Source organism: Mesocricetus auratus, unplaced genomic scaffold (genome assembly GCF_017639785.1).
Source record: "Mesocricetus auratus isolate SY011 unplaced genomic scaffold, BCM_Maur_2.0 Super-Scaffold_100001, whole genome shotgun sequence".
Taxonomy (NCBI): Eukaryota; Metazoa; Chordata; class Mammalia; order Rodentia; family Cricetidae; genus Mesocricetus; species Mesocricetus auratus.
In genome coordinates this window covers 3,807,185-3,864,424 of record NW_024429187.1, presented here as the reverse complement: position 1 = coordinate 3,864,424, position 57,240 = coordinate 3,807,185, and the positions used below count along the sequence as shown (strand labels likewise).

Genomic DNA, 57,240 nt, shown 5'->3' with positions numbered 1-57,240 from the left:
CATGTTAAGTATAGGTTCTACGAGGTATTTGTTCTATTTCAGAGATAGCTTAGATCATGCTATTTAAAACATCAGCATGGCCAGGCAGCGGTGGTGCACACCTTTAATCTCAGCACTCAAGATGCAGAAGCAGGAGGATCTCTGTAAATTTGTGTATAGCCTGGTCTACAGAACAAGTTTCAGGATAACCAGAGCTGTTACACAAGGAAGCCCTGTCTTGAAAACCCCAAATAAATAAATAAATAAACACATCAGCATGATGTTGGATCACCTGTCTCAAGCAGACACTCACCAAGAGAGCAGCAACAGGAGAAGGTTCCAGACACCAGCTAAGTTTGCACACAAGGCTTCCACCCGGATAGGAATTATATGACCATGGCAGATGACAAGAGAATCCCGCCCAAAAGATCAGAGCCTCCAAAGCAGCCACAGTTCAGGGCAAAGGAAAACGTGATCTCTTTGTTCACAAATCAAACTTTCCAGATTTGGTCCCAAAAGACTCCAATTGACCAGGCATTGGTGGCTCACACCTCTGATCCCAGCACTCTGGAGACAGAGGCAGAGGCAGGTAGATTTGTGAGTTTGAGACCAGCCTGGTCTACAGAGTGAGTTCCAGGACGGGCTCCAAAACAATACAGAGAAACACTGTCATGATAAAAAAAATTGATGGCCATAATGGCTCATGCTTATAATCCCAGCCAGGCCAGCCAAGGCTGCACTGTGAGAATCATGCTTAAAAACCGAATGCTCAGCAGTTAGGAGTGCTTGTTGCACAGTCATGGAGACCAGAGTTCAGGTCAAGGCATCAAGGTAACAAACTAACCAACTGGGCGTGACACAAAAGAGAGTGATCCAAGGGACCCAGCACTGTCTTCTGGCCTCTGTGTGTGAACAGGTGTGCCTGCCCACACTTGTGTGCATACATTTTTTTTTTTTGGTTTTTTCGAGACAGGGTTTCTCTGTAGCTTTGGAGGCTGTCTTGGAACTCACTTTGTAGACCAGGCTGGCCTCGAACTCACAGAGATCCGCCTGCCTCTGCCTCCCGAGTGCTGGGAATGCGCATACATTTACAAAGACTCACACATATAAAATAAAACACACTTGTAAAACATCTCCAAAAAAGAAATTCAAATACGTTATTGCTCAGTTTGCAAACCACTGTCAGACTTCATAAACCCCTAAGAGGGACTCAGGCTTCATGAACCCACAAGAGGGACCCAGAGGGACACAGGCACACACAGAGACTAAAAACTAGAGCCTAATTGGTTCTCTTGTGCAATAGCACCAAGTCTGCAGCCAGCCAAACCACAAAAGCCTGTTTTTATGAAAACTTGACGTGTTATTCATTATGGACTCTTTTTCCGTGATTGTAACTTTTAAAATACAGCATCAAGTATTTCTCTCAATGCCTGGTTTTTTGTGTCGTGGGCCCGAGTCCTATGGTTGAGGTGTGTGTCTCACCATCCCAGCCCCACTGATTAGACTGGCTTCACAGGAAGAGTGTGTCTCCAGTACCCAGGACCTCTGGCTTTGAGCGTGTGACTTGGAAACCTTAGTACTGTCCCTGTCCTGACCCCAGACAGGCCAATTACATCAGAATTCCTGGGAGTGGAGCCCAGCGTACGTCTGAAAAATCTCTCCAGGTGACTCTGTTCTGCCAAGCTGCAAATCATTGCCTTAAAGAGATATTTAGCATCCTGTGTAAGGAACAAGAAAAACAAGAGAGAGAGAGAGAGAGAAAGAGAGAGAGAGAGAGAGAGAGAGAGAGAGAGAGAGAGAGAGAGAGAGAGAGAGAGAGAGAGAAGACTTCAGTGTCTAGGCTTAGTCACCAAAGTCCATGATGGCTCCTCTTTCTGAAGAGGAGGAGCTGGGTATGGTGGTAAACTCCTGCAATCTATGAATGTAGGAAGCTGAGACAGGAGGATTGCTGTGTGTTCTAAGCCAGTCTGGGCTACATTGTAAATTCTAGGAGACTGTGAAACAATAATAACAACAAAAAGAAAAGGGAGATAGTTGGGATGGTGGTGTACTTCTGTGACTCTAATACCCAGATATCGGAGGCAGGAGGATTGCTACATGTTTGAGACCAGCTTAAACTGCACAATTAAAGACCATGTCTTTAAAAGCAAATAAAATATTAAGAGGAGAAGGCTTGGAGGAAGACGTGGGTCTGGAGATGGAAAGCACAGCTAGTGTATGCAGCCCTCATGGGTTCTGTCTGCAGAAGCAGCACTCACAGTGGGTGAGTACGTGGCTGTGAGGGTCCCATGGGTCCAGAGGTCAGAACCAGCGTGCGTGTGCAGTCAGAGGACCACTTTCCTCTTCCTACAGAGGGATCTGGAGTTGAACTTGGGTTGCCAGATTAGTATGCCATCCACTTTTCCCCACCGAGCCTCTCTGTGACGCAGCCTATTAATCTTCAATTGGCATACCCTTCCGGGTGTGGTGGCACCCGCCTGCATTACCAACACTTGGAAAGTAGAAGCAGAGGGGTCAGGAGCTCAAGGGCCTCTCTAGTTACAGAGAAGAGTGGAGGCCAGCCTGGGCTACATGGGATGGGGATCCTGCCTCAAACAAAAGAAAACAAACTCCGGAAATCAAGAAACAAGAGGATACATGGTAACTGAGCAGATTTACACAGTACTGCATACCATGCGGACTAGGATACATGGAACTGGGCAGATTTACATGCCATACGGACTGAGCAGAGCAGAGCAATGACATTCAGAGAGCCTGTGTTTATCCAGGTCCCATTGGTTTCTCACCGTGTGTTTGGGAAGCTGCCCTGCACCCAGCACAAAAGGCTTTTGCTCTGCTTGTATTACAGATGCATCCAGCCTTTTCCAGTTTGCTTAAGAAAGCAGAAAGGGGTTGGCATAATCAGTGGGGAGAGCTCATGAGTCTAGCGTGTCCTGAGGGACACGCAGCCTCAGAGCTGCATCTTTTCCTGCTCCCTTGTGGCATGTCACCTCCCACTATGCCAGGGTTCATGCCACCCTGCACCTACGACACACACAGTCCCCCAGGGTTTAAAAAGAGCAGCTCAGGCCCCGACAGCTCGGAAGGGTGAGACCTCCTGAGCTTGTCTGCAGGCTCTCCCATCCACTCTGGGCTCTGTTTACATAATCTGGCCGGGTCCTTGTTCAGCTCCCCTAGAAACACTTGGGGGAGGGATGGTTGGTGTCTATGGGGCTCAGACGCTTCCGAGGAGAGAGTGTCACTTTTTCTTCCTATTTCAGATGTGGCCTTCTGTAGTTCTCCTTGGAAGCAGTGCTGTCCTGAATGCAATAAAGCAAAACCTTTGGGAAATAAACCAGGATGTGAGGAAATGCATTCGACCAGAGAACTAAAGAATTTCCTCTCCTCCCCGAAAGCTGCAGGCTTGAGAATTGTTTTCTTCATGTTAGACGTGTGTTCTTGTTTAGAGGGGGAAAAAAAGCAATCTGCTGACTGATCAGCTGAAGCCATGGAAAGCATTTGAGGACTAAGTACCACTCGATGGCACCCGAGCAGGCATGACAGAAACCCGAGTGCTGTGCTCTTGAAGTAATACCACCATTTGTCGGGTGTGTGTGTGTGTGTGTGTGTGTGTGTGTGTAAAACAAACTTTTTCTCAAGAAGTTCACATTGGAAACCAGATCCGGTGGCTCGTGCCTTTAAGCCCCAGCACTGGTGAAGCTGAGGCGGGAGGAGGAGCTTTAGAACATCCCTGGGCTGGTGGTCCTGGGTTCTATAAGAAAGCAGGCTGAGCAAGCCATGAGGAGTAAGCCAGTGAGCAGAATCCTTCACAGCCTCGGCATCAGCTCCTGCCTCGCTTGATTTCTGCCTTGACTTCCTTCAGTGATGGACTGTCTCCTGGAAGTGTAAGTTGAAATAAATCCTTTCTTCCCCAAGTTGTCACAGTCATGGTGTTTCATCGCAGCGATAGAAACCCTGACTAAGACAGCTTGCATAAAATAAACAGAATAAAGACCACTCCATGCTGTTCTCTGGGGGTGACTAACTGCATAGGAAGAGTTCCTGTGGTTTGTGTTAGGAAGCAAAGTCAAAAGGGGCTGTGAGCTGCGTTTGTGAAGCAGGGTTTAGTCATCTTCCCAGGCCCACAAACTCTGCATATGGGGAAGCTAAAATGCTACAATTTGACTGCACTTACTGGCTGAGGGAGGATGGGACGGACTGTGGGAGTGGAAGGGGGGGGGAGAAAGTGGGAGGAGGTGAGGGGGGGAGGTGTCAGCGGCTCACCAGCAGGAAGAGTCCTGAACCCAGCTACCTGGTAAAGTCATCAAGAGAAAGTATTTCAGGATGATGTTCAAAGACTGAAGGGAAGAATCTGGGGAAGATACTATATTAGACCAAATTCCCAAGTCAAAACCTGGGCTACTGAACTTAATGGGCAGATCTCAAAAGAAGAAATACAAACGACCAATAAATATTTGAAAAAAAAGTTCAGCATCCTTAGCCATCAGGGAGATGACAATTTCCAGATTTTGTCTGTGAAAGTGGGTGGTTGGTGTTAATCTCTTAGATACAATGAGGAAGGTCATGGACACAAGTCATAGCTAGATTAATTAAAGCAAGCTTTATTCGTGTAAATGGGATGTCTGTTTTCCCCTAAGGCAGAGTTTGAGAGGTCAGCACTGGACATGGGGAAGGTAAAGCTTTTATGTTTCAGGAGAAGGGGTTTCTAAGTGGAGGACTGGGCAGGCAAATAAGCAGGGGTCACAGGAGTGTGAGAATGACAAGCAGGGGTCACAGGAGTGTGAGCATGACAAGCAGGGGTCACAGGAGTGTGAGCATGACAAGCAGGGGTCACAGGAGTGTGAGCATGACAAGCAGGGGTCACAGGAGTGTGAGCATGACAAGCAGGGGTCACAGGAGTGTGAGCATGACAAGCAGGGGTCACAGGAGTGTGAGCATGACAAGCAGGGGTCACAGGAGTGTGAGCATGACAAGGTGGTCATAGCAATCTTTTGAAACACAGGCATGGCTGCCATTCCTGGAACAGGCAGTTCAGAACCATTTGTAGTTAAGGTCACAGGTGGGCACAGCCCCATACCTGAGAAAGATTTAATCATAAACGGGAACGAATCTAGTTTGACTTTACTGTAAGATAGTTTTTAAGCTGCTTTATCAGTGGGTTGAATTGTAACATGCCATGGAGGATTTACCTCCTAAATGTTCCACACTCTTCCAAAACATCACCACTAGCCGGGAACCAAGTGTATGTGGAACATTTCACATTGAAAACACAGCACAGGGTCTCAGCCTGCAGGTCCGACCGGCCTTACAGTCTTGCCTACAGCTGATGTTATGGAAGCATTTTTCTCAATTGAGGTTCTGTCTTTTTAAATGACGTTTGTTTGTGTCAAGTTGACTCCTGGGTCCTTGATCCCTTGTTCCCTCCCTTGCTGTCTGAGGTGAAGAATCCTCTCTGCCACTTGCTCCTGACACCACAATGTTCCCAAGTGGTGGATGCTTGCAATTCCAGTGCCAGAGAGGCAGAGATGCATGGACTAGCCAGTCTAGTGGGTCAACTGCAAGCTAACAAGAGACCCTGCGTCAAAAAATTCAAAAAGTAATCTGGGCCAGTGAAGGGATGCAGTGGGCAAAGGCATTTGTTGTAAGTCTAATGACCTAAGCTTGATCCCTGGGACCACATGCTTGAAGGAAAGAACCGGCTTCTGCAAGCTGTGCTGTCCTCTGGCCTCCATGCGTGTGCCATGACACATGTATAACCACACACACACAAATAAAGTAAGAAAAATGTTTTCAAATATAAGGTGGATGACACTGGAGAAATGACACACGCTTGTCTTCTGGCTTCTACATGGACATACACACATATACAGAGGCGCACACATTTGCATACACACACACACACACGTGAACATACACAAAATAGAACATATTAAACCAGATGACGCCTCCATGAACAGCCTAGGAGAATTCTGGATAAACCCACCAGCTGAATTTGCTGTTAGTTACCTGACTTCAGTAGGCTTTAACAATCATGAATTGAATTATTCGATCACACACCTGACAATGTGCCATTGGTCTCCCATCAGCGAAGCTATAAATGCCTTGCTCGGCACAGGGATCATGATGGTATCTTTACCTTGGTTGCCTTTTAGGGATTCCGAAGCTCTTCTCTTTGGGCTGAGTGAGTGTGGGATGGATGACATCAAAGGACTAAGAATAGCACCAGGTTCTTTTGTTTGTTTTGTTTCTGACAGAGTCTCACGATGTAGCCCCGTCTGACCTAGAACTTGCTCTGTCAACCAGACTGGCCTTGAACTCACAGAGATCTACCTTCCTCTACCTCTTGAGTGCTGGGTTCAAAGATTACACTGTCACACTCAGCTTATACTGCCATGTTCTAAGCATGCATTCTGTGAAGAGCAGACACATACATGCACACTGCTAGCTGCACCCTCTGACCCCTCAGCATCTTCCCTACACCTCAGACCCCTGTGTGTGTGTGTGTGTGTGTGTGTGTGAGAGAGAGAGAGAGAGAGAGAGACAGAGAGACAGAGAGACAGAGACAGAGACAGAGAAACTACAGCCCTGGGTAAGCTGATACTCATGCCAATCCTCCTGCCTCAGCCTCTGGAATCCTGTGATCACAGGATAAGCTACTATTCTTGGCCCACCCTGATCCTTTATCATATAAATATTCCCCCAAATCCTGTCCTGAGGAGGTAGATTTGAGACCTAACTTCACACACACAGTCATTTCCTGAATAAACTTGCCTTTAAAAAATATTTATTTTATGTTACATGTGTGAATGTTTGCCTGCATGAATGTATTGCATCACATGGGTGCCTGGTACCCAAAGAGACAAGAAGAGGGTATAAGATTCCCTGGAACCTGAGTTACAGGTGGTTGTGAGACACCATGTGGTTGCTAGGAAACAAACCCAGGTCCTCTGAAGAGCAGCCAGTGCTCCTAATAGCTGAGCAATCTCTCCAGCCCTTGAATAAACTTGCTCCTTTGAAAAACCCATTATTTGGTTTTAACTTGTATACTCCACTATGTAGAAGTGGGTCTGATTTGGTAACACATGGTATTTAGCTTCAAATAGTAGAAACAGTGCCAGGCATAGTAGGACACGTTGAAATCCCAGCCCTCAGGATGCAGAGGAAGGCCTGTGAGTCTCAGGCCAGGCTGGGCTGCATAATGTCTGTGCCTTAGATCCTGTTAGTTGGCAATCAACACTAATCATCGTAGCTGACCAGAGCCCCAAACTCAAGCTCAGAGACCCTTTGACTTACCTAGTCCATCACTGCACCAAGCACAGAAGCCCATGGCAGCCCTGACAGAGCATCACTGAACTTAAACACCCCCAGTGAGAGAATATCGACTTCCTAAGAAGCCGCCATAGACTTAGCCTCCCTAAAGTGCCTAGCCACTGGGCACGGAGTCAGTGTCTGGTGTAAGGTGGTGTGTACACCCCCAGCTCAGAGGGTCCAGCTCCCGCCTGAGCCTAAACCTCCCGATGGTATCAGGGCTGCCCGGGGTGTAGAGTCTCAGCCCTGGCTCACAGCAGCCTCATGAACCGACAGGATTGTTTCTTTCCATCAAGGCTGCTGTCAACCAACTTTTTTCTAGCATATATTTAGGTAACTATTGGAGACCATGAATACATTTACATGTATTACACTAACATCTTCTAACTTCATTGCAACATGTTAGCATTCCGTTTTATCTTTTCTAATTCGGTTGTCATGTTGCAAATGTGGTACATGTTTTATTTTGGGCCGAGTGATTGATCAGCCGTTAACCCAGCATCTCCACAGATGATCTGTAATCAATGTCTGACACGTGAGCGCCTTCGTTTTTTCACATTGGTTGTGTGTTGTAGACATGTACCTGAGCCTGTGTGCCATGAACACATGTTGGGGTCAGACACCTGAGTCTGTGTGCCGTGGACATGTGTGGGGGTCAGACACCTGAGTCCTTGCCGTGGACACGTGTGGGGGTCAGACACCTGAGTCCTTGCCGTGGACACGTGTGGGGGTCAGACACCTGAGTCTGTGCCGTGGACACGTGTGGGGGTCAGAGGACAGCTTGCTGGAGTCAGGGCTGTCCTTCCATCATGTGGGTTCCAAAGACTGAACTCAGGTCATCAGGCTTAACAGCAAGCACCTTTACCAGCTGCGCCCTCTCGCCGGGCCATGAATGTTACCTTTTGGTTCTGCCTTTTTCTCGTCATTGTCTCTGTCTTTTTCTGCATTGACCTTACAGACTTCACCCTGAGATCAATACATGCCCTTTCTATTTCAACTCCTTGTGTGTAAAAATATCAGAACCTCCTCCCTCCCTCCTTCATTCCTTTCTTTCTTCCACTGAGGCATTTTTTTCCCAGCAACGTTTCACATCGCTAGAAAAAGAATCCAGGATTTCCTGCCCTGTGTGTTTTTATTTTCATTTTATTTTGTGTGTGGGTACTTTGCCTACATGTATATGTATGCCGAGTGTGCATGCAGTCTCCAAGGAGACCGGAAGAGAATACTGGATTCCTCTAGAACCAGAGTTAACAGACAACTGTAAGCCATTTTGTGAGCACCAGGAATCAAACTCGGGTCCTTTGGAAGATCAACCAGTGCTCTTAACCACGGGGCCATTTCTCTAGCCATCTCCCTTGTGGTTTTTTCTTGCTTCTTCATGATCCACGATGCCTACCGAGGTTCCCAGTACAACAAAACGGTGCCGGGAGAACGGGGACATTCATTCTGTCATTTTTCTAGCTCTTTGAGCTGCACGTCAAACCAGGGACCCCCCACTCCACGTTGGTTTAACAAGTCCATGAGGCCGGCGGTGCTCCCAGCTCTTCCCATCGTGACTTCAGGTTAAGCAGTGTAGCTGGCTTTATCTTCACAGCGAGAAGCTGGACTGTGGCTCTGAGTGTGACCTGCTAAGACTCCGACACTTGTCTCTTGTTGATGCTCCCGAGAGGACCAGCCGAGGGTATTCACGCGAACTGTCACACAGCACGGGAAGATGGCATCACACCGCAGCTGGTCCTTCTCAGAGGGAAGGGCTGGCACAGCTTGATGTGGGGGGGACACCGGGCTGGGGTCAAACACCGTGTCTCCGAGCCCACAAATAAACTAGAGTCTTCAGAGAGGTGCTTTGAACTGAGTGGAGACAAATCCAGCAGAACCAGCACAGCTTCACATGGAAGGGAGGGGAGGCTGCTCTTCTTCTGCTCGCTAAGTCGGGGAAGACGACCTTGAACTCTTGTCCTGTCTCCTGTGCTCTATGATTACACCACCACACCTAATAAAGCTTCCTTCCCTTTTATTGCTTCTTCTTTTGCGGGGGAGAGTCTTATGTAACCCGGGCTGGCCTTGAACTTACTGTGTGGCCCCAAGGCTGGCCTTGAACTCCTGATCATCAAGCCTCTACCTCCCAAGTGCAGACTGCCCCATCTGTCTTTCTTGTGAGGCTGGGGAGGGAGACGGAGCCGTCTGTATCCCAAATAGCCTCAAAGACTTGTGGCAGCCTTCTGGCTTCAGTCTCCTAGGTGCTGGGATTGTGTATGTGTCATAAGCCCAGCTAAAACAAATTCCACCTTATAACCTGTTGCTGGAGTTTGAAGTGTATGCTACAGGGCCAGCACCTCGGGACAAGTCACTGCAAACCCCATAGTGACGCGTAAGGGTTTTGCAGCCATGATCCCTGTACCTGGTCTCTTAAGGGACACAAGCCTCCAGGGATGCTTGTCACCCCAGCACTCAGCATGCTGAGGCAGAAGGATCGTGAGTTCCAATCCACTGTGGAGCACACAGCCAGTTCCGGACCAGCCTGAGTTACATAGAATAACCTTGTCAATAAATAAGAAATTATCCCAAGGAAAGATTAATCTCCTCAAAAGGAGCCGTAATTCCCCACAAAGAGAAAGAATTAGTACTGGGTGTGTGCTGGCTTACACTCCACAGGGGATTGAGGCCAGCAGGAGCTCTGTGTGTCACACCTCCCCCCATCCGCCCCCACCGCCGTTGTCCCCCAGCTGGCATCTCCAGGGGAGGCTCTTCTCCTTGCTTGGAGCGCCCTCCCCTGACAGCTGACTCAAGGCTAGGAGGAAGAAATGAAGGACAAATCAGATGCTGCCTGCGCCACCAGCCCCCTCCCTGTGGCTTCCATGCTGACTGGGAGAAGGAACCAAACAGAGGCCCAGAGAAGTTCCTGATTGGAAGAGGGAAAATCAGAGAAACCCTGAAATTATGATGATCATGCACAGGCTTCGATTCCTTCATCAAATGCTCCCTTTGAAAACTGTTCTAACCTGGCGGTGGTGGCACACGCCTTCCTGGTCTACAGAGCAGTGTTCCAGGAGAGCCAGGGTTACACAGAGAAACCCTGTCTCAAAAAGAAGGAAGGGAGGGGGAGGGAGGGAGGGGGAACGGAGGGAGGGAGGGAAGGAGAGAGGAAGGAAGGGAGGGAGGAAGGAAGGGAGAGAGGGAGGGAGGAGAGGGGAGGGAAGAAAAGAAAAGAGAAGAGGAGAGGGGTGGGGAGGGGAAGAGATGGGAGGGAAGGGGAGGGAAGGGCTTTAGAATCAATCAGGCATTGACAGCAGAGAGTAAAAAACCACCAATCCAGTCCTTACCATATCTGCTTTGCCGGACACCGCCCCCCCCCCATTTCCTGTTAAATGAAGGATGCAGAGACACCAACCAGAGGGTGTCTATGAGCTCCTTAAACTACATAGGTCTCAGCCAGAAATGTTCCTCTTTGAGGAATCAGCAACACTGTCAGCATTTGGGGAATTACAGGATCAGGGCCAAGTACCAGTGAGCTGCCATCCAGACCCAACCATCTACGGAACATCAACAGAATCCAGGGAGGGTGAATCCTTACTTGCCCTGAATAGAAGGGGCTCTAGAGGCAGACATGCTGACGCAGGCCTGAGATCCTCCCGCTTGCAAGGCTGAAGCAGGAGGCTGAGAGAGAAAGGCCAGCCCGGGGTAGACAGGGAGTACCAGGCCAGCCCGGGGTAGACAGGGGGTACCAGGCCAGCCCGGGGTAGACAGGGGGTACCAGGCCAGCCCGGGGTAGACAGGGGGTACCAGGCCAGCCTGGGGTAGACAGGGGGTACCAGGCCAGCCTGGGGTAGACAGGGGGTACCAGGCCAGCCCGGGGTAGACAGGGGGTACCAGGCCAGCCCGGGGTAGACAGGGGGTACCAGGCCAGCCCGGGGTAGACAGGGAGTACCAGGGCAGCCCGGGGTAGACAGGGAGTACCAGGACAGCCCGGGGTAGACAGGGAGTACCAGGCCAGCCTGGGGTAGACAGACAGGGAGTACCAGGACAGCCTGGGGTAGACAGGGAGTACCAGGCCAGCCCGGGGTAGACAGGGAGTACCAGGACAGCCCGGGGTAGACAGGGAGTACCAGGACAGCCTGGGGTAGACAGACAGGGAGTACCAGGACAGCCTGGGGTAGACAGACAGGGAGTACCAGGCCAGCCTGGGGTAGACAGACAGGGAGTACCAGGCCAGCCTGGGGTAGACAGACAGGGAGTACCAGGCCAGCCTGGGGTAGACAGGGAGTACCAGGACAGCCTGGGGTAGACAGACAGGGAGTACCAGGCCAGCCTGGGGTAGACAGGGAGTACCAGGCCAGCCTGGGGTAGACAGACAGGGAGTACCAGGCCAGCCTGGGGTAGACAGGGAGTACCAGGCCAGCCCGGGGTAGACAGACAGGGAGTACCAGGACAGCCTGGGGTAGACAGGGGGTACCAGGCCAGCCCGGGGTAGACAGGGAGTACCAGGCCAGCCCGGGGTAGACAGGGAGTACCAGGCCAGCCCGGGGTAGACAGGGAGTACCAGGACAGCCTGGGGTAGACAGACAGGGAGTACCAGGACAGCCTGGGGTAGATAGACAGGGAGTACCAGGCCAGCCTGGGGTAGACAGACAGGGAGTACCAGGCCAGCCTGGGGTAGACAGACAGGGAGTACCAGGACAGCCTGGGGTAGACAGGGGGTACCAGGCCAGCCCGGGGTAGACAGGGGGTACCAGGCCAGCCCGGGGTAGACAGGGAGTACCAGGCCAGCCCGGGGTAGACAGGGAGTACCAGGACAGCCTGGGGTAGACAGACAGGGAGTACCAGGACAGCCTGGGGTAGACAGACAGGGAGTACCAGGCCAGCCTGGGGTAGACAGGGAGTACCAGGACAGCCTGGGGTAGACAGACAGGAAGTACCAGGACAGCCTGGGGTAGACAGGGAGTACCAGGCCAGCCTGGGGTAGACAGGGAGTACCAGGCCAGCCCGGGGTAGACAGGGAGTACCAGGACAGCCTGGGACACATGATAAAATTGTGTCTCACAATTGGCGCAGCAAGTGTGTTTGCTATGCAAGCATGAGAGCATGGGTTCAAATACCCAAAACCCAAGTTTAAAAAAAATTGCAGTTGAACATGGACCTGCAAACCCAGCACCATGAGGGAAGAGGTGAGTAGAGACGGGAGGATGGCTGGGGCCTGCTAGCTGCCAGCCTAGCTCTGTCTACAGTGGAAGACCATCTCCAAGGAATAAGGCAGAGAGAGAGAGCAGGACGCCCAGTGTCTTCTTCCGGCCTCCATGCACATATACAGGTGTGGGTACCCCGTCCCCCATTCCAAAAGCAAGCCTGGCGTGGTGACACACACCTGTAGTCCTGGTACCTAGGAGGTGGGGAGGTAGGATCAGGGGTTCGAGGCCAACCTTACCTACAAAGTGGCCTTGAGGCTATTGCAAGCTACATAAGATCCAGTCTCCAAAAAAAAAAAAAAGCTATGAAACAGGGCTGGAAAGATGCCTCAAGAGTTAAGAGCACTGGCTGCTCTTGCAAAGGACCAGGGTTCAGTTCCCTGCACCCGCGTGATGGCTCACAACCAGCTGTAACTCCAGCTCAAAAGCAGTGGATCCCTTCTCCCAACTTCTGAGGACACCAGGCACGCATGTGATACACACACATAGCTGAAAACACTCATGAAGTAAAATGTTTAATCTTAAAAAAGAAAACAAGGAAAAGAAGAAACAGGCAAGCGAAATGTCTCAGAGAAACAGGCAAGTGAAATGTCTCAGGAGGCAGAGATGCTCGATACCAAGTCTAACCTGAGTTCAGTGTCAGGAACCCACGTAGTGGAAGGAGAGTTACCCACTGACCTCACACACACACACACACACACACACACACACACACAATTGAATAAATAAATAAGCAAATATTTGAAATTTTAAAAGATGTTTTTGGTTTTTCGAGACAGGGTTTCTCTGTATTGTTTTGGAGCCTGTCCTGGAACTCACTCTGTAGACCAGGCTGGCCTCAAACTCACAGAGCTCTGCCTGCTTCCGCCTCCCCAGTGCTGGGATTAAAGGCGTGCATCACCAACGCCCGGTTTGAAATTAAAAATTTTAACACACACAGATTTCCAAAGACAGCGACCTACAGATGAGGCCAGCTCCCCCGGGCGCTCAGTGGCCAACAGTAGTGGCTTTTCTGCTTTTGAGGCTGGGACATCAGTGAGCATTCCAGCCCTGCTAGCAACAGAAGGAAGTGGGCAGGAAAGCGAAAGCCCAGCAGGGTATTTATTCAGTGTTGAGCATCATGAGTCTAGAACGGAAGGAAGCTCAGATCGTGTGGGAGGATGGAGGGGGGGGGTGCTGATGGATGTGGAGTGGAGAGGCTGGATTCCAGGGCCAGCCTGTACTTTTTGTTTTGGCACACTTTTCCTGACCAAACGCCAATGTTCTCACCACATAAATACCAGATGACATTAATAAGATCAGTCTATGAGACATTACCTGTAATGATGCCAGGCTGCACGCTAATGGGCTGGAAAACTTGGAGAGCTTCATCAAGATAAGGGCAAGGGAAATGGAAAGCGGTTTTGAAAGTTCAGGGGTGGGGAAGAGGCAGCTCGGAGGCACACTGGCCTCCAGCCGGTTTACCATCTACCTGCGCGGTGGCCTCGACCAGGATGCAGCCTGAGTCTGAGTTCGGAGTTTCGGCTACAAGGGTTGAACACTGATGTTTCGCTGCCATCTAGTGGACACTCAGGGCATCGCGGCTTTGGTTCACTAAAAGCTGTAATTACAGAAAAGTGGATGGGAGGAGGAGGGGGGAGGGGGAATAGGAGGACGGGGAGGAGGGGGAAGGGGAAGGGGAGGAGAGGGGGAGGGGAAGGGGGAAGGGAAGGGGAGGGGCAGGAGGAGGGGGAGGAAGGAAGGAAGGAAGGAAGGAAGGAAGGAAGGAAGAAGGAAGGAAGGAAGGAAAAAGAGGAGAAGGCTGCTGTTGGGACCAATCCTCCTCATTTTATCATCACCCATTTATTCAAATGTATGTATGGTGTATGTCATTTATGATCTATTGAAGCTTGTCTGAGGATTCAGAAAGCAAAGTCAGCCACAAGCCATAGAAGCCAGGCCCACACATTTAATCCCAGCAGCCAGAAGCTGGGAGGTGGTGGTACACACCTTTAATCCTAGGACTCAGGATTAAGAGATAGATGGATCTCTGTGAGTCCAAGGCCACTCAGATCTACACAAGAGTGATCCAGTCCTAAAGAGAAACAGCTCACATAGAGATGATCTCAGCCTCTGGGATCACAGCCTTTAATCCCAGCACTACAGGAGATAGGAGACAGGAACAGGGTCTTCAGTAGTCGGTATCAGGCATTCATTCTCCAGCCATGTTGAGAATGGGAACGCCCCAGCCCTGTTAGAGGTAAGGACTCTCTGGCTGCTTTGCTCCCCTGATCTTCAGTTTGAACCCCAGTGTCTGTCTCTGGGTCCTTTAGTTTTCGATGTTACAGAGAGGGCCCTTTGCCTCCTGACATGCATCAGCTGACACTGCTCAAGGTCAGCCTGAACTAAATCTTTACACTCTACTGCCCTCCAGGAGGGGATGGAGACAGGAGTTCTACACCCTGGTTTATAGCAGACAAGTCAGAACCACAGGTCAAACGCCCAGGCTCCAGATCGACAACTAAAGTGGGTATCAGCTGGATTCTGAGTCCTCTCAGTCTAAGAGATGTGGTCATGTCTCCAGGTAGACAGTGAAGGAACTGAATTAAATCGGAGGTGACTTCGCTGGTGTCCATGGCAATACCGTTGGCTCCTTGGTGAGGAGGGAGCCCCACACCTTTTGAGGTCAGAACTCTTCTGTGTTGATTTTTGTGTTGTGAGAACAAAAAATGAATACACATTTAGTGGGGAGTTGAGACACAGGGTCTTACACGGTAGCCCAGGCTGGTTGGCCTTAAAATCATGGAAGTTAGGTCAGGTGGTGGTGGCGGCGGCGGCGGCGGCGGCAGAGCACGCCTTTAATCCCAGCACTTGGGAGGCAGGGGCAGTTGGATCTGTGAGTTTGTTCTGTAGACCAGGCTAGCCTCAAAAATTACAGCCATCCTCCTGCTTCAACGTCCCACATGCTGGGATTACAAGTATGAGACACCCTGACAAGACTCTGACCCAGTCTCACTCTGGAGACCAGGCTGGCCTCGAACTCACAGAGATCCACCTGTCTCTGCTTCCTGAGTGTGGGGATTAAAATGTGTGCCACCATGCCCAGGCCCATGTGGAGACTCTTTAGGGATAAGTTCCTAATTAAGCTAATGTTTGCATATTGTTTCCACGTGTGTGGCTAAGTATGCGGATCGTAGTTCCTCCATAATAGAGTCCTAATCCTCTGCCCCACAGATTTTGTAGACATCCCCTGACCGCCTCATGACCTGTGCATACCCACACCCAGAATAAACATCTCTAAAATATATTGGTATTTTTAAGAAAATAAATAAATTTAAATTTTAAAAATGGTTGCCATCACATCTTTATTGCATACCCAGGCAAATACCTTATCCCACAACAAATGCATCCCACCCCAAGAATAAACACTGCCCACTTACAGAGTTTGAGGTGAACTCAGGATAGATCTATTACTGAGGCTGGGGAGCAAAAGTGGAAGGAGTGTGTGTCAGGAATTTATGGAACTAACAAAACCCAAATTCTCCCAGCAGGGAGAAACAGGCCTTGCCTACTCCAGTAATGCCCAGAAGAGCTCCTGGCAAAGCACGTGGAGGTCTGGGGCTGGCAGCATGTTTGGAGGTGACGCGCCCTTGTAAATCAGTGTCCAAGCTGCTCAGGCCATCGTGGGGCAGCGTACTGAGAGAAGACACTTAGTGACCTTTAACCTCTCCTACCCAGGCACGAAGACCTGGGAGGGCGGGGCCAGGTTAGCTTCCAGTGGAGCCAGGGTGGAGACCCACACCTTTCTGGGTGTGTGCAAATTGCAGTTCTGCTCTGTGCCAAGTGATCCTCGTGGAACCCACCCAGGGTCTGATGAATTGGCTTCCGAAGATGAACAAGTCAGTGAGGAGTTAGATGAGCAGGTGTTTGCTCCCATTCACGGGAGAGGTAAGAGTCTCATCCTGAGTTGCCCAAGACTCCCACCTCCAAGAAGTACCCTAAGAATGAACAAAGGAACACACTGGAACACTGCGGAGAGGCAGTCTGTTAGGAGCAGCAGCCCCAGACAGAAGGACAGCAGTGTGCCGGACGGGGAGCAAGCTCTCGTGTGCAGTGCCCCTGGGATGCTCGGGATTCCGCTCGCATCTGCAGGGCTCCTGGCTGGGCCTGCTGCTGACTCTGGTTGTCCTATTCTTCTCAACAGCTAGCTGTCCCCTTTCCGCCCCTCGTAGTTATTGTATGGACTGGCCGGGGCCTGGGCCCTCGGGATGGAGAAATCCTTTGGAGGACTTCGGTTCTGTAAAGGAAGTGATCGTTTGGTTAGAGCATCCATGGCCATCTCAGGGAACCTCCAGTGCTCGTCTCAAAAGGTCTCTGCAGGTCCCCCCTGGGCCTGTCTGTGCCACCCCAACTCCGAGGGGCACAGTGTGGGAAAGCAGGCGTGCCATCCATCCCTTCAGGATGGCCACTAGGGAGCCACCAAAGTATCTGTTCCCAAAGGACAGCTGTCCCTGGGAGGGGCCAGTGAGGAACGACAAAGGTCACTTACCTGCAGCTGAAAGTGAGTTGAGTAAGGAGCGTAGAGTGTGTCCCCTGTCTCGAGACCTGAAACAGAGGGGGGGGGGGAACTGAGGCACCTGGGCCACACCTGTGCTTCCCTCACCGCGTCACTTGTCATGGTGTCTGTGACGGTTGGTCCCTCGGGGCCTCAGCAGTTCAAATGTCTTGCAGGGAAAGAACCCGCCTTCCAGCCCCAAACCAGACCCTCCCATCCCAGGGCCATGGGGACTTATTCATGTCCTGACCTGGGAAGAGTTTCTGAGTGACTGTATTGTGGGTATTTGGGGACAATCACAGGGTGTTTGAACTTGAGCTGGCTTTAAGACAGCCCATTCGTTTCCTGATGAATTTACTTGGCCCCGCCCCCTTACTAAAGGCTTCTTCATTAAGATAGTGTGAGGACCTGGCCAGGGAGGTGGACATCTGTAATTCCAGAACCTGGGAGGTGGAGGCAGAAGGATCAGGAGTTCAAGGTCATCTTTAACTACACAGTGAGTTCCAGTCCAAACTGGGTTCCATGAGACCTTGTCTCCAAAAAACAAAATAAGTCCTGCCAAGGTATCGAGCTCCATCTCAAGACCCACGGGTAGAAAAATGCTGAAACTTGTCCTCTGACCGCCATATACATGTGTGTTGTAACTAAAATGCGCGTGCGCACACACACAGTAAATAAATAAACAGTATTAAAATTTTCAGACTAAAAATAAATAAACAAGCAAAGATAGTATGTTCATAAGGTGTGCCCTGCCCTGTAAGAACTACAATAAATACACAAATCACTACCAAATGAGGCAAGCGCTAACAAGAATACCTCGGTCCTACAGGCACGCTCACACACACACAGTGGAGCCGTTTCTAAGACAGGCTGGGGAATGCTGGACTCTGAAGCAGGCAGAAGACCACATCAGACAAGCAGCTGCACCCTAACCAGTCATAGAGACCGGGGCTTCCGTTGTGGAAGGCCTCACTACTTATGCAGACCTGGCAAAACAGGATGTGGGGAGAAATGTGAGCTAATAGACACTGACTAGAAAGACACCTGAGAACGGAAGCAGCCAGGGGCCCGAAACACAAAAGGCAAGGCGTCAAGCCAGCCACACGTCCACAGTCTCAGCACGCCAAAGACAGAGGTGGCAGGGTTAGCATCTAGTGGCCAGTCTGCTCTTCACAGCAAGTTCAAGGACAGCCAGGACTACATAGCAAGACCTAGCCTCAATACAGGAAAGTCTTTCACACACTTATACACAAAGCTTCCTTGCCATGGTGGACTCTCGCCCCTCTGGAATCAGAAGTCAACATGGTTTGCTTTGGGTCTTAGTACTTTGTCAAAGCAACAGAAAGGTGACTAATAAAGTCACTGGTCTACTAATACAGATGGTGGTTTACTGATACAGATGTTAGCCTACTGAAGATCAGAATCTGTAAATGGCCAGTGAGTTCCTTATAGTTTGGGGGTTTTGTTTCAGGGGGCGTTGGGGTTTATTTTAAGATTTATTTTTATGTGTATAAGTGTTTTTCCTGTATGTAAGTACACTACCATGTGTGGTATTCATGGAGGCTAGAAGAGGGTACAAGATTCCTGGAGTTGGGGTTGCCAGTGGTTGTGAACGATGGAGTAGATGCTGGGCAGCAAACCAGTCCCCTGCAAAAGCAGCACGTGGTCCTAACCATGAGCCACCGCGCCAGCCTGTTTGGTTTTGTTTGTCTGCTTGCTTGTTTGCTTTCTGAGACAGGGTCTCAGTACAGGCCTGAGCCTCCGCACCCCAGTATTCTTATGGTTACAGCCAATGCCTCTGCCTCTGCCTCTGTCTCGGCTTTTGCTTCTGGGTTTTGTCGTTTGTTCCCTCCTGTCTCTGTCCCTCTTTTCCATAACTGGGATGACAGGGTGGGCTCCAGGTGCCTTGGCTGGGATTACAGTCTGGTTAAGACAAAACCAGGAGACACTAGGGCGGTTAGGAAATGTCCTTCGGCTGGGAATGAAATTGCTGGTGTGATTTCCAGAAAATGGCAGGTCTTATAGTTGGGAATGTTTTTGTAGCTAGTTTGTTTTATTTTTCTTGGAGTTTTTTGTTTGTTTTGGGTTTGGTTTTTTGTTGTTGTTTTGTTCGTTTTCGTTTTTTTGATACAGGGTTTCTCTATGTAGCTATGGCTGACCTAGAACTCGCTCTCTAGACCAGGCTGGGCTTGAATTTACAGAGATCCACCTGCCTCTACCTCCCGAGTGCTGGGATTAAAGGCACGCGCCACCACCGAGCAGCTTGTTTTTGTGTTCCTGAGAGCACCTCATGTACGCCAGGCTGGTCTGGAAATCCTTGTGTTGCCAAAAATGACCTTCAACTTCTGGTCTTCCTGCCTCTACCTCCCAAGTGCTGAGCTTACCCACTTTTAGTGACGCTGGAGGGGTCTCTTTTTGTTCATGCTTAAGCAAGCACTGCACTGACAATCTACATGCCCACAGGGTATTCTGAGACACAGTCTTTCTACATGACCCATCTTAAACTCATGATCCTCCTACCTCCATCCCCTAAGTGCTGAGATTAGAGACGAGATGTGCGCACACGAGCCTGAACTACCATGTCCAGTTTCTGCCCCCATCTTTATACCAAAGCCTCCTGGACCGTACCTTGGGTGATTTCCTCTTGGGAGTAGGCCCTGTTCTCTACGCCATAGCTCTGCTTCATGAGTTGAGGTTTACAGAAAGCATCCTCTACTGGGTAATCTGTGGGGCTCCGTTGCTTCGGGAGCAGTAGAAACTCGGGGAAGACGTAGAACGCCAGGAAAGCCCAGCCATTGGCAACCAAGGCTGTGCAGAGAATCGTGTCGTCCCACTCAGGGCGGATGTCGGGAATCAGGAGCAGGACGATCCAGGCCACCCAGATGGCAATGGAGGCGAATGAGGTCAAGCATATGTGGGCCCCGTGTCTCTTCCAGCCGGGAAAGGACCCGCAGAAAACGAAGAGGGATGCGAAGAAGGTCAGCGCCATCAATAGGAGCACGTAGATGAGCAGCATGACGAAGTCCTCATTGCGCCGAGGGGCGGGCAGCTCGGAAAAGACATCGACATTGGTCCTGTTCATGGTGAGGACCAGGTATTCAATGGCAATGACGTCCTGGACTAGGCTGAAGCCCACTGCCAGGCTGAGGATCACAAGCCACGACAGGGGCTTCCTCCCTCGGACCAGCTTGATCAAGTCGAAAGCGTGGGCCAGGAGGCAAGAGAAGCAGACGGCGAAGAGGACCCCGAAGAGGAAGAAGCGTGTGGGTCCTGTGGCCCCATCCAGCTTGATGATGAAGGCGAAGGTGAGGCCAAAGACCCCCAGCACCCCCAGGAGGAAGAGGAACTGGGTGGGGAGCACCTTTCGCCTGTTCGAGTCCTGCACTTTGCAGATGAGGATCAAGAGGGCAAACATGAAGGCCACTGTGGCCACAGCCCCCACCGCGGCGAGCGTTTCCAGGGCGATGCCCCAGGCTTCAGCCAGGTCGCAGAGTCTGTAGTACCTGGGGTCCAGGTCTGAGCGGCAACCACTAGGGGCAGACATTTTGGTTGGTCCTATGATTAAAATAAGAAGGAGCATAGTCAGGGACCAGGCAAGCCTCTGAGACACAGGATGGAAACGGGACTGTGTTTAGTCAGTCTCCCTTGTAAACTTACTACATTAAAACTAACCGAGGAGAGGGACTCGGACCTCACTCTTCTCTGAGAGTCTACAGGTAGTTTACGTTGCTGCGGATGGGGAGATTCAGCCACTGGCAAGTGCCCATGCTTCTGCATGTAACCCTGACTAAACTCGTTGGTCCCATCCTCCAACCTACTCACCCCTACATATCCACAGGCTCACACCTGCAAAAGTCAACTCTTCTGTTCCTCCTACGACAAATTCTAGGGGCCAGTGAAGACAGGGAATGAATCTTATATTTTCGATTTAACTCTATTAATCTCCTTTGATTTGTTTTGTTGTTGTTTGGCTTTGGGATTTTTATTGTTGCTTTTAATTTGGTGTTAATTAATGTTTGTATTAGTCTTGTTGTCTGAGATGCAGCCTCTCTGTGTATCCCTGGTGAGCCTGGCACTCCATATGTGCCCAAGCTGGCTTCAATCTTCTGGCGGTCCTCCTGCATCAGCCTCTTAAATTACAGGCGTGAGTTTCCATGACCAGTCTGGAACATCACTGGCTTATTGCTGTCTTTTGAGAAAGATCTTTCTATAAAGCCCAGGCTGGCCTCCAGCTCGCTACCCTCATAGCTCAAACTCCCGTACACTAAAAAGGTTAGAAGTTCCCAGCTGAGAAATGACCCACAAAGCCCAGAATCTGCTCACCCATTAGAACCAGAAACTGGCTGCGTGGACCACAGCTGACTTCCTGTCTGTCCTTAACACCTCAGGGAAAAAAGCCTTTTTTTGTTCTGTCCCTTACCCTTGTTGCCCAAACCCATGACTTCTAAATACTCTGAAGAACAGGAAGACAAAGGACGAAAGACACAGGAATCTTCACATGTGAAAGCCTGTGTCAGAAAGACACTGAAATTCAAAAGGGCTAGACATGGCTGTCTATGGATCCTGAATGTCTTAAATAAAAACCTATGAGTTACTATGACACTTCTAGACTATCACTTTTGTCTTATTGTTTGTCACTTGTGTTTTTTTTCTCTCTCTCTCATTAGTTTTTCTTTCGTCCTTTCTATTTTATCGTTTCTTGAGGCAGGTCTCATGTAGACCAGGCTAGCCTCAAACGAGCTTTGTAGCCAAGGATGGCCTTCACCTCTGCTGGCTCCCCCTGAGTGCTAGGATTACAGGCTGGCACCAGCATGCCTGATCCTTTCTCTCCTTAGCCTTCTTTTCCCCTGTGGGTTTGCTCGGTCCACAGCAAGTAGGGAGTCCACTCAAGAATCCGGGGTAGATCAAATAAATAAATAAATAGATAGATAAATAAATAAAAACAACAACAAAAAACTTCCTCCAAATTTAAAGTCAGGCATGGTGGCACCTGCCTTTAATCCCAGCACTCAGGAGGCAGAGGCAGGTGGATCTCTGTGAGTTTGAGGCCAGCTTGGTCTACAGAGCGAGTTCCAGGACAGCCTCCAAAGCAATACAGAGAAACCCTGTCTCGGAAAAAAAAAAAGAAGAAGAATCTGGGGTAGATTCTACAGCCAGCTGTGTCTGGCTGGGAAGGGTGTAGCCATGGAGGACTACTCTTCGGGAAGGCACAGCACTCCTCTAGAGTGGGACAGAGAGGGGGAGGAAGAGGTCAGAAATGAGAGGGAGGCCAGGGATGGAAAGCACTGAATGGAACCAGTGCACAGCATCAGCTGCATCAGGGCCTCTCTCCAGGGAGCAGAAAAGCAATGAGTCCGAGTTGCCTCACCACACAGCAATGCTTGCAGGTGAGACTTTGCAGCCGACTTACAGAGTGCCTGCTACTGTGGGATACTGTGCCCACCCAATAAATAAGGACCTCACTGCCCCCCTCTCCCATCCCATGTCTTTACGATCAATTCAAAAGGCAGAGAGAGCCATGTCTCACTAACCAAAGAACAGCCTCGTCAGCACGGACGGAATTCAAATACCCGCTTCCCCTAAGGAGGCAAAACACTTGGGGAGCTGAGGCAGGAGGATTACTGTGAGTTGGAGGCCAGCCCGTGCTACAAGTTTTAGTTAGTTTGGGCTAAAGAGTGAGACCCTACCATGAATAAGTAACTGCTAAGTTAGGTGAGACAAGCCATCCTACTAAAATTATTTTATTCATGTAGTAATGGGTAAAAAATTATGTAGATGAGTAACATATACACATGAATTCACTTATGTAAATGCATAGTGTATACATTGGAATTTTTAAAAAGTATTCATTATGTATACAGTGTTCTGCCTATATGCTAGAAGAGGGCACCAGATCTCATTACAGATGGTTGTGAGCCACCATGTGCTTGCTGGGAATTGAACTCAGGATCTTTGGAAGAACAGGCAATGCTCTTAACTGCTGAGCCATCTCTCCAGTCCATGCACTGGGATTTTTAAGAGTTTTTATCTTTAATTATGCGCATGCAGGTGTGTCTATGTGTGGGTATGTTCATGTGAGTGCAGGTGCCCTCAAAGGCCAGGAGAGGGGGTCAGATCCCCAGGAGCTGGGGTTACAAGTGACTGAGTATTGAGTGCTGGGAACTGAACTTCAGTCCTCCGGAAGAGCAGCAGGCACTGTGGCTGCTGAATGGTCTCTCCAACCCCAGTCACTAGAACTTTGTGTACAGCGTGCTACTCTAAATGTTTAACTCTGCCTCCTTACTTTTTAATGAAACTTGGCTCTTCAAGGTTCACTTTACATTTTATAATCAATCATTCAACAACGTTCACTTCTGCCGGGCGTTGGTGGCGTACGCCTTTAATCCCAGCACTTGGGAGGCAGATGCAGGCGAATCTCAGTGAGTTGGAGACCAGCCTGGTCTACAAGAGCTAGTTCCAGGACAGCCTCCAAAGCCACAGAGAAACCCTGTCTCGAAAAACCAAAAACAAAAGTTTGATTCTATGTCTCTGTAGCATCTGCCCTTCCCTACTCCACAGCTCAGCTAAACCTCAGTCCCCATTGTGAGATAATAAGAAGGTGGAAACTTCTGGACATGACTGTACACACCTATAAACCCAGCATTTAGAAGAGGCGGGTGGGAAGATCAGGAGTTCAAGACCAGCCTGTGATGCATATTGAGTTTGAAGACATCCTGAACAATGAGACTCTGCATGACTCAAAACCGAAACAAGATCACTTGATCAGACGAAGGCATTTAAATGGCACCTTTGGGAGTTTTAGGGGGTTAGATGAGGTCATTAGCATAGAGTGCCCATGATTGAATCCTGGTTGTTCTATAAGAGGGGGAGAGACCAGAGAAGACACGTGTGCACCCACAGGCTTCCTGTTCCATGTTGAGTGATGCCTTGTTGTCATTGGACACTTTGTGGGACCATGAGATTTTTGCCAGCAAGACAGCCATTCCCAGATGCTATCCCTAACTCTTGAGCTATAAGAATGAGCTTTCTTCTCTATATAAAGTCATCCATCCTCAGCTGTCTCACTATAGTAATGACAACTAACACCTGAGTCCCACTGTGTGCCAATCACGAGAACTCTGGGCGGGGGGAGGGACATTGCTCAGTAGTAGAATTGCTCAGTAGTAGAATTCTTGCTTAGCACGCAAAATGGCCTAGGTCCAATCCTCAGTAACACACACACACACACACACACACACACACACACACACACACACACACACACACTAGCCCAGTCTCATCTAGAGGTACAAGGGCAAGACAAGGGACACACGTCTGACATGTCATCTCATCCTTCCCCGCCCTTTCAGATTAGTCACAAAGGTCTCTGTTGGGATGACGCTTCTGTTTCTCCATGTTCCCTGGCCCTCCTTGTGCCAATTCACCCCTCTGGGTTCTGCTGTCTGTGGACAAGCATCTGTTAATCATAACCACTTGATCTTTGGGAAGGACTTTGAACCTGATGACGATGAATCTTGACAGAGATCAGCAACCTCTGGCCTAAAAGACAATTGCAGCACTAAACAAAGGAACATAGGCATTGGTCCCTAGCTTCTCTGTAACTGTGCAGGACTATGTCCTGCTTGACGCCTCCCAACTCCGAAGACCAGGGCATTTGGTGGTGTGTCTTTTAAATATCAAGCATCCATCTAGTTGTGTGTGTGTGTGTGTGTGTGTGTGTGTGTGTGTGTGTGTGTGTGTGTAGAACCTAGGGCCTCATACATTCTAGGCATGTGCTCTACCCCAATGCCACAAATAACCTTTTAGAAAACTTTCATGGTTTTGTTTTTAAACTATGATTTATGCACTTTTGGTTTTTTTCTCTGTGTAACAGCCCTGGCTGGCCTAGAACTCACTTTGGAGACCAGGTTGGCCTCAGACTCACTGAGATCCACCTGCCTCTGACTCCCAAGTGCTGTATGTTTTTTATGACCCAATGCATTTCATTAGGGCTACATATAGGAACATGCAGCTATTGAAGAAAATGCCTACCCCCCCGGCCCCCCCCAGCCCTCTCAACCAGTAACTACGCACAAACCCTCAGGGGGGTGTGGGGCCTTGTGAGCCCCCCCTCCTCTCACAATAGGGTGTGGACAAGCACCGGTGTGGTTTTTTGAGACAGGGTTTCCTGCAGCCCAGACTAGCATCAAACTTGGTCCTCTTTCCTCTCCCTCCCAAGTCCTGGGATTACAGGCCTGCACCACCCCAAGCAGCAGCACAGCAAAGAGTCTTAGTGAGTATTTTGTGTGGGGGTGACTAATTTGGGGGGAGTTACCAATGTAATTCACCTATTAACCCTCCTCCACCCTTTCCCCAGCTGGCTGGGATTGCTCCACAAGTCTAAAAGTGTCCTAAATACTTGGAATTTAGTCGGAGGACAAGAAAACTCACTTGAGAAGCAAGGGTGTGTGTATTGAAAACCTGCTGCAGCACCAGAATATGATCCTAAGGAAAGAAAGAAGCCACGAAGGTGCCGAACACAGGTTCTTAGCTTTGCTGTAGAGTTTTTTTTTTACGCTAATTTACTTATGTACTCACTCATTTGGAGCAGGGAGGCCATGTGTACGCCACAGTGCACGCGTGGAGATCAGAGAACAACGTGAAAGTGTCAGCTCTCTCTTTCCACCATGCAGGTCCCAGGAATCGAACTCACGCTCCCAGACTTAGCCACAAGCCCCTTTACCCCCTGAGCCATCTCCCCAGCCCAGCTTACTTGTTTTTTTGAGACAGGGTCTTACTTTAGCTGAGGCTGGCCTAGACTCCTGGCAATCCTCCTGCCTCAGCCTCCCGAGTGCTTGGATAACAGACCTGAGCCACACGGGCTGCAGGATGGAAAATTACTTGATGTTGCCTAAATCTGGACAGGTAAGGAAGGAACATGCAAAGGCGGGGGGGGGGACACGGACGGACGACGACCTGGAGGGGAGAGAGGAGAAAGGGGGGACTAGAAGGGAGGTTTTTGCTCAGCTCAAATCCAAGCCCTGTTACCCTTCACATTTGGAATGGTTTGAACATGAAATGTTTGCACACTTGGTCCCCAGATACGAGCCAGCCTTTGATGGGGACTTCCTAGAGAACTAAGGCCATTGGGGGCGAGCTTTTAGAGCTCTTAGCCTGAGCCAGCCTCCTGGCCACCTCTGCTCTGCTCCCTGATAGCGGAAGCAGCATAGCCAGCCGCTCATAAACACCTGTCACCACACCTTCCCCGCCATGGCGGTCTGTGGCCCCCTCAAAGTGCCAAAATAAATCCTTCTCCCTCTTGAGGGGTCTTTGGTCACTAGTACAGCTGGGTTTCAGGTACACTGTGTATGAACCACTAACCCCTGTGAACCCGTTTTCTCTTCCGTGAAGCAAGGGAAGTACTGTTGAACCGGGGCACTGCGCCCGCCCGCCCGCCGTAGTCGGCATCACTGCTCGCCCGCTGGGCAGTGCAAGCAGAGAGCTTCTGGGGCTCTCTCCCAGCCCTGCCTTCTTCCTCACCCCACCTCCTATCACTAAAATATGTATGGAGAACTTCAAAAACTCCCAAACCAGGCCTAGGGGTGAGTGAGGGCAGGGCAGGGATGGGCTGGGAGTCTGAGGGACAAAAGTTCTGTGGATAGTGTTGGCCCTGGGCGCGGCCTTAGCATGTGGCACTGGCTGGGGTGGAGGACAATCGCCAGCGTTTGATGAGCCCCCGGTTCTACCCTCCACTTCCAGACTCCTCGTCAGCGCTGTAGCGGTGGGGGCGCTCACTGGCTTACCCCTGGAAGCTGGCTCCACATGGCCCTTCCCAGCAGACCTCGCAAGTGAACGTGCTGAGGAACTAAGACAGCTCTAAGCTTATCTGTCCTCCTTCTTATGTCACCAAAGGGACCACAGGGCACGTGGCACTACCCTGGGGGTGGCATCAAGATCTCAGCCCTGCAAACTTGTGACTCTGTAGCATTTCCTTGTTTTCTCTATTCTCGAATTGCTATGTTCAGTCAGTAGTAACAATAGTCACAGCATCACGAGGCATTAAATGCCAACTACTGCCACATGCTGGATCGGCACTGTGCTTAAATGTTATGCTTTGTCTCACATTCTCCTATTTATAGGTTCTTAACATATGATCTCATCGGCTATTCTAATAATCTACCTATAGGTTAGTTCCTGGGAGATGAAGTTAAGGAAGAAGCTATGGGCCAGGGGATAAGATGATTGCCACATAAGTATGAAGACCCAAGTTTGAGTCCCCAGAACCCAGTTAAAAGCCCAACAGGGCAGCCTACAGGGAGATGGGAGGCCGGAGACTCTGTGCTGACTCTTGGGCCAGCTAGTCTGACGTACGTACGCAATGGTGAGCAAGAGACTGCCTCAAAGAAATAGAAGGTAGACTCAACAACTGAGGTCGTCCTCTGGCACCTCAGACATGCACATACATTTTTTGGGGGGTGGGGTTTCAAGACAGGGTTTCTCTGTGTAGCTATGAATGTCCTGTAGGCCAGGCTGGCCTCAAACTCACAACTTACAGAGATTCACCTGCCTCTGCCTCCCCAGTTCTGGGATTAAAGGCATGCCGCCACTACCATGTGGCTTGCACGTAATTTTTTAAATGTTTAATTTAAATATCTATTGTCACAAAGGAAAGATACTAATCATTCTATACTTCAGCTAGGCTTGGAGGCCCGTGCCTGTAACCCCAGCTACTTTATCTTGTAAGTATACAAGAGGATTACAAGTAAGTATACAAGAGGTCTGCCTAGACTACATAGCAAATTCAAGGTCAGTCCGGGAAACTTAGTGAGATCCTGTGTAGAATAAATAATTTTTTAAAAATTAAATATGTGTGGAGAGCAGTGCAGAAGAGGAACGAATAAGGACAGAGTATGAGACCAGACGTGATGGTGATTGCTTTGAAGACCAGCAGGAGGCAGAGGCGATCAGATCTGAGTTCAGGGTCAGCCTGGGCTACATAGCACGACCCTATCTAAACAAGAAAAAAAGTTATGACATAAATGTGTGAAAATGCCCATATCTACACAAACACATAATTAAAAATAATGAAACAGATCTATCTTAGAATTCATAAATGTCTTTGGAGAGGACCAAAGATGGGTAGAGCGATTTTCTTTTTTTTCTTTTTTTTTCTTTTTTTTTTTTTTTTGGTTTTTTGAGACAGAGTTTCTCTGTGGTGTTGGAGGCTGTCCTGGAACTCGCTCTTGTAGGCCAGGTTGGTCTCGAACTTACAGAGATCCACCTGCCTCTGCCTCCCGAGTGCTGGGATTAAAGGAGTGTGCCACCAACGCCCGGCTGTAGAGCGATTTTCTAGCAAACAGTTTCATCCTTGCTTCCCTTCCTCTCTGTGTCACCAGCATGGTCTCGAGAGCCTCCCTGTTCCCCAGCTTCTCTCCACAGACTTCATGGTCTCGAGAGCCTCCCTGTTCCCCAGCTTCTCTCCACAGACTTCATGGTCTCCAGAGCCTCCCTGTTCCCCAGCTTCTCTGCACAGACTTCATGGTCTCCAGAGCCTCCCTGTTCCTCAGCTTCTCTGCACAGACTTCATGGTCTCGAGAGCCTCCCTGTTCCTCAGCTTCTCTGCACAGACTTCATGGTCTCGAGAGCCTCCCTGTTCCCCAGCTTCTCTGCACAGACTTCATGGTCTCGAGAGCCTCCCTGTTCCTCAGCTTCTCTGCACAGACTTCATGGTCTCGAGAGCCTCCCTGTTCCCCAGCTTCTCTCCATAGACTCTACAGCGGTTCTCAACCTCCCTCATGCTGCAAACCTTTAACACAGTTCCACAAGTCACGGTGACTCACACCTATAAAAATTTTTCGTTGATATTTCACAACTGTAATTTTGCCACTGTTAGGAATCATAATGTTAACAGTGGATAAGCATGGCATCAGATATCCGACCCCTGTGGGAGGGGTTGCGTCGCACAGGTTGAGAACCACCGCTCCACGCCATCATAGAGTCGAGCTCTGACTGCCAACGGGTCCCCAGAACAAGCAACCCTCCAGGGAGTCAATCTCTCTCATCAACAAGCACCAAGTGGGCAAACCCCACAGCACCCAGAGGGCGGCTGCCGCCCTGGGAGAAGCAATAGAGTGAGTGGATCAAATGAGCGACAGGGCGTCCACTTAGGGATCTCGGAGAGCAGGCTTATGGGAATCACAGCCTCACCTACCTAACAGAGTGAGTGGATCAGATGAGCGACAGGGCGTCCACTTAGGGATCTCGGAGAGCAGGCTTATGGGAATCACAGCCTCACCTACCTAACCAGGATGAAGAGGGGGAGGTGCAGGACAGACCTGGGAGAAGAGGCATGAGAGATGATCAGAGGACTGAGCTTGCTGTGAAGGTAGGATTGAGAGGGAGACCAGGGGGAATGGGCAGGGGCAGATCAGCTCCGAAACTATGAGCAATTGGTGTTGCCGCTGTCGCAGGACTGGGAGCAGAGACACTCGGTCTAGTTTGGTTGGAAATGTAGGACAGGCAATGAAGCTATCAAGGTAGGAGAGCCCACATTTTAGTAAAATGTTATTGTGCCGTGCACTGTGCCGCTTAATCCTCATACTCCCACTTAATGCTCGTTTGTCTTTAAATAGGGTCTCACCGTAGCCCAGCCTGGCTTTGAACACAGTATGTAGCTCACAGAGGTGAGCTACCATAATTAGTATCTTATTACTCCCTTTGACAGCCAAGAAAACTGAGCCAGAAAGAAATTAAATAATTTGTCCAAGGCAATGTGTGTTTTTTTACTTGTCTTTCGTGGGTTTTGACATATGCAAATTATCCCAAAGTGTCTAGTTACATTTTTTTAAGTTTTCAATATGTGTGTGGATATGCGTGACACATGTGTGCAGGTGTTCACAGAGGCCCAAAGAGGGTACCTGTCAGATCCCCTGGAGCTGGAGTCACAATCATTTGTAAAGCACCCAATGAGGGCTCTGGGAACTGAGCACAGGTCTTCCAGAAAAACAAATGCTCTTAACCGCCAGACCATCTGCCCAGCCCCCACCCCTTCTTCCCTCCTTCTTTCTTTAATCTTTTTGACTTTACAAGACAGGGTTTCTCTGTGTTGCCCGACTGTCCTGGACCTGGATCTGCAGATCAGGCTGGCCTTGAACTCAGAGATCCACCTGCCTCTGCTTCAGTACTGGGATTAAAGGCGCGCACTGCCTGGCCTTTCTTTAAAGACAGGGTCTGGACTTGTAGGCAACCTAAGCTGACCTCAAACTCACGATCCTCCTGCCTCTGTCTCTTGAGTGCCAGGATTCCTGGTGAACATTACCACACCCGACATTCCAAAAGTGTTTTCTGTGTGAATCGGAATTTGGGGCTGTTTGAGGCCTTCTCACACAGAATCATACTTAGTACATGAAGTCATTCTGCTAGTCAGAAAGCCCCTTCCCCTCCCACTCACAACTCGGTTGCATTTCTTCTCCCAGTTCAACCTTTACTGGGATTTTTTGGTTTTTTGTTTTGTTTTTCAAGACAGGGTTTCTCTGTGTAGCCTTCACTGTTCTGGAATTCACTATGTAGACCAGGCTGTCCTTGAACTCACAGAGATCACCTATCTCTGCCTCCCCAGTGCTGGGATTAAAGGTGTGAGCCACCACCACCTGAATGTACTGGAAATTTTATCACATTATTGTTAATCCCACCTCACTCCAAATGTGCAGTTCTCATCCTAGACTTGATAGTAAAGCATTTATTTCCATGTGCCTGGTAGTGACTGCATTGACACCAGTGCTGACAAGCCTGTCGGATAATAAGTTCCATGAGGACACAGAGCAGGCCTTCTGGCTGGTGGCATCTCTCTATATATATGTTCTAGCTAGTGGCATCTCTCTCTATATATATATATGTTCTAGCTAGTGGCATCTCTCTCTCTATATGCTCTGCTTAGTGGTCCTGAGCAAGTGTTTTGGACTAAGATTACCTGCTGAACACTCACTCAAATGTGAGTGATGGGGATGAGGTATTATGTGAGACAGGGTCTCATTCTCGTGTAGCTGGGGCTGGCCTCAAACTCCCAACCCTCCCGCCACCATCTCCCACGTAATGGGCTCTCATTCGTGAACCAACACACCCGGCTAATGGATTAAGAACTTTTAAGATGAATGCATGCAGATGTTTCTGACCCTCCTACTTTTATCCAGGCTGAGTTCTTCCAAGGGAGGAGTCCCACAGAAATGTCTCTGCACTTGAAAAGGGATTAGGGAAGATGAGAAGTACCTCTCTGAGAGCCCCTGGACCGGGTAGCCCGCCCAGTTCCCATCACACAAACATGACACACCGTGGCAGCGTCCTGTGAATAATGCCTTACTAACAGAACCGAGCTGAGTTTCCAGGTAGTGAGAAGGAGAACACATCATCATCGTGTAACAGGCGAGGACACACTTGACAAGAAGGCTCATTGTTCACCTTCACGCAGGACAGTGGAGCTACCCCACCCTAACGCCAAAAGCAAGTGGACTTTGATGAAAGAGAATGCGCAATAGGACACTAAGAACCACTGCGTGTGGTGGCACAGCTCCGGGATCCCAGCATTTCAAGGGTCTTTGTGAGTTTGGGGGCAGCCTGGTTTACATAATGAGCGGCCACACATGGCTATGGCCTGGGTTTTACACCGGTGCTTAGGATTCTGACTCAGGTCTTTGCGCTTACACATCAAGCACTCTTACCACCGAGCCATCTCCTCTGCACCTATAGACTAAAAAATTGGTCCTTGGCAGATGTCATGTGTAAAATAAATCACCAACAAGATCTCAAAAATGTTTTCTGGATACTTTAACGGAAGCACTGCCTATCTTCATACCATTCAAATCTTCATTATTAACCAGATAATTCAGACCCTCTAACTTGGTGGTTGTCAAGCATTTTCTGTAATGGCAGTAAGAAGTTTGGGCTCTGGAAGCTGTGACTTTGTAACATAAAAGCGGCCACAAATAATATAAAAACAAATGAGCATTAACACTTCCCCATGAAACTTTTCCTTTTTTTTTGGTTTTTTTGTTTGTTTGTTTGTTTTTTGTTTAAGACAGGCTTTCTCTGTGTAGCTTTGGAACCTGTCCTGGAACTCACTCTGTAGACCAGCTGGCCTTGAACTCACTGAGATCCACTTGCCTTTGCTTCCCAAGTGCTGGGATTAAAGGTGTGAGCCACTACCACACAGCCCTGATGAAACTCTTTAATCCCAGCACTTAGGAAGCTCAGACAAGTGGATTTCAGTGAGTTTGAGGCCAGCCGGGTCTACAGAGTTCCGGGACTGACACACAGAGGAACCCTGTCTCAAAAGAGAGACACGAGGAGGGGGGTTATGGAAGGAGGGAGGGAGGGAGGGAGGAAGGAAGGAAGGAAGGAAGGAAGGAAGGAAGGAAGGAAGGAAGGAAGAAACTATTAAGTAAAAAACAAAACTACGGGCTATTTTGGACCATAGCCCATACTCATAGTTTGCTACCCCTGCTCTATCCGATGGAATTTATCCAAATGGTCGTGAATGTTTACCAAAAGCTGAGTGTCATTTAGAACACAAGAATCTGAAAAATCTAAAATAAACATACAAGCTCGGTGCAGTGGGGCACACCTATAATCCCAGCCACTTGAAACAGAGAAAGTGTAAAAGCATTTGAGTTCTGGAGTTTGGAATGTTCCAGGGCAAGTGATAAAGACTTGGTCTCAAAATGAAAGGAGAGAGAGAAGGAAGAAAGGCCATTAAAACAAAAATAAAGGGGGCATGGTGATGCATGCCTTAGTCTCAGCACTTGGGAAGCAACGAGTTCAAGGTCAGCCGCTCTATGTGGTAAATTCTAGGCCAGCCAGGGCCACAATGACACCTTGATGCAAAAGGGGGTGGTTAAAATACAAACACTGAGTTTTTGGAAGCACTGAGAATATAGAAGTAAGTTTGATTGGGGGCAGCCTGGTCTACACAGCGGCTTCCAGGTCAGTCAAGGCTATTTCAATCCCTTTTTCAAAACAATAGCAGGAGCTGACAAGTGGTAAGGGCGCTTGCCGCCAAGCCTAAGGACCCCAGTTCCATACACAAGACACATCGTGGCAAGAGTAAACCAAGTCCCTCAAGTTGTCCCTTGGCCATCACATGGGCACTGTGGCATGCTCACACCTACAGACAGAGGGGATGAGACTCCAACAAACAAGAAAAGGGTCAGCCTTGCTCTGAAGGTCAGATCGCCTCAAGTGAAAATCCTGTTGGATTTACTGCCCACTGTGTGATCACACCGTTCCGTCTGTGGATCTCCAGAAAGAACAGTGGAACCCTCCATCAGAATTCCTCCTCACACTCGGTTACCTCTCAAGAATGGAATAAACAGAATTGAAAATGCAAGTTTTCAGCCAGTCACAGAAGGAGACTGTGCAGCCACGGGGAAGCAAGGATCTACACACAGAGAAAGAGGATCTAGGATCTACACTGAAAACATGCTTGGGCATCCCCAAAGACCCCCTCAGCATAGGGACCTCAGGGACAGGTGGCTGCTTGAAAAGTTACATGTTTCTGCAGAACCAGGAAACATTGGACTGCCTGGCGCCAGGTAGAGACCCTTCTTGGGAAATCACAGAGATGGCCCTGGCTGTCCCTTCCCTTTGGGCCTAGAGGCCAGCCTCTCCATTCTTGCTTTGATCCTAGGGCGGCTCCTCCCAACCCTTCCTCCCTTCCTTCTGTCTGTGGTGGCCAGGGCACAATCCCCTAAGGGTGGAGTGCTGGCTTCACCCTCCTCTCCAAGTCCCCATGCCATTGTGTCTGAAGTGGCTAAAGAATTCTCCTTCAGGAATGAGCTCAGAAGCAGTGGCTGATTCCCAAGGACCCTTCACAGGCTTCAACAAATGCCTCTGAGAAGAAAGCTGGGCTGCAGAAAAGTAAAGGAATGTTGGTCCAGGCAGGCTTTGCCATTTAGGAGCCTACAGTATAGATGTTTAAGGCACAGTTTTGGTCAGGTGTGGTGACCAATGCCTATAATCCCAGCACCCTGGAAGCTGAGGCAGAAAGGACGGTTACAAACTCGAGATCAGCCTGAATATCTAAAAAAATAAAATAAAAACAACAGCCACCATTTCCTGTCTTCAGATTCATGAGATCAGCCAACCTGCCCCTGCGTACCACTGTGTGCCGTGTGTCTCCTCTGGCAAGATGAGCTTTCCACCCTCTCGCTGGCCAGGCAGGAGTTAGAGGGAGAAAGGTCCCGGAGGGGGGGGCACTGGGGAAAGCAAAGGGGGCGTGGAGGAACACCAGGGGGTCTTTGTTCTGTCACCCCTGAATGTAAGGGTTTTGAGGAAAATCTATCTAGAAGTCTCTCTTTGAGCCTTGTCTCCTCTGGGAAAGAAACAGCTTACCCCACCCCCGCCGCCCCCCACCCCGTTGCCCCCTGCCCCCCCACTCTATTCATTCACCATCCCTTGAAACTCAGATGGGAGTTGGAAGCTCAGTAACAACCCGTCTTTCACCAGGTGCTCAGCAGCAACTGGCAGTAGCCTAGAGCAGTCCAAGACGTACATCTTTTCATTTCGGTATTTAAAAATATTGTTTTTATGTTTCGAGACAGGGACTAATGTAGCCCAGGCTGACCTGGAACTCGGTATGTAGTCGAGGCTGGCCTTGAACTCTTAATCCTGTACCTTCCAAGCCTGGGCTACAATTCGAGACTGCTTGCTTATTGGTCTTTCCCCTGTCTTAACCTGGGAAGCCCAGAGAACGCACTCCGCACTCGGAGGGGAGTGAAGTAAAGGCATTACCTTCTCGGTTCCAGCGGTTTCTCCTAGCCCGCCAAAGCCCATCACAGGTTGTCTACGCTCTCCGGCCCCACGGCTCCCCATGCCCCTCTCTCCGGATTTAAAGCTGGGGCCCCGCGTGCCCTTCTTACCTGGGCGCCGGGGCGCTGGGGGTGAACCGAGAACTTGCTACCCCTGGCTGCTGAGCACGTCCCGGGACAACGATCCCGCCTTGGCCCGGCAGAGCAGTTATAAAGGCTTCTGTCGCCGGAGGGAGGGAGAGGGTGAACCGAGGGACAGGGGGCGGGGCGGGGCGGGGGTAGAGGACACGCCTAATCCAGTTCCGCGGCACTTCTCGCTGTTATGAAAATAAAGTCACCGTGCCAGAGAATGAACCGAAAGCCTCCCTGACGTCAGAATCACAGTCACTCATGAAATAGGGTGGCGGGGCTGTGGGCTGAGCACCCGAGTGTGCCATGCGTATAGCTCCCCACGACCCGGAGCGCTGGTAAGAAAAAGGCCACACGGTGAACCCAGCTATGGATGGGCGCTGCTGGCTGGCGTCTCCTAGAGGGAGCCACACCCGTTCTCCCCCAGGGCACTCCGGAGCCCCAAGGGCGAAGACCTAGCCAGCAGCTCCTTTGTTACTTTGTGCGGCAGAAGCAGGTCTTCATTTTCCCCCTTGGCATCACCCCCATCACTCTTCCTCCGGCGCACAGGGAGCCAGGCTTATAGAAAAGAGATGGCCACCCACTTGTGGGTCTCCCAGTCAAGGTGAAGGAGGAAAAGACCGAGGAAAAGTTCCCCGGGGACCCAAAGATGGATCGGCAAAGCCCCTTGTGGGAACTGCAGTGGCATAACCGGGTTAGAATAGCCCTGGGCAGAGAGATCATATTGGCATCTTCCTAACTAGCTCTCCAAAAGTGTGACAAAGCGGGTTGATAGGAGCAGGACACCTGATAAAATTTTGAAACGAAGGAATTTGCCTTCGGTGTCTGATTCCACCTGTTTGGGCAGGTGCCCGCAGCTCTTCCATTAGCAGGCCGGTCTGGCTGACACCGTGCAATGGTCAGAAAGTCCTGGAATGTGTTGCTGGGTTGGGTTCTACCCCGACGCCTCGGTGGGCTTGGGCAATTGGACATTTAAGGTGGTGAGGAAGGCCTAGGACCGTCGTTCTCAACCTTCCTGTGCTGCGACCCTTTAATACAGTCCTCCCTGCTGTGTGGTGACCCCAACCATAAAATTATTTCCATTGCTACTTCATAACTGTAAATTTGTTACTGTTAGGACTCTCAATGTAAACATCTGTGTTTTCCCATGGTCTTGGGTGACCCCTGTGAAAAGGTTGTTCGGCTCCCACAGTGGTTTCAATCCACCAGTTGAGAACCTAGGGAAACCAAAAAAAAAAATCTCCTTTCTTCGCTCCACACCCTTACGTGCTTTTTAAAATGTAACAAGCTGGGCATGGTGGTGCACCCCTTGGTCGCAACACTTGGGAGGTGGATGCAGGGGGATGCAGAGTTTGAGGTCATCCTGGACTACAGAAGGCCATGTCCCCAAAAACAAAAGCAGAAGGTGGCTTGCTGCAAATGGCGGTGCATGCCTGTAATGTCAGCATCCGGGAGACTGAAACAGGAAGATGCCCACCAGCCGGCACCACAGCGGGGCAGGGAGAACTACTGGCAAGAGCCTATCTCAGAAAGGCACAGGAGATGGCTTAGCCAAGAAAGCTTGTGTTGCCCAGCCTGCTAGCCCAAAATCCACATGAAGGTCGAAGGTCAACGAAGTCCCAGAAGAGAACAAAACAACTGTCCTCTGACCTGGTGAGTGAAACACACACACAACGCAATAGAAAAAAAAGAGACAGAAAGAACGACTCTCATGAGCTTATGTTATGGTGTGCAAGGTACTGGGTTCAAGCCCCAAGATGGAAACAATCTGAGGCTTTGGAGACCATGCCTCTGTTGATCTCATGGCCAGGAAACCACAGCCAGTACTTTGACTCGGCCGTTTACCTAGAGGCGCAGGTCAGAGGTCTTCAAGCACACCTTTCTCTCCTGGAGCTGAGCAAGGGACAGGGTCTTTGAGAACGACAGGGCTGGAAAGGGCTTCTCTCTGAACTTCTACTACCTCATCTACAAAAATCTGAACTAGACCATTGCACAACAGAACCATAACCAGCCTGCAAATTCTAGCCACATATGTATACATGGAAGAGCACTGTTTCCAGCAGCTGAGTTATAAGAAGTAAAAGGACACAGGGGAGCTGGGCATGGTGGCTCACACTCATTGTCCCAGCACTTGAGAGACTGAAGCAGGGGGACTGTTACTGATTCAAACCTACATATTAAGTGCCACACCTGGGCTATAAAGTGAGACCTTATCTCGAGAAGAAGAAGAAGAAGAAAAAAGGAAGAAGAAGAAATGAGAGAAAACGGAATTAACTCTATCATATATTTAACTCAATAGATCCCAAATAGGGTGATCGCAACACATTATCCATCTTTTAGAATACGAGGCCGGGGGTGAGGAGGATGGAGCGATGACTCAGCAGTTAAGAACACTGATCTTCCAGGGGACTTCAGGTCAATCCCCAGCAGTCACATGGTGGCTTGTAACTGTCACTCCAATTTCAGGGGACCTGATGCCCACTTCTGGCTTCCATGGGTACCCATTACACACACAGTACACAAACACACATGCAGACAAAACACTCATCCACGGAAAACAATTCTTTTTAACGAAGCAAGGGGCAGGCCAGATGGACAGCTCGTGGTCAAAAGTGCTGTCATGAAGCCTGATTACTGAGTTTTATCCGAGTCCCACATAGAAGGAGAGAAACAACTTCTGCAAATTGCCCTCTGACCTCCACGTGTGTGCTGTGGCATGTACTCAGACACTAAATACATAAGCGCACAAAAATGTAATTTTAAATTGGTTTTTAATTATACATAAATAGAATGCAGAACTAGACATGATGACATATGACCATAATTCCAGCACTTGGGAGCCTGATACTGGAGGATGTTGAGTTCAATTATATCCTGAGATACACAGTGAGGCTTTGTTAAAAAAAATACTGAGTTATTTTGCATTACTTTGTGAAACTATGTCCATGCCAGTTTAGACCGGCCATAGATCAGGGGTTCAAAAGTCATGCACAGCACAGAGCTAGCTGTCACTGAGGGCACGTCCAGCCCTGACATTTCAGGGTCTGAGTCACTATGTCTTGGGTGAGGCTCATGACATCAAGCATAAGATGTAAGGTCTGAGGTGGAAGCAAGAGCAGAGGGGACAAGATTTCTTCTTCGCCACCTGCCCCTGCCCTAATGTCCATTACACTCTAAAATCTAGAGTCTAGCTAATGTCTGGCTGATTGGCCCAGGCCTATGGCTAAGAGATCCCTTGTACAGGAAGGCTCTCTCTCTCTCTCTTTCTCTCTCTCTCTCTCTGTCTCTGTCTCTCTGTCTCTGTCTCTCTGTCTCTGTCTCTCTGTCTTTGTGTCTGTCTCTCTGTCTCTGTCTCTCTGTCTCTGTCTCTCTGTCTTTGTGTCTGTCTCTCTCTCTGTCTCTCTGTCTCTGTCTCTTTCTCTGTCTCTCTGTCTTTGTGTCTGTCTCTCTCTGTCTCTCTGTCTCTGTCTCTCTCTCTGTCTCTCTCTCTCTGTCTCTGTCTCTCTCTCTCTCTCTCCCTCATCCCTAGATTTCACTTTGCCATTGATTTTGGATGACCACCTGTCATGTAGGAATTTCCTCCTAACTGAAACATTTGCCTCCTGGAGGAAAATTCATAAGACTCAGGAGCTAATGAGAGTTCCACGGCCCCACCCCAAGGTTACATAAGCAGTTAGCAATTATTAGAGTGGAGACTCTATGGTGGAGATGCCTGCAAGCTGGGCAGAAAGCACCAAGGATACTTTCATGAGTCATCACCCAGTGCTGGAGTGGACTTCTTAGTGCTACCTTTGAGTCACCCATGCTCCCATAAGTCACCCTTTAAACATGCCCTGGAGAGTAACCCAGTGAGCTGACTGGTTCACTGGGATAGACTTGGGTGGAACTGTTTCTTGGGGCTGTAGTCAGGGCCCTGTCTGGACTGGGCAGACATTTGTTCATGTCACCCTGGGGAAGGTCCTGGAACAATGCCTATCCTCCTTTGCTTTTTTAAAAATGTATTTTTTTATTGCATGAGTATTCTGCTTGCACGTATGTATGTGTGTATGTATGTATGTATTACATATGTGTACCATGTGCAGTCCTGGTACCCAAGGCTATCAGATCCCCTGGAACTGGAGTTACAGATGGTTGTGAGTGGCCATGTGGGTGTTGGGAACCAAACCTGGGTCTTCTGTAAAAGCAACCAGTGTTCTTACCCACTAAGCCATCTCATCAGTCCATATCATGTAAAGTTGGCCTGTGAGTCCCCCATAGTAGTTCATACAATGGGAGGCTGAGATAAGGAGATTGCTATGAGTTTAAGGCCATCTCGGGCTAGATAGTGAATCCAAGTGTTGTGGAATAATCTCTCTGTACGCCGTAAAGATGTGTCACTCTGATTGGTTTAATAAAAAGCTAAGATTTGCAGGGCTAGGGACACATCTTACTTAGTGGTGGAACCCTTGACTAGCATGTAAGAAGAATGAGGCCTTGTGCTCTATCCCCCGTGCCGCAAATAAATAATACATAGTTCATATAATTAAGAAATAAAATTTAAAACTATAAATAAGGGGCTCGAGAGATGACTCAGCAGTTAAGAGCACAGGCTGCTCTTCCAAAGGACCTGGGTTCAATTCCCAGCACCCACATGGCAGCTCACAACTGCCTGTAACTCCAGTTCCAGGGATACTGGCGCCTTCACACAGATATGCATGCAGGCAAAACACCAACGTACATGAAACAATTACAGATTTTTAAAAAGATAAATAAACCCTTTCATCCCCAATTTGCTTTAAAAATAAATTCAATAAATAATAAAATTAAGCAAATAACAGGCTATGAAAGCAAAGACTTAGGAGTCACTGAAACAAGTAGTCTAAAGTGTGAGCACGTGGTGGATAGTGTTGTTTGATAACGAAGAAGGGAAGAGTGGATGAGAGAGAAGAGAGAGGAGTGTGGAAGCCCTTGCTCTGCTGCAGGCCGCTTGGGAGGAAGCCTTAGACTCCCTGAGGCCGGACACAGCTCTGCCTCAGCTTGGGGTCTGGGATCTCAAGCTCTGCTGACACCTCCATCAGTGGGCTCCCACAAACACCACATGATGTCCGGCTCAGTGGCCTACTCTTGACTCAGCCACCAATGCTGGGCTTTCCTCTTTTGGGGAGCAGGGTGGTAACAGGGCATAGCTCAGGCTGGCTTCCAACTCCTTGTGCAGCCGAGGCTGGCTTTGAGCCTCTGCCCCCCCAAGTGCTGGGACTCTCCTTTTTCTTCACTAGCAAGACGGAGGGTGCTGGTGCTTGAGAAATGGCTTGTACTGTTCTTGTGGGGGCCTGGGTTGGATTCCCAGCACCTGTATGTGGCAGCACACAACTCCCGGTAAAACCAGCTCCGGGGCCATCAGACACACACACTTAGTAAATCTAAATTTAAAAAGGAAGGCGATGAAGGGTGCTATTGAGTGTGGCTGCGCGTTCAGTCTTAGCATGTGGAGGACAGAGACAGAAAGAGCCAAAGTTCAAGACCATCCTTGGTTATTTGTCAAATTGACAGACACCTGCGTCACATGAGACCCTGTACTTTGTCTTGCTTTGTTTTTGAGGCAGAGTCTCACCTCATAGCCCTGGAATTCACCATGTAGACCAGGCTAGACTAGTAGAGATCTGCCTGCCCCTGCCGATTAAGAGCTTGCACCACCACATCCAACACTGTTTGATTTTCAAGTCTAGGATAGACCCTTCACAGTCTCTACCCACTGAAAGGAGTTTTCATATTTATACAGCCATTAGGGAACTATATAACTGTAGGGTAAAAAGTCCAAATGACTTCCAGGTTTTTGAAAACCCACCAATCCCTGGGTCCACCCAAGCTGGGAGCTTGAAATCCCACCAATCCCCGCCCTGGAAATCTCCACCCTGGAAAATACCGTCCCCAAGAAACCCTATATAAAGCCTGTCTCCCACTCAGTTCTCTCAAACGGAGGCAGCCATCTTCTTGCATCTTTTCCAATAAATCTGTGTGAGGTTTGCAGTGCAATGTGACTTTGTGGAATTCCTCGGCTCTCAACTGCCAGGGGCACCTCTCCGTTCAGAGCTGCAACACTCAGAATAACTGCGCCAGGCATCAAATACAGTTGTGTATGAGGGGCTCTGTCTAACAAAACAAAAACCAGCGCATTTTGTTAGGTGTCACACGAGGAAAATACAACAAGAACCCTAGAAAGACACAAAAGGCCAGAGTCGAGAGTTCCCTGTGGAGCCAAGCCTGGCCCTCCAAGCCACTGGAGGACTGCAGCTGCAAGGCCTGCCTGAGCTACAGTCAGGAGAAGGCCAGCCTGGGTAGTTAGCAAGACCCCTGTCTCAAACAGAGGAAAGTGGAACTACCTCAGTGCGAGAGTACTTGGCTGGCACGTGCAAGGCCATAGGTTCAATCCCCAGTGCTGCAAGAAAGGAAAAGGATACGAGAAGAAGGATTCTCTGTGGAGAACAGGCTAGACCCCACTGAGGAGAGAGGCCTACGGATGGGAAAGATGTGGAAAACAGGAAGAGGAGAGAAGGAATTTCCGCAAAGATGGCAGAGGCAGGAGCAGCCCAGCCATTACTAACCTGGGGGCGTGAGCGGTGCAGCCAGGCTGCAGTTGGAGAGGCAGCCAGTGGGAAGCCTGAGCTTCTGCTTCCAGACTTCTCAGAGGCACGGGAGGCCTGCTGCTGGAAACCACCACTACTCATTCATTCAATGAGGAGGAGACGACAATCTCGGAGAAGGCACACACAGAAGGTCTTGGAGAAAAAGGGCCGGAGACGGGAGTTTTGTTGCCACAAGACAAGGAACACCCAGACAGATGGCAGCCACCAGAACTGAGAAAACAGCTTCCAGAAGGAAGCTATCTTGTGGACACACTGACTGCTGACATCCAGCCCCAGAACTTGGAGGAAATAAACTCATGTGGCCTCAAGCCATCCACTGACATACAGCACCGTCCATCATTACCGCTGTCCAGCCCGTGACCTCCGTCCGCACTTCAGGAATATGGGGGCATCTACATATGACAGCAGGTGACAGGGCTGCTCAAAAGAGCTAGAGGCACACCAGGAGTTTCTGGCTTAACCTCCAAGGGGTCACGGTTTCACCTCCGCAGGTGGAAGGGAGAGCACTGGGGTGCTCAGGGGTGTTAGGTGACACTTGAGCATCGGAATGCAGCCTGCAAGGACCCGGCACTTGTGGTTGACATCAGGCTGGCCAGCCATCAGCTCCACCCCTGCAGCCTCCTTATCAGACTCTTAACAACACTCTCGCCTCAGCTCAGCTTTCCCTGCCTTTTCTTCTATGTACTTTAGCTTTGGGCTGGTTCCCAGTCTTAACCCCAAGGCAAGCTGTTGCCCTTTTGTTTACTGGGCTTGGATTTTGAGACAGTCTCCCTGTGTAGCCCAAGCTGGCTTCGACTTGAGGCCTGCTTCAGCCGCTTGCTCGAGAGCTGGGTTTGCAGGCACACAACACTCCACTCCAAGAGCAGATCTGCCCCATGCTGCCGGCAACCTCAAGGCTAGGTTAGAGAGCCCAGAAAGTGCTCTAACTGGTTCAGTGACAGGAAACCCAAGGCAGCTCCAGGATTCTCCTCTTCCCAGTCCTCAGAACAAAACAACTCCTCCAGTGGATGGATGTGCCCTCATTTCTCCTCTCTCTTCTGCACAGCTCAGCGAGGCACGCAGCTGTGCCAGCCAGGTCAGGAAGGTCACAACATGCCAGGTCTTCTTTCATTCAAGCTTCTTTCTTTTCCTTCCTTCCTTCTTTCTTTCTTTCTTTCTTTCTTTCCCTCCCTCCCTCCCCCTTCTCTCCCTCTCTTTCTTTTTGTTGCTGTCATTTTTTTTTTTTGTTTTTTGTTTTTTGAGACAGGGTTTCTGGCTGTCCTGGCTGTCCTGGAACTTGCTCTGTAGAGCAGGTTCATCTCAAAATGAGACTGATGTATCCCAGGCTGCCCTCAAACTCCTTGTATAGCCAAAGATGGCCTTGAACCCCTGATCCTACTGTTTCAGATGATAGGCATGGTCTGCCAACACCGACTTCAGCCAGTCCTTGCTCAGACCCCACACCAGTCTGTCTCTACTGAAGCCCTGTCACCAGACCATAAGGTAATCTATTAGAATGAATTTGAACCCTGTGTCAGAAAAGAATTGACCTGAACAGGTGGTGGTGATGCATGCCTTTAACTCCAGCACTTGGGAGGCAGAGGCAGAAGGATCTCCGTGATCTCTGTGAGCTCCAGGACAGGTTCCAAAGCCACACAGAGAAACCCTGTCTTGAAAAAAAAAGAAAGAAGAAAGGAAGGAAGGAGGAAGAAAGGAAGGAAGGAAGGAAAGGAAGGAAGGAAGGAAGGAAAGGAAGGAAGGAAGGAAGGAAGGAAGGAAGAAAGAAAGAAAGAAAGAAAGAAAGAAAGAAAGAAAGAAAGAAAGAAAGAAAGAAAGAAAGAACGAAAGAGAATGAACAAACTGGCCTGGAGGGTGGAGCGATGGCTCCACAGTTAAGAGCACAGACTGCTCTTCCAGAGGACCTGTGCTCAGTTCCCAGCACCCACGTGGTAACTCACAACCATCCACAACTTCAGTTCCAGGAGATATGGTGCCCTCTTCTGAGCTCTGCAGACACCAGGCACACAGACATACCACACAGGCAGAACACTCATACACATAAAATAAAATCCAAAAAGGAAGAGGGAAAGGAAGGACTATTCTGAACCCTGCTACAAACTCCATCAAGTTTCCTCATCAGAATAAAGACATCCCTAACTCCAGGTCACAGGCTTGTAGTGTGCATTAGATGCTCCGTTCGGCACACGGGACACCTTCAGCAATACCTGTGTGCTAGCTGTTGGGGTCTGAGCACTCCAGACAGGGACATCGGCTCCTGAGACTGCACCCAAAAGCAAGAGGGAGACTGACAAAATTGCCTCTCAGCATCTTTGTCTGGCCTCTCCCCCTTTTCTACAAATATCCTTCTACTTTAGTATGTGGTTGAGCCAAGAAAACTCATTCATACTGAAGTGTTCAAGAATGAAAAGATCGCCTGTTGCCTTCCCAGGAGTGTCTTTTATTAAAAGAAATATCTACTGACTCCACTGAGAAAAAATGTAGAACTTTGCTACACACATACACATACAGACACACACACACACACATGCACACACGCACACATGCACGCAAGCACACGCTCGAATCTCGGTCGGTGGTGGAACACTTCCCTGCCACTTGTGAGGTACTAGGTCCCACTGTCCCTGTAAAACCTAATCAATTTTTAATTAATTAAAAATCTCTTTCTTTGAGAGAGGGTCTTTCACTTTATGGCCCAAAGCCTCTGTCCTGGAACTCAGTACGTATCCCAAACTGACCTCAAATCTCAGGTGGTCCTCCAGCCTCACCCTCCTGAGTGCTCAGATTACAGGCAAGAACCACTGCACTGGCCAGGTTTTTTGTTTGTTTTTAATAGGGATATGGAAAAATTCCAAACACTGGACATACATAATGGCACATGACTGCAATCCTAGCATTTAGAGGGCAGAAGCAGGAGGATTGTCATAAATTCGAGGCTAACCTAGTCTACATAGTGAGTTTCAGGATAGCTCAGGCTGCATAGTAAGATCTGGATGCAAAAAGACTCAAACCAGGGGGCTGTGGCTCTGTTGGTGGAGTGCTTGTCTAGCAGGCTTGATCTTCATTCAGCACTGCACAAACCAGCCAGTAATCACAGATCTTGGCTAGGAGGCAGGAGGGTTGGGAGTTCAAGGCCAACCTTTGCTACATGAGACCATTCCTCAGCTAAAAACAAACTGAAAGTTATCCAGGGTTGAGAATTCCTTCAAGGGTCTCAAGGACTTTTCCAGGAGACCCCATGTTCCCTGTTTTCACTGTGGTAGCTATTGTACAACTTTATCCATTTCTCAAACTCAACAAATTGAGCTGGAGATGTGGCTCAGCGGTTAAGACCACTGGCAGTACTTCCAGAGGACCCGGGTTCTATTCCCAGTATCCACATGACAACTTATGAGAATTGATTTTCTCCTTCCATTACGTTGGCTGCAGGGGCTGAATTCGGGTTGCTGGGCTTGGTCGCAAGCCTCTTGCACACATCAGGGGTTTCTCTCTCTGTTGCTTCCCAGTGAAGGCAGTGGCGCCAACTTGAGCTGGATAGATGCAACACTTCCATGGTGATACAGGAGTCTGGTGGCGTAGACTTTAAGGTACAAAAATCGAAGCTGGGCACGGTGGCTCATGTCACACTCAGGCACAACAGTCTTGAGTTGGAGACCCGCCTAGACTAGGTGGCAAGGCTGGGCTTAAGAAGAAATCGGATGACTGGGAGGGACAGGACCCGGCACTTGTGGTTGACATCAGGCTGGCCAGCCATCAGCTCCACCCCTGCAGCCTCCTTATCAGACTCTTAACAACACTCTCGCCTCAGCTCAGCTTTCCCTGCCTTTTCTTCTATGTACTTTAGCTTTGGGCTGGTTCCCAGTCTTAACCCCAAGGCAAGCTGTTGCCCTTTTGTTTACTGGGCTTGGATTTTGAGACAGTCTCCCTGTGTAGCCCAAGCTGGCTTCGACTTGAGGCCTGCTTCAGCCGCTTGCTCGAGAGCTGGGTTTGCAGGCACACAACACTCCACTCCAAGAGCAGATCTGCCCCATGCTGCCGGCAACCTCAAGGCTAGGTTAGAGAGCCCAGAAAGTGCTCTAACTGGTTCAGTGACAGGAAACCCAAGGCAGCTCCAGGATTCTCCTCTTCCCAGTCCTCAGAACAAAACAACTCCTCCAGTGGATGGATGTGCCCTCATTTCTCCCTCTCTCTTCTGCACAGCTCAGCGAGGCACGCAGCTGTGCCAGCCAGGTCAGGAAGGTCACAACATGCCAGGTCTTCTTTCATTCAAGCTTCTTTCTTTTCCTTCCTTCCTTCTTTCTTTCTTTCTTTCTTTCTTTCCCTCCCTCCCTCCCCCTTCTCTCCCTCTCTTTCTTTTTGTTGCTGTCATTTTTTTTTTGTTTTTTGTTTTTTGAGACAGGGTTTCTGGCTGTCCTGGCTGTCCTGGAACTTGCTCTGTAGAGCAGGTTCATCTCAAAATGAGACTGATGTATCCCAGGCTGCCCTCAAACTCCTTGTATAGCCAAAGATGGCCTTGAACCCCTGATCCTACTGTTTCAGATGATAGGCATGGTCTGCCAACACCGACTTCAGCCAGTCCTTGCTCAGACCCCACACCAGTCTGTCTCTACTGAAGCCCTGTCACCAGACCATAAGGTAATCTATTAGAATGAATTTGAACCCTGTGTCAGAAAAGAATTGACCTGAACAGGTGGTGGTGATGCATGCCTTTAACTCCAGCACTTGGGAGGCAGAGGCAGAAGGATCTCCGTGATCTCTGTGAGCTCCAGGACAGGTTCCAAAGCCACACAGAGAAACCCTGTCTTGAAAAAAAAAGAAAGAAGAAAGGAAGGAAGGAGGAAGAAAGGAAGGAAGGAAGGAAAGGAAGGAAGGAAGGAAGGAAAGGAAGGAAGGAAGGAAGGAAGAAAGAAAGAAAGAAAGAAAGAAAGAAAGAAAGAAAGAAAGAAAGAAAGAACGAAAGAGAATGAACAAACTGGCCTGGAGGGTGGAGCGATGGCTCCACAGTTAAGAGCACAGACTGCTCTTCCAGAGGACCTGTGCTCAGTTCCCAGCACCCACGTGGTAACTCACAACCATCCACAACTTCAGTTCCAGGAGATATGGTGCCCTCTTCTGAGCTCTGCAGACACCAGGCACACAGACATACCACACAGGCAGAACACTCATACACATAAAATAAAATCCAAAAAGGAAGAGGGAAAGGAAGGACTATTCTGAACCCTGCTACAAACTCCATCAAGTTTCCTCATCAGAATAAAGACATCCCTAACTCCAGGTCACAGGCTTGTAGTGTGCATTAGATGCTCCGTTCGGCACACGGGACACCTTCAGCAATACCTGTGTGCTAGCTGTTGGGGTCTGAGCACTCCAGACAGGGACATCGGCTCCTGAGACTGCACCCAAAAGCAAGAGGGAGACTGACAAAATTGCCTCTCAGCATCTTTGTCTGGCCTCTCCCCTTTTCTACAAATATCCTTCTACTTTAGTATGTGGTTGAGCCAAGAAAACTCATTCATACTGAAGTGTTCAAGAATGAAAAGATCGCCTGTTGCCTTCCCAGGAGTGTCTTTTATTAAAAGAAATATCTACTGACTCCACTGAGAAAAAAATGTAGAACTTTGCTACACACATACACATACAGACACACACACACACACATGCACACACGCACACATGCACGCAAGCACACGCTCGAATCTCGGTCGGTGGTGGAACACTTCCCTGCCACTTGTGAGGTACTAGGTCCCACTGTCCCTGTAAAACCTAATCAATTTTTAATTAATTAAAAATCTCTTTCTTTGAGAGAGGGTCTTTCACTTTATGGCCCAAAGCCTCTGTCCTGGAACTCAGTACGTATCCCAAACTGACCTCAAATCTCAGGTGGTCCTCCAGCCTCACCCTCCTGAGTGCTCAGATTACAGGCAAGAACCACTGCACTGGCCAGGTTTTTTGTTTGTTTTTAATAGGGATATGGAAAAATTCCAAACACTGGACATACATAATGGCACATGACTGCAATCCTAGCATTTAGAGGGCAGAAGCAGGAGGATTGTCATAAATTCGAGGCTAACCTAGTCTACATAGTGAGTTTCAGGATAGCTCAGGCTGCATAGTAAGATCTGGATGCAAAAAGACTCAAACCAGGGGGCTGTGGCTCTGTTGGTGGAGTGCTTGTCTAGCAGGCTTGATCTTCATTCAGCACTGCACAAACCAGCCAGTAATCACAGATCTTGGCTAGGAGGCAGGAGGGTTGGGAGTTCAAGGCCAACCTTTGCTACATGAGACCATTCCTCAGCTAAAAACAAACTGAAAGTTATCCAGGGTTGAGAATTCCTTCAAGGGTCTCAAGGACTTTTCCAGGGAGACCCCATGTTCCCTGTTTTCACTGTGGTAGCTATTGTACAACTTTATCCATTTCTCAAACTCAACAAATTGAGCTGGAGATGTGGCTCAGCGGTTAAGACCACTGGCAGTACTTCCAGAGGACCCGGGTTCTATTCCCAGTATCCACATGACAACTTATGAGAATTGATTTTCTCCTTCCATTACGTTGGCTGCAGGGGCTGAATTCGGGTTGCTGGGCTTGGTCGCAAGCCTCTTGCACACATCAGGGGTTTCTCTCTCTGTTGCTTCCCAGTGAAGGCAGTGGCGCCAACTTGAGCTGGATAGATGCAACACTTCCATGGTGATACAGGAGTCTGGTGGCGTAGACTTTAAGGTACAAAAATCGAAGCTGGGCACGGTGGCTCATGTCACACTCAGGCACAACAGTCTTGAGTTGGAGACCCGCCTAGACTAGGTGGCAAGGCTGGGCTTAAGAAGAAATCGGATGACTGGGAGGGACAGGAATAAATTAACATGAATTTTCCAACTCCTAGAGAGGTTTGAAAAGAAGGAAAGTGGCGAGTACCAGATGTTGGATCGAGGCCTACTGTGCACCAGGTCCCCTTTCGGAGTGGTAGAACTAAGGAGAGCTGATCATGCGTTCTCTCTGCACGCTGGTATGACTCCTACTAGGTGCCACGCACAGGTGGTGTGTCCTATGGAGCATGAGAGGGCTGCCTCACATCTGCAAACAGCATACAGCGCCCTTCCGTGAGAAACTCAGCATGTGGCCACTTTTCGGCATTTCTTCCTTTGGTGGCTTAGTCTGTGTGTTGGTGGGAATCCCAGAAACAGCCAACAGGGCTGGGTTGGCATCCCAGAGGTGTAGCCGCAGAGGGCCCCTCACATGTTCTCCAAGTCCTGAGCAGTATGTGAAATCTGCTCCTGTCTGCCTCCCGGTGGCACCAGGGACACAGAATCTTGTCGGATTAACTGGCTTATTCCAAGAACAACACAGACCCAAGGCACAGTGAAACTCCTGTGGGGACTCTGGGCCGGGAAACCACCTCGGGGCCCCTTAGGAGACGCCCTGTGTTGGCGCTGCCAAGTCACTCTGTCCTGGCAGGCGGCCCCACAAGGATGCTTCTGGGTTCTGAACTCACCTGCCAGTCTTTTCCTTATTTCTCTTGCGGTCCCCCAAACCACTGAAACATCTTTTTAAGAAGCCGATGGGTGTGGCCTTGGAAGGAGTCAGTGTAAACACAGACACACAAAGGAACCCTGAAAATTCAGAGGCTTCCGAATTTTGAACAGCCTGAGAAGGCCGAGCGAAAGAGGAGACCCCAGGTACTTCCGCTATGGTTTCCCATAATGAGCAGCTGCCCGAGGAAGAGCTTAGGAACCCAGACCTGTGGGAATCTCATTTCCTCTCCCCACAAAACTGCAAAGCTGGGCGGGCGTGTGCCCTTCATAAGCATATACGCATGCGCACACAGATGGGGGGGGGAAGTCACACGTTACAGTTGTCAGATGCAAGCTGGAGCATTTGGGCTGGCGTAGCTATCTCTGTCTGTCTGTGTCTGTCTTTTGAGATGAGGTCTTACCAAAAAGCCTTGACTGTCCTAGAATGTGATATATAGATCAGACTGGTCTTGAACTTTTGGAAATCCTCCTGCCTCAACCTTCCCAGTATTGGAATTATAGTCTTGTGCTTTTTTTAAAAATTACATTTATTTACTTAATTTTCTTGTTTTTTTTTTTTTACATTTTTGTATTTTGTTTGTTTGTCTTGTTTTGTTTTGAGACAGGGTCTCTCTACACAGCCCTGGAACTCAGTAGATCAGGCTTGAACTCAAAGAGATTCACCTGCCTCTGCCTCTTAAGTGCTGTGATTAAAGGTATGTGGCACCATGCCCAGCTTTTTTTCTTCTTATTTGTTTGTTTGTTTGTTTATGTATTATGTGAATGTGTGTTATGCTTGCAAGTATGTCTGTGCACCATGTGAGTTCCTGATGTCCTCAGAGGCTAGAAGAGGGAGACGGATCCCCTGGAACTGGAGTCACAGACTATTGTGAGCTGCCGTGTGTGGTGTGTGTGTGTGTGTGTGTGTGTGTGTGTGTGTGTGTGTGTGTGTCTGTGTGTGTGTGTCTAGAGCATGTCAAGGCACAGAGAGAGCAATGGAGATCAAGGAATAGCCTTCAGGAGTTGCTTCCCTCTTTCCAACTTGTGGGTCCTGAGCTCAAACTCAAGTCATCAGGCCGGGCAGCAAGAGGTTTTTAATCCCAGAGCCATCTTACCAGCCCATTGTCTTTTAAATATCAATAAACTAATTCAGTAGGCGTTTATGTGAGTGTATGGGAGCCCAGGTCTCACAGATGCTCCAGAGGCCAGCAAGGGCCCTGGGTGTCCTCCTCTGTCGCCTCCCATTCACTCCAAAGAGACAAGGCCTCTTCCGGAGCCTGGAGCCATGTTTTCTTAGGCAAGCCGGAAGCCAGGGAGCCCCTGTGTCCCCACAGTCGACTAAGCATGAAAGCTGGCTATAGTTCGTTTTCTAACCTCACACAGCTATTTAATCTCCCCATGACTCTGCTTGCTCATCTGTAAGTGGGAACAATAATTCTTGCTTTTTAAAATAAGCCAGTAGCTGGTGTGGCATCCGTACACAGTAGCATCAGGTGGGGCTAAGCTTGACCAATGAGACAATGGAAGTGCCGTGTTAGGCCCCAAGTCTGCATGATCTGGGGCAGGACTAGAACCCTGGTCTCCAGACTCCGACTCCAGAAAGCCAGCTACAGTGTTACCCGTCTAACGATAGCTGATAGCTTTTCTTTTTAAAGCAAAGTCTCAGTCTACAGCCCAGGCTAGCCTGGGACTCCCTATGTACCCCAGGCTAGCCTCCAACTGTGTGTAGTCTTCCTGCCTCAGCTTCCCAGGTGTCGGAATTACAGGCAGGCTGGCTGTCCTGGAACTTTCTCTGTAGCCCAAGCTGGCCTCGAACTCAGAGACCCACCTGCCTCTGTCTCCCCAGTGCTGGGATTAAAGGTGTGCGCCACCACTGCCCAAGTTTTATTTATTAATTAATTATTTATGCGTGTGAGTGCTTTGCCTGTATGTATGTCTGTGCAGAGACCAGAGGAGGTAAAAGACCAGCTGGACCTGTAGTTACAGATGGCTGTGAGCCACCATGTGCTGTGCTTGCTGGGAACCAAACCCAGGTCCTCTGCAAAAGCAGCCGGAGCTCTTAGTCCCTGAACAAATCTCTCCAGCCCAGAATAGCAGTTTTAAGTAATAAACTCTGCCTTTCTGCCTTTCCAGGCAGGGTTTGGATACAGAGTCCAGGCTCGTCTTAAACTTTCAGAGATCTTGCCTCTCTTTTTTTATTTTTGCATTTTTCTTCTCTCTTTTTTTAAATACAAATTTTATTTATCTTGTTTTTAAAGCAGTATAAAGGAAGAATAAGAGAGGAAGGGGAAGATAACTAACTGTTCCTGCAGACACTGGTCAACTCCAGTGTTCAGCAGTTCGAGGCTCACAACCTGCCACTAACACACACAAGTCCATACCCTGAAGTCTCAATCCTCGATGCATCCCAAAACTGGTGCTCTGTTTACAGCTTTGCAGAAAAACTGAGAAACAGGACTTAGTACAAGGAAATGAGAGAGAGAGAGAGAGAGAGAGAGAGAGAGAGAGAGAGACAGAGAGAGAGACAGAGAGAGAGACAGAGAGAGAGACAGAGAGAGAGACAGAGAGAGAGACAGAGAGAGAGAGCACTTCTGTCTGCTGTCTGCCTGGCCAGTAGCAAGCGTACAATTTACAGAAAAGACTGAACGTTCAGGAGCGTGCATATGTAGATTAACTGGGAGATAATCTTTCCCCCTCAGGGCATTTACTTTCAGCTTTGGCAGGTCTCACCCTCAACCCCACCCCAGCTATGGGATCTCCTACAAGCATTTTAATTCCTTAGGTTTCCGATGACATCTGGAGGCAAGGCCATTAGGAGTCACTAGATTCAGGTGGGGTTCCAGGATAGTGTTTGATGATGGCCCTGGTGTCGTCACAAGAGTAGACACCAAAGGCTGGGATGCAGCTCAGTTGGGAGAGTGCTTGCCCAGCTGGGTTTGTTCTCCAGCACTGCATAAATGGGCCGTGATGGCCTACCTGTTCTACGGACAGAACTGTGCACCACCCAGTCCACAAATTCACATACTGAAGCCCAGCACTCATGAGAAGGAGGCAGGATGAGGAGCTCCAGGCCAGGCTGGACTACTTGAGATGCTGTCTCAAAAAACGAATGGCAACAACAACAAAGGAATGAATATGATCAAAATGTATTGCATACGTGTTTGAAAATGGCACGATGAAACACATTATTATGCATAACTGACATGCTAATAAAATATATTTCTAGTAGGCATTTGATATTTGAGGAGAAATCAATAAAATTCCCCAGTGGATTGCAAAAAGAAAAAAAGCAAAGAAGAGATGTGTATGGCTTTTTATAGATTTATTTTTAACTATATGTGTGTATTGGTGTCTGTGTGTGGGGATGGACACATGTGTGAGTGCAGGTGGCTTCGGAGCCCAGAAGGCTTTGGGTCCCTGGAGCTGGAGTTACAGGTGTTTGAGCCACCAACATGGGTGGGAACTGGATTTAGTGGTGCGTAATCTGCACAGCTAGACCGTCTCTCCAGCCCCAACGTATAGCTTTTAATTTCTCTCATTATTTTTATTTAGTGCATGAGTGCGTGCGTGTGTGCACGTGTGTGCCTGCGTGTAATCTGCACAGCTAGACCGTCTCTCCAGCCCCAACGTATAGCTTTTAATTTCTCTTATTATTTTTATTTAGTGCATGCATGCGTGCGTGTGTGCACGTGCGTGCCTGCGTGTGTGTGTGTGTGTGTGTGTGTATGCACACATGCATGCACACTTGAGCACCATGGCATGCCCATAGAGGTCAAAGGGCAATTCACAAGAATCACATCTCTTCTTCTACCAGGTGGGCCAGGGAACTGAACTCGGGCTTGATGGAAAGCACCTTTACCCACTAAGCTTGCATACAGCATGTTAAAAGGGTCCTCTTCGAGTGGCATAAAGTATGCAGAGGTGATGATGTGTCAGGCCAGATTAAGAAAGTCAGGACCAGCCCCAGAGAGCAAACATTTCCCTATTTTTGTGCAAAACTTATTCTTATTTAAAAAGAAAACTATTTTTAAAACAATAATATTTTCTTATCACTGAAATGTATCATGCAATAGACATAACTTTTGGGTGGTTTCGTGTGTGTGTGTGTGTGTGTGTGTGTGTGTGTGTGTGTGTGTGTGTGTGTGTATGTGTGTGTGTGTGTATGAGTGCAGGTATCTGTGGAGGAGACAGCCATCAGATGCCCTGGAGCAGAAGTTACATGGTGCTGGGAACTGAACTCAGGCTGTCAGAAAAAACAGATGTGCTATTGACCAGTTGGTCATTATTCTGGCTCCAAGAATTGTTTTGTTTTGTTTAAACCATTATACTTTCTTTTATGTCATAATGGCACTTGACAGCCAGAATTTTTCTAAAGACTTAAAGTTGTGTCTTATTTTTTAACAGGCCAGAAATTCTACACTGACAATATCAGTTCATTGGCTTCACTTTTGTTTTGGTAGTTTTTTGTTTGTTTGTTTGGTTGGTTGGTTGGTTTGGTTTTGGAGACAAGGCTTCAATCCCAGGCTGGCCTTAAACTTGCTATATAGTCTAGGCTGCCAAGCTTGCCTCAAACTTGTGACAATCCTCTTGTCTCCCAAGTGCTGGAATTCCAGGCACAAACTACAGGCCCTCAAGACATACACACTAGAAAATGCTATAGGCCCAGCCCCTCCACATAAGCACACCATCTTCCTCTCCATCTCTCTGTCCCCTGTGAGGTCATCTGGCCCACCTATGGCTGACTCTACAGGGCCTTAGGTGACTGTGTCACTTTCTCCCTGGAGAACTCAGAGGCCTCCCCCGGCCCCGCCCTGCTGATTCTCCTGTAGCTGGTGACGCCTGAGGCTACTGGGTCCCTTGGTCTGTTTCCTAGACTGTTAGGTTTGGCAGTGTCGCAGTTCCTCCTTTAACTTCTTTTTCCCAAGTGAAAATAGCTGGCACAGTGACCTCACCGGGGCCAGGCTGGCATCTCTCGGCCAACGCCTCCACCCACGGCTTGTTTTCCGTCATTTGTGTTTGCAATGTTACTCGGTTTCTCTGCGCTCTGCCACACAGGGCGAAGCTCTCCAATGTTGTCTTGCTTTTGTGTTGACAAGGCCTCGTCTTTGGGGTCTTCAGGGCATTTTGGGTGAACTGTCCATAACAAACTGGGAAGAACATGCTCTTCAGAACTAACTGTGACTCCAGCCAGCCCCTGTGTCCCTCCCATGTACTCTCTGAACACCTGCCACCTACAAATTACCTCCTTATCTTTATCCCAGAAATATGATACTTAGTTTATATATTGTCACCTCCTTCCCTTCCTCCCCCTCCTCTTCCTCCTCCAGGAGCGACCATGGCCCAAGAACAAACACATTTTTGGGATGCTTTAAATGTCCTCTCTTTCTCTCCGTGGTAAGGTTTCTTGTGGCTCAGGCTGGACTTCAACTTGCCATACAGCTGAGGATGACCTTGAACTCCTGATGGTCCTGCATCTCCCTTCCCAGGGCTAGATAACAGGCATGCACCACTACATCCAGTCTGTGCATTGCTGGGGACCAAACTCAGGCTCCCCGTTTGTTAAGCAAGCATTCCACCAACTGAGGCACATCTCCAGGTATTTATTTATTTGTTTACTTATTTATGTGCATTGGTGTTTTGCCTGCATGTATGTCTGTATGAAGGTGTCAGATTCCCTGGAACTGGAGTTACAATCGGTTGTAAGTGGCCATGTGGGTGTTGGGAATTGAACCTGAGTCCTCTGGAAGAGTAGCAGGTGCTCTTAATTGCTGAGCCACCTCTCCAGCCCACATTTTTAAAATTATTATTGTCCTTTGTTAGGTTGATGCAGGCTCTGTAACCCAGGCTGTCTGGAGCCAATGGCAACCCTCCTACTCAACCTTCTAAACTCTAGGATTACAGGCACCTGCAGGCTGCTTATCTAGATTCACTATCTGAGTCCATTGTTTCCCTGGAATAGGAAATGGAAGCCAGGTATGGTGGTGACTCACATCTATGATCTCAGCACTCCGGAGACTGAGGCGGGAGAGTTCCTCAAGCTTGGCTACACAGTACATTTTAGGACTGCCTTGATTACAGAGCAAAATCCTGACTCAAAAAGAAGGGGAGGAGGAGGAACGGGAAGTAGTCAAGAATAAGAAATGGCTGAAGGATGACGACATATAGCAAGGGTGTGTTTTGACAAGGCCTTGTTTAGGTTTTGATTTATTAACCTATATCTTTGCCCTAATGGAAATTAACCCCAGGGCTTCACACAGGCAGCAGCAAAATACCCTACCACAGAGATCCACCCATAGCTTCAGGCATGATTTATGAGACAGTCTGTTAAGTGGCTTAACTCCTGAACTCTGGAAGGGAAGAGTTGAAACAGATGTCTCCCTCCCCCCCTCTCCTCCCCTCCCCTACCTTCCCCTACCTTCCCCTTTCCTTTTGGCCACACAAAGACTGCTGTACCCAAAGTCTTCCAAACTCCAGAGATCATGGAAAGTCTGTGTACTTGACACTTTCCAGAGGGAAAGTTTCATAGCTCAGATTTTACCAGAGATTCAGAAAGACAGCTTCACAAATGTGTTCTGTGAGAGAAGCCTGTGTATATCAAGGCACTTTTTAAAAAAAGTATACAAACAGACGTAATTTATAAACATGGGGGGGAGACAGAGAGAGAGAGAGGGGGGGGGGAGAGAGAGAGAGAGAGAGAGTGCTTCCTGTGTACCGTCTGTTCCCAGAGCTTGGTGAACTTCGTGGAAAGGAAACATCTTTAGAGACTGACTTTTACCCTCTGGTCCCCTCTGGTCACTACCATGGAGTAATGTTTACCTTCAGGCATTTTGCCCATCAGAAAGGCCAGCAAGTGATCAGGTTTTACTTAGTGGGACCTCTGATATTCACTGTCACTCCTGTATGTCAGCTGTTTAACTCATTCCCTCAGCTACATGACCACCAAGATTAACAGGTTTTGTTGTTGCTTGTTCATTTGGGCGGGTTAGGGTTTGGGGGTTTTGATTTTGTGGGGTTTTTTTTTTTTTAGACAAAGTCTCACTTTGCAGCCCTGGCTAACCTGGCACTCACTATGTATACCAGGCTGTTCTTGAACTCACAGACATCCACCTGCTACTTCTACCTTCCAAATGCTAGGATTACAAGTGTGGTACACCATGCCCAGCTGTCTTTACATTGACCTACCTACTCATTTACCCTGAGACAAGGTCTCACATCGTCTAAGCTGACTTTCAACTCTCAATGGAGCCGAAGATGACTTTGAACTTCTGACTCTCCTGTTTCTACCTCAGCAGTGCCGGAACTGTAGGCATGAGCCACCATGAGCCACCATGCTCAGTTTATAGAGTGGCGGGGACGGAACCCAGGCTTTAGTGCGTGCTGGCAAGCAAGCACTCTTCTGAGCTGCATCTCCAGTCCCAAAGGAAAAAGTTTTAATTACACACTCACCCACGTACGATTTAGGCAAACACTCAGCTCAGTCGTGTGGTTCATTCATCAGGCATTTAGTGAACAGCCACCTTCTTCCCAGAGGCTCTGGAGGGGAGGGTGTAGCACGTCCCCTGTCCTTCAGGCCCCTCCCCATCTACCGGAAGACAAAGGTGACAAAGCATGTGGTTAGAAGGCAGTCAGTCAGTGAAGAGAAATGGATAGCCTGGGAATTCAAAAGAAAGAGCGTGTGTGCAGCCCTCCTCATAGCGCCGTGGAGGGGCCGGGCATGGTGGGATGGATGGTTTACCGACGCCACCTCACTTGCTGTGTCCCAGGGCAGCACTGACAACAAGCTGGGTCAATTTTCTTTCCCATTGTCCTCCCTGGTTGATGTGTCCTTCCCTCATTCACACTTGTTTTCTGGGCTTCCATGGCACAGCACAAATTAGTTAATAACCTGATGACTAGATGAAAGTAGCCCAGGCTTGCCTCAAACTCTGGACTGACCATCCTCCTGCCTCAGCTTCCCAAGTGCTAGGATTATATGTGTGAGCTACCACACCAGGCTCAGCATGAACACTTTAAAACAGGATCCTTAGAAATGTGTAGGTCAGGCGTCTGGGGACATGGAGGGGCTGGAGAAACGTGGGTAATCAAATTCCTGCAAGAGGCTGGTTTTCATTTGACTAGCTTTTCTCATAAACTTCCCAGGCTCACAAATCCCTTGCTGTTCCTCAAGTGTGCAGCCAGCGTTTGCAATGCAAAGTAGCCTCATT

At 49.1% G+C, this 57,240-nt stretch overlaps 1 protein-coding gene across 1 annotated transcript; it reads right to left on the bottom strand.

The window, feature by feature from the left end:
• Positions 1-15,797: 15,797 nt before the first annotated feature.
• Gprc5a (G protein-coupled receptor class C group 5 member A) lies at positions 15,798-35,046 on the bottom strand. The gene is made up of 4 exons (XM_005072876.4): positions 34,893-35,046; positions 19,633-20,559; positions 16,999-17,054; positions 15,798-16,746 (listed from the first exon to the last, which is right to left on the bottom strand). Exons 2-4 carry the CDS (start codon positions 20,546-20,548, stop codon positions 16,654-16,656), a joined length of 1,065 nt encoding a protein of 354 aa, XP_005072933.1. The 5' UTR covers positions 20,549-20,559; positions 34,893-35,046; the 3' UTR covers positions 15,798-16,653.
• Between the last annotated feature and the right edge of the window lie 22,194 nt (positions 35,047-57,240).

What these genes read in the sequence shown, in the direction of transcription:
- Gprc5a (XM_005072876.4), bottom strand. Translation starts at nt 20,548, where the DNA reads ATGTCTGCCCCTAGTGGTTGCCGCTCAGACCTGGACCCCAGGTACTAC. An exon ending in CCAAGAGGAAATCACCCAAG is followed by an intron (nt 17,055 to 19,632) that starts GTACGGTCCAGG and finishes CCTCTGTTTCAG; the next exon opens with GTCTCGAGACAGGGGACACA. An exon ending in CAACTCACTTTCAGCTGCAG is followed by an intron (nt 16,747 to 16,998) that starts GTAAGTGACCTT and finishes CTTCCTTTACAG; the next exon opens with AACCGAAGTCCTCCAAAGGA.